Source organism: Leucoraja erinacea, unplaced genomic scaffold (assembly GCF_028641065.1).
Source record: "Leucoraja erinacea ecotype New England unplaced genomic scaffold, Leri_hhj_1 Leri_306S, whole genome shotgun sequence".
Lineage (NCBI taxonomy): Eukaryota > Metazoa > Chordata > Chondrichthyes > Rajiformes > Rajidae > Leucoraja > Leucoraja erinaceus.
In genome coordinates this window covers 62,556-134,481 of record NW_026576207.1, presented here as the reverse complement: position 1 = coordinate 134,481, position 71,926 = coordinate 62,556, and the positions used below count along the sequence as shown (strand labels likewise).

The 71,926-nt window shown below is 47.8% G+C and overlaps 2 protein-coding genes across 3 annotated transcripts; both read left to right on the top strand.

Moving 5' to 3' along the window:
• The first annotated feature begins 28,907 nt into the window (after positions 1–28,907).
• On the top strand, positions 28,908–40,751 carry LOC129693470 (chronophin-like). The gene is given in 5 exon segments (XM_055630283.1): positions 28,908–29,009; positions 29,012–29,287; positions 31,365–31,647; positions 35,272–35,343; positions 37,441–40,751. Coding segments are annotated over 5 exon segments (1,068 nt in total). The 3' UTR covers positions 37,776–40,751.
• A 114-nt stretch (positions 40,752–40,865) lies between these two features.
• rps18 (ribosomal protein S18) lies at positions 40,866–63,389 on the top strand. Of its 2 annotated transcripts, XM_055630280.1 has the most exons (6): positions 40,866–41,054; positions 46,212–46,310; positions 53,561–53,647; positions 58,661–58,762; positions 60,193–60,284; positions 63,266–63,389. In XM_055630280.1, exons 1-6 carry the CDS (start codon positions 40,881–40,883, stop codon positions 63,339–63,341), a joined length of 630 nt encoding a protein of 209 aa, XP_055486255.1. In that variant the 5' UTR covers positions 40,866–40,880; the 3' UTR covers positions 63,342–63,389. The 2 variants fall into 2 exon arrangements, with proteins under 2 accessions (XP_055486255.1, XP_055486256.1); XM_055630281.1 differs by lacking the exon at positions 58,661–58,762.
• Positions 63,390–71,926: the final 8,537 nt, after the last annotated feature.

The following is a 71,926-nucleotide window of genomic DNA, read 5'->3' as shown; positions in this document are numbered from 1 at the left end:
ATAACCTTCCATTCCCTTCTCATCCATATCCCTATCCAATTTATTGTTAAATGATACCAATGAACCTGCCTCCACCCCTTCCACTGGAAGCTCATTTCACACAGCTACCACTCTCTGCGTAAAGAAGTTTCCTCTCATATTACCCCTAAACTTCTGTCCCTTAATTCTGAAGTCATGTCCCCTTGTTTGAATCTTCCCTATTCTCAAAGGGAAAAGCTTGTCCACATCAACTCTGTCTATCCCTCTCATCATTTTAAAGACCTCTATCAAGTCCCCCCTTAACCTTCTGTGCTCCAGAGAATAAAGACCTAACTTATTCAACCTATCTCTGTAACTTAGTTGTTGAAACCCAGGCAACATTCTAGTAAATCTCCTCTGTACTCTCTCTATTTTGTTGACATCCTTCCTATAATTGGGCGACCAAAATTGTACACCATACTCCAGATTTGGTCTCACCAATGCCTTGTACAATTTAAACATTACATCCCAGTTTGACGGCACTGGGCCTGTACTGGCTGGGGTTTAGAAGGATGACGGGAACACCCCATTGAAACGAGTGCTGCTGGAGGGTCATCAACTCGGTGAAAGACGCTCTTTGGTCTGCCCGAGCGTTGTTCACCACCCAGCAGAGCGAGATGTCCGTCGGGGAATGTTGCTGACTGGCCCGCTGCAGACTGCAGGAGTACATGCTGAGGGACGCACTGAAGCTCGGTGCAGCCAACGCCAAGGCTCGGTGGGGGAGGACCACAGTCTAGGGCCCTTCCGCTGCTGGACATGGGTGGGTGGGAAGGGAGGTGGAGACGCCCCTCACAATAAGGGAAGGGATCCCATGCCAGTGGGCCACATGAGTGGCACGGATGGGGGATACATTTGTGAAATTTGAGCAATGTATATAGACTGTATTGAATAATGTGTATAGTCTCCAAAAATGTCGGATTAATTTTTTGCACAGTTCATGTATTGTATAGACTTATTACCTCAATAAAGTCTATTTTGAAATTTAAAAAAATTAATAAACAGTTAGACAGGTCATGCATAAAAACAATAGACAATAGGTGCAGGACATTAGAACACAAACAAATTTCAATGTTATTTTTAACGAGGTCTCTTTGCCAGGCAAAAAATGCCCCCACCATTTAGGCTGAAAACTTAACATTGCAAGTCCAACCTGAACTTTCAGATTCCCTTCAAACAAACATAGAAAAACAAGTGCAGGATGCCCTTCGAGCCAGTACCGCCATTCAATGCAATCATGGCTGATCATCCACAGTCAGTACCTCGTTCCTGCCTTCTCCCCATATCCCTTGACTCCGCTATCTTTAAGAGCTCTTAAGGGACAGGTTTGGAGGGATATGGGCCAAATGCAGGGAGGTGGGACTAGTGTAGATGGGACATGTTGGGCCGGTGTGGACAAGTTGGGCCAAAGGGCCTGTTTCCATGCTACAACTATGAGGGAGGGGTCTGTAAACGTGAGCGGAAGGGGTCTCTCGAATTTGGAGAGCGGAGGGGGGGGGGGGTACCATTAACTAGGGAGAGAGTGGGGTCAATAAACAACGGAGGTAGAGAGGGTAGCATGACGTAGGGGGAGAGATGGACCTGTAAACTCAGGAGAGAGGGGTTTCCGTAAATTAGAGATAGACGGGTCTGTAGACTAGGAAGAGAGGGGCGTAACATATATTAGGGAAAGAGGTCGATACACTTGGGTGAGATTGGTCAATGAACTAGGGATGTAGAGAGGGATCGGAAAACTAGTGGGAAGAGAGGAGCATCTGTAAACTTGGGGGCGGGGGGGGGGGGGGAGAGGGAGGGAGAGAGGGTATAAACTTGGGGGGAAAAAAGACATCTCAGATGTCATGGAAGGCGAATCCTAATCTGGAGGATGGGTGGGTGGATTGTGTGGAGAAAGGGTCTGCAATCAGTTCTTCACATTTTCAGAGAGAGGGGTTGGATCCCAGTGTACCGACAGTTCACAATAAACCTGGCTATTTTGTGGCGTCATCTTTAGGTTCAAAAACACAGCGTTTCACAGTTCAGTCGAGAACGAAGGTTGGCACAAATGACTGGATCTCTGGGGAGAAGGAATGGGTGACACCCTTCTTCAGACTTCTTCTCCCCAGAGATGCTGCTTGTCCCGCTGAGTTATTCCAGCCTTTTGTGTCGATCTTCTTCGGGCAGCTCTTTCCTACACATCCAGTTCATGTCCGATGTGTGTGACCCCCATGGTAACCTGCCCGGTGACGGTGGGCGATGTTCAGGGTGGGAACCTTTCTTTGCACTTCGGGCTCAGGAAAGGGGGTTGTTGGGTTCAAATCATCTCCAGGACCAGGGGGCCATCTCTCTCAGAGGAGGTTCTGGATGGTCGAGTTCACCCCTCTCCACTCTTCCAGTACCTTGAAGTGGTTGGAGTCGTCTTTGCCCTTTGCTTTGGCCTTGTTGTACTGAGCGGTCCTTCTCTTCACCACCTTGGCCGCCCACTCGGCCAGCTTGTCCCGGTCCGACTCCCGGAACCCCTTGTTGTAGACCAGCATCTTGACTCGCTGCAAGGTCTTCACGTAGCCGCCCGGCTCGTTCCACACCTTGCCCATGTTCTCGTTCTCGTTCGCCCTCTCCGCCCTCTTCGCCTCCTTCTTCCACCTCTTGAAGATCCCCCTGTGGCCGGGGACTTGGTCCAGAACCGCGAAGAAGTGCTGGAAGAAATGCCTCTCCTCGTTGTGTTGGGAGCTGTGCCCTATGGACCCCACCTCCGAGCGGTCCGCGGGCGGCTGCGGGTAGTAGGTTTGCGCTGGAGGTATCTGATCCCAGATGGAAGAGGACGTGTATCGCTGACCAACGTTGGCGAGGCTCGGAGAGGGCGCATTAGGGACCACATACCGGCTCGGAGGTACATTGACCCGGCTCTGAACCGCATTGACCCAGCTCGGACCCACATTGACCCGGCTCGGACCCACATTGACCCGGCTCGGCGTCGCCTTGGGCTGACGAGAACCGCTGGAGTTTCTCGAAGCGGAGCCGCTGCGCCTGGTAGCGGCGTTGTCCCACCTCGGAGGCGTCTCCACTCGAACCGACGTTAACCCGTCCTCCGAGTCGCTGTCCCTGCTCCCACAGCAACCCATCTCGTCCGATCTCCGGGTCTGATCAGCAGCGAGAGACACAGAGAGAGACAGACACACACAGAGAGACGCGACCAGAAGCTTGAAATCACAACAGGAAACTAGACGCAGTGTTATATATCTGCATCTTCTTGGTGACGCCCCCAAGTTGAACCATGTCCCACTTTCGGTTTCGATTGACGTTGCGAAACTCAGGAAACTTTAGCGTTAAGGAATTGCAGATTCACAGAGTCCCTTGCCGATGTAGAGTGATACAATGGCAGGCAGTGATACAATGGCAGGCAGTGACTAGTGGGGTACCCCAAGGCTCAGTACTGGGACCCCAGCTATTTACAATATATATTAATGATCTGGATGAGGGAATTGAAGGCAATATCTCCAAGTTTGCGGATGACACTAAGCTGGGGGGCAGTGTTAGCTGTGAGGAGGATGCTAGGAGACTGCAGGGTGACTTGGATAGGCTGGGTGAGTGGGCAAATGTTTGGCAGATGCAGTATAATGTGGATAAATGTGAGGTTATCCATTTTGGTGGCAAAAACAGGAAAGCAGACTATTATCTAAATGGTGGCCGATTGGGAAAGGGGGAGATGCAGCGAGACCTGGGTGTCATGGTACACCAGTCATTGAAGGTAGGCATGCAGGTGCAGCAGGCAGTAAAGAAAGCGAATGGTATGTTAGCTTTCATTGCAAAAGGATTTGAGTATAGGAGCAGAGAGGTTCTACTGCAGTTGTACAGGGTCTTGGTGAGACCACACCTGGAGTATTGCGTACAGTTTTGGTCTCCAAATCTGAGGAAGGACATTATTGCCATAGAGGGAGTGCAGAGACGGTTCACCAGACTGATTCCTGGGATGTCAGGACTGTCTTATGAAGAAAGACTGGATAGACTTGGTTCGAAGGGCCGAATGGCCTACTCCTTCACCTAATTTCTATGTTTCTATCCCCTACTCCCAATTCCTCCGTCTACACCGCATCTGTGCCCAGGATGAGGTGATCCATACTAGATCATCGAAGATGTCCTCATTCTTTAGGGAACGGGAGTTCCCCTCTTCCATCATAAATGAGGCTCTCACTGGGGTTTCCTCGATATCCCGCAGCTCCGCTCTTGTTCGCAACAAGGGCAGAGTCCCCCTTGTCCTCACCTTCCACCCCATCAGCCGTCGCATACAGCACATAATACTCCAACACTTTCACCACCTCCAATGGGATCCCACCACTGCCCACATCTTCCCATCTCCACCCCTTTCCACTTTCCGCAGAGACCGTTCCCTCCACAACTCCCTGGTCAACTCGTCCCCTCCGACCCAAACCACCCCCTCCCCAGGTACTTTCCTTTGCAACCGCAGGAGATGCAACACCTGTCCCTTTACCTCCCCCCTCGACTCCATCCAAGGACCCCAACAGCCTTTCCGGGTGAGGCAAAGGTTCACTTGCACCTCCTCCAACCTCATCTACTGTATCCGCTGTTCCAGGTGTGAACGTCTCTACATCGGCGAGACCAAGCGCAGGCTCGGCGATCGTTTCGCTGAACACCTCCGCTCAGTCCGCCTAAACCTACCTGATATCCCGGTGGCTCAGCACTTCAACTCCCCCTCCCATTCCCACACTGACCTTTCTGTCCTGGGCCTCCTCCACTGTCAGAGTGAGGCCCAGCGCTAATTGGAGGAACAGCACCTCATATTTCACTTGGGCAGCTTACACCCCAGCGGTATGAACATTGACTTCTCTAACTTCAAGTAGCCCTTGATTTCCCTCTCTCCCCATCCCCTCCCCCTTCCCAGTTTCCCCACCAGTCTCACTGTCTCTGACTACATTCTATCTTTGTCCTGCCCCCTCCCCAGTCATCAGTCTGAAGAAAGGTCTCGACCCGAAACGTCACCCATTCCTTCCCTCCAGACATGCTGCCTGTCCCGCTGAGTTACTCCAGCATTTTGTGTCTACTTTCCAGGTAACTGATCCGGTAGGCGGCGCGACTCACGTCAGCAGCGGCCTCTGCAGCCCGTCCGTGTTTTTATTATTTTTGTCTATGTTTTTATGTAGTTTTTGTTATTTTTTGTTGGCGTGTGTGTGTGTGTGTGTGTGTGGGGGTGGGGGTGGGAGGGAGGGGGTAACTTTTAAATCTCTCCCTGCACGGGAGACCCGACCTTTTCCTTGTCGGGTCTCCGTTGTCGTTGGGGCTGCAACGAGGAGCGGCCTCCAACAGGAGAAGACCGGGGGCTCTGGTGCCGACGACTCACCGTCACCGTCGCGGAGCTGGCCGAGTCCGGAGCGGGTGGAGCGGTGGTGGAGCGCTGCTGCTGCTGCTGCTGCTGCGGCCCGACCTCCGGAGATTCGGAGGCTGCAACTGCGGGTCTGGCGGACGGCGGCACCGGGAGCCCGCGGGTCCCTGGAGGGAGACCGCTTTTCAGGGCTCCTGCAACGGCGACTTCTCCCGCCCGAGTTGCGGGGTCGAAGAGCTCCTGGAGCGGGGCCTGACAGCACCGCCCCGCGCGGCTTGGAATGGCCGCGGGACTCTGCGAGCGCACGCCGGGGGCTCTAACACCAAGACCCGGTGTGCGACCTCGCACCACCCGGCGTGGCTTTAATGGCCGCGGGACAATCGCCATCGCCAGCCGGGGGCTTTGACTTTGACTCTGACATCGGGGGGGGGGGGGGGGGGGAGAGTGCAGTGGAGAGATACGTTTTTTTGGCCTTCCATCACAGCGATGTGATGGATGTTTATGTAAATTATGTTGTGTCTGGGGTCTATTTGTTTGTAATGTATGGCTGCAGAAACGGCATTTCGTTTGGACCTCAAGGGGTCCAAATGACAATTAAATTGAATTTAAATTAAATTAAATTAAATTGATTTAGTTTAGTTTAGTTTGGTTTAGTTTAGTTTAGTTAGTTTAGTTTAGATTGGTTTAGTTTAGATTATTTAGTTTAGTTAGTTTAGTGTTTTAGTTTAGTTTAGTTTAGTTTAGTTTAGTTTTGTTTAGTTTAGTTTAGTTTAGTTTAGTTTAGTTTAGTTTAGTTTAGTTTGGTTTAGTTTAGTTTAGTTTAGTTTAGTTTAGTTTAGTTTAGTTTGGAGTTACAGCACGGAAACAGGCCCTTCGGCCCACCTAGTCTACACCGACCAGCGATCCCCACACACTGATACTATCCTACACACACTGATACAATCCTACACGCGCTCTGATTGGTCCCAGCGAGACGGAGCGCACCGATTGGGCGTTGCGTTAGTCCCGCCACGGCCGGCATAGCCAATCAGCAGGGGAGGTGGGCGGGTGCCCGGCCGCGATTGGTGGAGAGCAAAGATCCTAGAGGAGCAAGATAGACCACTCACTCCTCGAACAACGCGTAGTATGACGTGTGTGGTCGTGGATGCCATTTGTTGAGGCATTTATTGGGGATTCCCCCACACTGTCATGACGTTCTTATCTAAATGTGATCGTCGACGCCATTTGTTGATGCATTTATTGGGGATTCCCCCACACTGTCATGACGTTCTTATCTAAATGTCATCTCACTGCTCTGCTATCAATTGTTCTAATCGTAAATCTAAACGACCCGACCTGTCATTCTCTAGGTTCCCCAATAAAAAAGAAAGGTGAGAAAATATTATTATTATTTTGTATTCTTTGTATTGTATTCAAATTTATTGTCATTGTCTCAATTTGAGACAACGAAATGAATTTCCCTTACAGGCAGTATCATAAAATCATAAAAAAAGAATAAATAAATAATAAATACATAATAAAACATATTAAAAATAAAATTGAAATTAAATTATTTAAAAAAATTTCAGTCGATATTAAGAATTTTGTAAGTTTCTATAAGATCCCCTCTTGGTTTAGGTAAAAATTGCAAATTGTCCCTTGTGGGTAGAAACATAGAAACATAGAAATTAGGTGCAGGAGTAGGCCATTCGGCCCTTCGAGCCTGCACCAGCACCGCCATTCAATATGATCATGGCTGATCATCCAACTCAGTATCCCATACCTGCCTTCTCTCCATACCCCCTGATCCCCTTAGCCACAAGGGCCACATCTAACTCCCTCTTAAATATAGCCAATGAACTGTGGCCTCGACTACCTTCTGTGGCAGAGAGTTCCAGAGATTCACCACTCTCTGTGTGAAAAATGTTCTTCTCATCTCGGTTTTAAAGGATTTCCCCCTTATCCTTAAGCTGCGACCCCTTGTCCTGGACTTCCCCAACATCGGGAACAATCTTCCTGCATCTAGCCTGTCCAACCCCTTAAGAATTTTGTAAGTTTCTATAAGATTCCCTCTCAATCTCCTAAATTCTAGAGCGTAGAAACCAAGTCTATCCACTCTTTCTTCATAAGACAGTCCTGACATCCCAGTAATCAGTCTGGTGAACCTTCTCTGCACTCCCTCTATGGCAATCATGTCCTTCCTCAGATTTGGAGACCAAAACTGCACGCAATACTCCAGGTGTGGTCTCACCAAGACCCTGTACAACTGCAGTAGAACCTCCCTGCTCCTATACTCAAATCCTCTTGCTATGAAAGCCAACATACCATTCACTTTCTTTACTGCCTGCTGCACCTGCATGCCTACCTTCAATGACTGGTGTACCATGACACCCAGGTCTCGCTGCATCTCCCCCTTTCCCAATCGGCCACCATTTAGATAATAATCTGCTTTCCCGTTTTTGCCACCAAAATGGATAACCTCACATTTATCCACATTTATCCATATTCTGTCGTGAAAATGTTATTTTCTGTTCTCCCATCAACGGCCATTGGGAAACTGGGTTTGTCGGTACATTAGAAAGTTATTAGACTTATTTTTAATAGTTCTTTACTTACCATAATAATAAAGACAATTTTAACACTTCTGTACGTTTTTGGTCTTGTTCTTGTAAGGGATTGGTCTCCACAATATGGCCCGCGGACACATTAGGTCCAGTGACCAAGAGATTTTTCTAGCTCAGATTCAAGTCCGAGAATGGGCGGCTGTTACCCGTTATATCCCTCGAATTGTCAAGACATCACAAGCAAAGATCACAAGCCCGCCGTGAAGAAGGGTGCAATCAAATATTATATAACTCTGCTCTATCATCTTTGGGTGCAATGGTGGGTCGGGGGGTTCGGTGGCGGCGGCCGCAATCAAAGATACTAGTGGAGCTCTGCTCTATAATCTTTGGTCGGAATGGGACGGCTGCGCGTTATAACATGCTATCGTTCCATCCTCCCTCTCCCCCCTACTCCCTCTCCCCCTTCTCCCTCTCCCCTTTCTCCCTCTCCCCCTTCTCCCTCTCCCCCCTTTTCCCCTTCCCTCTCCCCCCTTCTCCCTGTCCCCCTTCTCCCTCTCCCCCTTCTCCCTCTCCCCCCTTTTCCCCTTCTCCACCCCTTCTCCCTGTCCCCCTTCTCCCTCTCCCCCTTCTCCCTCTCCCCCTCCCCCTCTCCCTCTCCCCCCTTCTCCCTCTCTTCTCTCGATCTCTCTCTCCCCTCCTCTTGATCTCTCGCTCCCCTCTCTTCTCTCCACCTCTCTCTCCCTCTCTTCTCTCGATCTCTCTCTCTCTCTCTGCCCCTCTCTACTCTCCATCTCCCTCCCTTCCCTCTCTCCCTCCCATCTCTCCCTCCCTTACCTCTTCGTGAGAGTTGGCAGCTCTGCTATGCCTTGGGTCCAAAAGAGGATAGAAAGAAAATACTTAATGGTCTTTGTAAGAAGATTTTAATAAGCTCTTCTACATTTAAGGTAAATTGACATATTAGAGGCAAAACGCATTTTCAATATACAGGTCTCTCCACACAACTGAAAACAATTGCATTTAAGTGATATGTCATCCATTGTTCAGGCAAGTAGCACTAGGTTACAATAAACTTCCTACATATTCCTCTAGGATCTTTGGTGGGAAAGGCAGCATCTGTGGATATAGACACTAAATGCGGGAGTAATTAAGAAGGAACTGCAGATGTTGGAAAATCCAAGGTACACAATCGAAGAATCTCAGTGGGTGCAGCAGCATCCATGGATGCTGGAGTAACTCAGCATCTGTGGAGATAGACACCAAATGCTGGAGTAACTCAGCATCTGTGGAGATAGACACCAAATGCTGGAGTAACCCAGTGGGTCAGGCAGCATCTGTGGATATAGACACCAAATGCTGGAGTAACTCAGTGGGTCAGGCAGCATCTGTGGAGATGGATACCAAATGCTGCAGTAACTCAGTGGGTCAGGCAGCATCTGTGGAGATAGACACCAAATACTGGAGTAACCCAGTGGGTCAGGCAGCATCTGTAGAGACAATGGATAGTTCGATGTTCAACATAGAAACATAGAAATTAGGTGCAGGAGTAGGCCATTCGGCCCTTCGAGCCTGCACCGCCATTCAATATGATCATGGCTGATCATCCACCTCAGTATCCCGTACCTGCCTTCTCTCCCATACCCCCTGATCCCCTTAGCCACAAGGGCCACATCTAACTCCCTCTTAAATATAGCCAATGAACTGGCCTCAACTACCTTCTGTGGCAGAGAGTTCCAGAGATTCACCACTCTCTGTGTGAAAAAAAAGTTCTTCTCATCTCGTTTTTAAAGGATTTCCCCCTTATCCTTAAACTGTGACCCCTTGTCCTGGACTTCCCCAACATCGGGAACAATCTTCCTGCATCAAGCCTGTCCAACCCCTTAAGAATTTTGTAACTTTCTATAAGATCCCCCCTCAATCTTCTAAATTCTAGCGAGTACAAGCCGAGTCTATCCAGTCTTTCTTCATATGAAAGTCCTGACATCCCAGGAATCAGTCTGGTGAACCTTCTCTGTACTCCCTCTATGGCAAGAATGTCTTTACACAGATTAGGAGATCAAAACTGTACGCAATACTCCAGGTGTGGTCTCACCAAGACCCTGTACAACTGCAGTAGAACCTCCCTGCTCCTATATTCAAATCCTTTTACTATGAATGCTAACATACCATTCGCCTTCTTCACTGCCTGCTGCACCTGCATGCCTACTTTCATTGATTGGTGTACCATGACACCCAGGTCTCGTTGCATCTCCCCTTTTCCTAATCGGCCACCGTGTATTGTCACATGCCCCAATTGGTACAGTGAGATTTGAGTTACCATACAGCCATATTCCAGCTTTTTGTGTATTCTCTCCAGAGATGCTGCCTGACCCACTGAGTGACCCCACTGTTTTGTGTCCACCTTTGATGCAAACAAGCACCTGCAGTTCCTTCCTCCATGGTGTTTTATTGTCAGATGTCCCGAAACAGAATAATGAAATTCATACTTGAAGAGCGTGTAAACATGATAATCAACGAAAAAAAAAGAAATTCAGTGTGAGTGACTTCACGGTAGGACAAAAGGTCAAAGTGTGTGACCCCACGGAGTCTCATAAGCGTTCTGGAGGACAAGCAAGCCTCCGGCATACACTCATCACACACGCAACACTTACTTTCTTACCTGGAAAATACTGTCACAAACACAGAAGTAAAAGCACACTTTGTAATTTTAAGATGATAACAAACTCCCTGGTCAATTCGTCCCTTCAAACCCGAACCACCCCCTCTCCGGGCACTTTCCCTTGCAACCGCAGGAAATGCTACACTTGTCGCTTTACCTCCCCCCTTGACTCCATTCAAGGACCCAAGCAGTCGTTCCAGGTGAGGCAGAGGTTCACCTGCACCTCCTCCAACCTCATCTATTGCATCCGCTGCTCTAGGTGTCAACTGCTCTACATCGGTGAGACCAAGCGTAGGCTTAGCGATCGCTTCACCCAACACCTCCTCTCGGTTCACAATAACCAACCTGATCTCCCGGTGGCTCAGCACTTCAACTCCCCCTCCCATTCCACATCCGACCTCTCTGTCCTGGGCCTCCTCCATGGCCAGAGTGAAGACCCACCATAAATTGGAGGAGCAGCAAAGCACCTCATATTTCGCTTGTGTAGTTTACACCCCAGCGGTATGAACATTGGCTTCTCCAATTTCAGGAAGTCCCTGGTTTCTCCTTCTTTCCCCTCCCCTTCCCAGCTCCTCCCACAGCCCACTGTCTCCGCCTCTTCCTTTCTCCATCCCGCCCCTCCACCCTCACACATCAGTCTGAAGAAGGGTCTTGACCCGAAACGTCGCCCATTTCCTTCGCTCCATACATGCTGCCTCATCCGCTGAGTTTCTCCAGCATTTTTATCTACCGCTTGTGTTAAGTTTCATTTCTTAAAACAGACAACTCACATAGGTTATGTAAACCAGATGGGAGTGGCTGGAGATATTACAGTCTAGGGCTTCAAGGCCGTCCTAGAAACATAGAAACATAGAAATTAGGTGCAGGAGTAGGCCATTCGGCCCTTCGAGCCTGCACCGCCATTCAATATGATCATGGCTGATCATCCAACTCAGTATCCCGTACCTGCCTTCTCTCCATACCCCCTGATCCCCTTAGCCACAAGGGCCACATCTAACTCCCTCTTAAATATAGCCAATGAACTGTGGCCTCAACTACCCTCTGTGGCAGAGAGTTCCAGAGATTCACCACTCTCTGTGTGAAAAAAGTTCATCTCATCTCGGTTTTAAAGGATTTCCCCTTTATCCTTAAGCTGTGACCCCTTGTCCTGGACTTCCCCAACATCAGGAACAATCTTCCTGAATCTAGCCTGTCCAACCCCTTAAGAATTTTGTAAGTTTCTATAAGATCCCCTCTCAATCCTCTAAATTCTAGAGAGTATAAACCAAGTCTATCCAGTTTTCTCCAGCATTTTTATCTACCGCTTGTGTTAAGTTTCATTTCTTAAAACAGACAACTCACATAGGTTATGTAAACCAGATGGGAGTGGCTGGAGATATTACAGTCCAGAACATACCACTCTAATGACCAAAGACATAAAACATCTTTTTATAGTGTTTTGGAAATGTAGTCACGTGTTTGCAGCAATGACGTCTAACACGTCAATCACATTCAAAGTATGCTTGTCACTAATACCATACACTTGTAATCTTGTGGTTCTCAACCCGAAACGTCACCCCATTCCTTCTCTCCACAGATGCTGCCTATCCCACTGAGTTACTCCAGCATTTTGTGTCTATATTTGATTGCAATGTTCAATCGTGGTTCAGTGATAGCACCCTCACGAGGTAAAGTGCACTCCAAGGACCAGAACATCAAATGAACGCTGCGCAAGGCAGCACAGTGATGCAGCGGTAGAGTTGCTGCCTTACAGTGCTTGCAAGCGCCAGAGACCAGGGTTTGAAGCTGACTATGGGTGCTGTCTGTACGGAGTTTTGTATGTTCCCCCCCCCCGTGACCTGCTTGGGGTTTCTTCCGAGATCTTCAGTTTCCTTCCACATTCCAATACGTACAGGTTGTTGGTTAATTGGCTTGGTACAAATGTAAATTTTCCCCAGTGTTTGTAGGAAGTATTAGCGTGTGGGGATCGCTGGTCGGGTGCGGACTCGGTGGGCCGAAGGGCCTGTTTCCGCGGTGTATCTGCAAACTAAACTAAACTAAACTATCAGTTACCGGGAAAGTAGACACAAAATGCTGGAGTAACTCAGCGGGACCAGCAGTGTCTTTGGAGAGAAGGAATGGGTGACGTTTCGGTCGAGACACTTCTTCAGACTGATGTCAGGGGAGTGGGTGGGACAGAGATAGAATGTAGTCAGAGACAGTGAGACTGGTGGGGAAACTGGGAAGGGGAGGGGGTGGGGAGAGAGGGAAATCAAGGGCTACTTGAAAGATTAGAGAAGTCAATGTTTCATACCGCTGGGTGTAAGCTGCCCAAGCGAAATATGAGGTGCTGTTCCTCCAATTAGCGCTGGGCCTCACTCTGACAGTGGAGGCACCCAGACAGAAAGGTCAGTGTGGGAATGGGAGGGGGAGTTGAAGTGCTGAGCCACCGGGAGATCAGGTAGGTTTGGGCGTACTGAGCGGAGGTGTTCCGCGAAACGATCGCCGAGCCTGCGCTTGTCTCGCCGATGTAGAGACGTTGACACCTGGAACAGCGGATACAGTAGATGAGGTTGGAGGAGGTGCAAGTGAACCTTTGCCTCACCTGGAAAGGCTGTCGGGGTCTTTGGATGGAGTCGAGGGGGGAGGTAAAGGGACAGGTGTTGCATCTCCTGTGGTTGCAGGGGAAAGTACCCGGGGAGAGGGTGGTTTGGGTGGGAAGGGACGAGTTGACCAGGAAGTTGTGGAGGGAACCATCACACCAGAATGTGGAAAGGGGTGGGGCTGGGAAGATGCGGACTAGCGGTGGGATTGTGTTGGAGGTGGCGAAAATGTCGAAAGATTATATGTTGTATGTGACGGCTGATGGGGTGGAAGGTGAGGACAAGGGGGACTCTGCCCCTGTTACGACTGGGGGGGAGGGGGAGTAAGATCGGAGTTGCAGGATATCAAGGAGACCCTAATGAGGGCCTCATCTATGATGGGAGAGAGGAACCCCCGTTCCCTAAAGAATGAGGACATCTCCCATGTGCTGGTATCGATCACTTCATCTTGGGCACAGATGCGGCGTAGGCGAAGGATTGGGAGTAGGGAATAGAGTCTTTACAGTAAGCAGGGTGGGGAAGAAGTGTAGTCAGATGGGCTGTGGGAGTCAGTAGATTTGTACTAGATGTCGGTCATAGTCTGTCCTCCTGTGTGGCATGGAGATACGGTGAGATCCAAAATGGTTTGTGGGAAATGTGGGTTGATGGTCACGTGAATTTGAGTGCAGGATGGAAATTAGTGGGTGAGAGTTGATGAAGTCGAGTGAGTCGCACAGCACGTGCCGGTGGTGGATAGCACCAATGCAATCGGTACAATGAAAGAGAAGTAAGTTCCTGAATAGGGCCAATTTTAGGAGTTGTTGGGAAGGGACATTTTAAGGAAAAGTACCAAAAAAACATAACAATCCTCAGGATACTTACGCCGTGCCCATAGACTCGAGCAGTGGACAGAGTTAGGTGCATGGAGCGAGTGGATGAGAAGTTTGTGGGCTGCACCCGCCACTCAATGGCATCAGGGCAGGGCTTCCAACCTCATTATTCTGATACTGCATTGGGAAACTCATCCCTTTGATCCCCTTGGGGACAGGTGTGACAATGTCGAACTCCTTTAAATAAGCCAATGAACTGTTGGCCTTCAATACTTCTGTGGCAAGAGATTTGCTCTGTCCAAGATTCACTGGGGAAGAACCTTAACCTGTAAGGGTATGGAAAAAGGTTCTTCATCTACTCGGTTTTTAGCAAGGCATTTAAGGCAGGAGCCCTTGAACAAGAGGCTGTCGGACACCTTTACTGGACTGGAGAAAGCCTAACAAACTCGTGAACAATCCTTCCTGAATCTAATCCTGTCCAAACCCCCTAGTTATTTACTGTAAGGCAAATTTGGGTTGAAGTTTCTATAAGATCCCATCTCAGTCTCCTAAATTCTAGAGAGTATAAACCAAGTCTATCCAGTCTTTCTTCATAAGACAGTCCTGACATCCAGGAATCAGTCTGGTGAACCGTCCTGCACTCCCTCTATGGCAATAATGTCCTTTCACTCAGGTTTGGAGACCAAAACTGTACGCAATACTCCAGGTGTGGTCTCACCAGACACCTGTACACGCAGTACACAGAGCAGTAGAAACCTCCCGCTCCTAGGGCACTCAAATCCTTTGGCAATGAAAGGAACATACCATTCGTTTATTCATACTGCCTGCTGCAGACGGCATGCTACCTTCAATGACTGGTGTACCATGACTGGAACAGTCTGGCTGAGCACCCACTTTTTAATCTATGAAGCAGATATTTTGAGTAATATCCAGTTGGTAGCAAATTTTGTGGGATAGGGGATACCTCAACTTTATCCACATTCCACTGAGCGCGGCGGGGATTCCTGTATATAGCAGCTGAGCCTGGGTTTGGGAGTTGTAAAGTCATTGAAAAACAGTAGGGGATGTGCCAGGAAAAAAACGGAAGTTGAAATTGAAAGAGGTTACCGAAGGGGAGGAGGGGGACTATCGGTGCGCAATGGACATCCAGGCAGGGGAATGAACGTTAAGCATAACCAACCTCAAAAAGGGGGTGGGTAGCACTTCAGTCGAGTCCCGTTTGACATACTCCATTAGTTTCCAGTGGTACATGATCGGTGAGACGGTCACAAGCGGGTCTGAGGGGTTACAGTTGGTTATTTTTTGAATTTTGAGGAGAAGATCAAAATCTTGCCATTGAGGATAGTCTGAAGTTATAGGCAGGGATGCGATGGGAATGAATTGTTTATATGATGGGTCCTGGTCGAAGAAGACCCTAGTATACAGTTAAAGGAATGGTCTCAATTGAGGAAACTGAATGCTCTATCCGCCTTTTTGCGGATGACACTAAAGCTGGGAGGGCAGTGTTAGTTGTGGAAGAAGGTTTCGGCTAGGACCACTGCAAGGTGAGATTTGACAGCTGGTGGAGGGAATCTGGAGGAAGGATGTTTGGCAGATGATTTAGGTAGGAGGTGGATAATGTGAGTTGTATCCAGGTCTTGGTGCGCAAAACCCTTTTGTAAATGTATTATCTTACTATTGGTGACAAATTTGCGGGAAAACTATGCATGGGTTGGAGCTTTGAGTAAGGTGAAAGGGAATTCTAAAGGTCATCAACCCAGTACAGGTCGGTTTAGCAGATGAGAAAACAATGGCGAGGTATGCGTTTACAGTATTTGGGAGCCATCTGGCCGCCGTTTTGTCAGGGGAAAGACATTAAATCATAGACAAGAGCAATTAGTGAAATGGAACGTGTCTTGAGCAGGGATGTCCCGTCTACTGCAGGTCTTACATGGTCTTGGTGAGGTGTCACCACCTTGGGTATTTGTCGTGTGAGTTTTGGTACCCATAATCTGAGGAAAGGCATTTCTTGCCATTAGAGGGAGTACAGAGAAGGCTTTCACTCTCCGGAGACTAATTCCTGTGGATGTCTCCGGACGTCTCATCTGACAGAAGAAAGACCTGGATAGACTTGGTTTTATACTCTCTAGAAACTTCCCGGAGATTGAGCTGACATCTTATTAGAACTTACAAACTTAAGGGGGTGGACAGGCTAGATGCAGGAATAATTGTTCCCGATGATTGGTGCAGTCCACTGGCAATGTCACAGCTTAAGATATTACAAAAAGAGTTTGTAAAAGAATGAGAAGAGGATTACTTGTTCCAATTCACGCCAGAGGTGGTAAATTATTGGAACTCTCTTGCAGCATCGGAAAGGGTACATGATTGAATGTTGCATTGGACTAGATGGGCCGAATGGTGTAATTCTGCTCCTATGCATCATGACCTTGTAGTGGAGGGGGGAGAGGTGGATCAGGCATGATTGAATGTTGCATTGGACTAGATGGGCCGAATGGTGCAATTTCCTATGCATCATGACCTTGCGGTGGAGGGGGGGAGGGATGGATCAGGCATGATTGAATGTTGCATTGGACTAGATGGGCCGAATGGTGCAATTCTGCTCCTATGCATCATGACCTTGCAGTGAAGGGGGGACAGGTGGATCAGGCATGATTGAATGTTGCATTGGACTAGATGGGCCGAATGGTGCAATTCTACTCCTATGCATCATGACCTTGCGGTGGAGGGGGGCCACGCCGCCCAGGTAGAGAGCCGAGCAGCGGGCCGTGCTGTACACTTGCTCAGGCCCGGCCTGCAGGCCCAAAGCCACGAGCTTTCCCACCACCGCGTCCCGGGAGCGGCTGCAGTTGTTGCTGACGAAGTAGACGCGCTTGCCGAGGGCCCTCAGGCCGCCCAGCAGCTCGGCGGCGCCGGCGATCACCCGCGGCCCCGGCCCCGGCCCGTCATGACCATAGGACGCCGTCGCAGTCGAGCAGGAAGGTGTCGACGGCGGGCGGGCGGGCGGGCGGGCGGGCGGCCAGCAGCTCCCGGCCGCGGGACCCGACCCACCCGCTGCTCAAGCGGCGGCGGCGGCGGCGGCACCCTCCCCCCGCCATCCTCCCCTCCGCCCGACTGAGCCCGGCGGCGTCCGCACCACCGCCTATACCCGCCCTCTCCACCAATCGCGGCCCGGCGTCCGCCCACCTCCCCTTCCCATTGGCTACTCCGGCGGGGGCGGGACTAGAGCAACGCCCAATCGGTGCGCTCCGTCTCGCTGGGACCAATCAGAGCGCGGAGACCCCACGTGGGGCCGTGGCCGTCCAGCGATCCTATTGGTCAGAGCGCGGAGACCCCACGTGGGGCCGTGACCGTCCAGCGATCCTATTGGTCAGTCGCGGGACACCGGGAGGGGAAGGACCAATCAGAACGGCGACCCCATGTGGTCATGTGCAAAGATCCCGCCCTCTCCACCAATCGCGGCCCGGCACCCGCCCACCTCCCCTTCTCATTGGCTACGCCGGCGGGGGCGGGACTAGCGCAACGCCCAATCGGTGCGCTCCGTCTCGCTGGGACCAATCAGAGCGCGTGTAGGATAGTATCAGTGTGTGTAGGATAGTATCAGTGTGCGGGGATCGCTGGTCGGTGTAGACTCGGTGGGCCGAAGGGCCTGTGTCCACGCTGTAACTCTAAACTAAACTAAACTAAACCAAACTAAACCAAACTAAACCAAACTAAACTAAACTAAACTAAACTAAACTAAACTAAACTAAACCAAACTAAACTAAACTAAACTAAACTAAACTAAACCAAACTAAACTAAACTAAACCAAACTAAACCAAACTAAACCAAACTAAACCAAACTAAACCAAACTAAACCAAACTAAACCAAACTAAACCAAACCAAACTAAACTAAACTAAACTAAACTAAACTAAACTAAACTAAACTAAACTAAACTAAACCAAACTAAACCAAACTAAACTAAACTAAACTAAACTAAACTAAACTAAACTAAACTAAACTAAACTAAACAAAACCAAACCAAACCAAACCAAACCAAACCAAACCAAACTAAACTAAACTAAACTAAACTAAACTAAACCCAAACTAAACTAAACTAAACTATCAGCTTTTCCCACTGAGAGTAGGGAAGATTCAAACAAGGGGACATGACATGAGAATTAAGGGACTGAAGTTTAGGGGTAACATGAGGGGGAACTTCTTTACTCAGAGAGTGGTAGCTGTGTGGAATGAGCTTCCAGTGAAGGTGGTGGAGGCAGCTTCGTTTTTATCAATTAAAAATAAATTGGATAGTTATATGGATGGGAAGGGAATGGAGGGTTATGGTCTGAGCGCAGGTATATGGGACTAGGGGAGATTATGTGTTCGGCACGGACTAGAAGGGCCGAGATGGCCTGTTTCCGTGCTGTAATTGTTATATGGTTATATGGTTATATGGTTATATTCCATCTGCCACTTCTTTTCCCACTCTCCCAACCTGTCCAAGTTCTTCTCCTATTGGTCAGTCGCGGGACACCGGGAGGGGAGGGGGGTCCGCAACGGCCAATCAGAACGCCGACCCCATGTGGGGGTGACTGGTCATGTGGTCGGTCAGGAACTCCAAGTGCTGGAGTAACTCAGTGGGTCAGGCAGCATCTGTGGATATAGACACCAAATGCTGGAGTAACTCAGTGGGTCAGGCAGCATCTGTGGATATAGACACCAAATGCTGGAGTAACTCAGTGGGTCAGGCAGCATCTGTGGATATAGACACCAAATGCTGGAGTAACTCAGTGGGTCAGGCAGCATCTGTGGAGATAGACACCAAATGCTAGAGTAACTCAGTGGGTCAGGCAGCATCTGTGGATATAGACACCAAATGCTGGAGTAACTCAGTGGGTCAGGCAGCATCTGTGGATATAGACACCAAATGCTGGAGTAACTCAGTGGGTCAGGCAGCATCTGTGGATATAGACACCAAGTGCTGGAGTAACTCAGTGGGTCAGGCAGCATCTGTGGAGATAGACACCAAATGCTGGAGTAACTCAGCATCTGTGGAGATAGATTCCAAATGGTGGAGTAACCCAGTGGGACAGGCAGCATCTGTGGAGATAGACACCAAATGCTGGAGTAACTCAGTGGGACAGGCAGCATCTGTGGAGACAGACACCAAATGCTGGAGTAATTAAGAAGGAACTGCAGATGTTGCAAAATCGAAGGTACACAATCGAAGAATCTCAGTGGGTGCAGCAGCATCCATGGATGCTGGAGTAACTCAGCATCTGTGGAGATAGACACCAAATGCTGGAGTAACTCAGCATCTGCGGAGATAGATTCCAAATGCTGGAGTAACTCAGTGGGTCAGGCAGCATCTGTGGAGATAGACACCAAATGCTGCAGTAACTCAGCATCTGCGGAGATAGACACCAAATGCTGGAGTAACTCAGTGGGTCAGGCAGCATCTGTGGAGATAGACACCAAATGTTGGAGTAACTCAGCATCTGCGGAGATAGATTCCAAATGGTGGAGTGAATCAGCATCTGTGGAGATAGACACCAAATGCTGGAGTAACTCAGTGGGTCAGGCAGCATCTGTGGATATAGACACCAAATGCTGGAGTAACCCAGTGGGTCAGGCAGCATCTGTGGATATAGACACTAAATGCTGGAGTAACTCAGTGGGTCAGGTAGCATCTGTGGATATAGACACCAAATGCTGGAGTAACTCAGCGGGTCAGGCAGCATCTGTGGATATAGACACCAAATGCTGGAGTAACTCAGTGGGTCAGGCAGCATCTGTGGATATAGACACTAAATGCTGGAGTAACTCAGTGGGTCAGGCAGCATCTGTGGATATAGACACTAAATGCTGGAGTAACTCAGTGGGTCAGGCAGCATCTGTGGAGATAGACACTAAATGCTGGAGTAACTCAGTGGGTCAGGCAGCATCTGTGGATATAGACACTAAATGCTGGAGTAACTCAGTGGGTCAGGTAGCATCTGTGGATATAGACACCAAATGCTGGAGTAACTCAGTGGGTCAGGCAGCATCTGTGGATATAGACACCAAATGCTGGAGTAACTCAGTGGGTCAGGCAGCATCTGTGGATATAGACACTAAATGCTGGAGTAACTCAGTGGGTCAAGCAGCATCTGTGGATATAGACACCAAATGCTGGAATAATTAAGAAGGAACTGCAGATGTTGCAAAATCGAAGGTACACAATCGAAGAATCTCAGTGGGTGCAGCAGCATCCATGGATGCTGGAGTAACTCAGCATCTGTGGAGATAGACACCAAATGCTGGAGTAACTCAGCATCTGTGGAGATGGATTCCAAATGGTGGAGTAACTCAGTGGGTCAGGCAGCATCTGTGGAGATGGACACCAAATGCTGGAGTAACCCAGTGGGTCAGGCAGCATCTGTGGATATAGACACCAAATGCTGGAGTAACCCAGTGGGTCAGGCAGCATATGTGGATATAGACACCAAATACTGGAGTAACCCAGTGGGTCAGGCAGCATCTGTGGAGATAGACACCAAATGCTGCAGTAACCCAGTGGGTCAGGCAGCATCTGTGGAGATAGACACCAAATGCTGCAGTAACCCAGTGGGTCAGGCAGCATCTGTGGAGATGGACACTAAATGCTGGAATAATTAAGAAGGAACTGCAGATGTTGCAAAATCGAAGGTACACACAATCGAAGAATCTCAGTGGGTGCAGCAGCATCCATGGATGCTGGAGTAACTCAGCAACTGTGGAGATAGATTCCAAATGGTGGAGTAACTCAGTGGGTCAGGCAGCATCTGTGGAGATAGACACCAAATGCTGGAGTAACTCAGCATCTGTGGAGATGGATTCCAAATGGTGGAGTAACTCAGTGGGTCAGGCAGCATCTGTGGAGATGGACACCAAATGCTGGAGTAACCCAGTGGGTCAGGCAGCATCTGTGGATATAGACACCAAATGCTGGAGTAACCCAGTGGGTCAGGCAGCATATGTGGGATATAGACACCAAATACTGGAGTAACCCAGTGGGTCAGGCAGCATCTGTGGAGATAGACACCAAATGCTGCAGTAACCCAGTGGGTCAGGCAGCATCTGTGGAGATAGACACCAAATGCTGCAGTAACCCAGTGGGTCAGGCAGCATCTGTGGAGATGGACACTAAATGCTGGAATAATTAAGAAGGAACTGCAGATGTTGCAAAATCGAAGGTACACACAATCGAAGAATCTCAGTGGGTGCAGCAGCATCCATGGATGCTGGAGTAACTCAGCAACTGTGGAGATAGATTCCAAATGGTGGAGTAACTCAGTGGGTCAGGCAGCATCTGTGGAGATGGACACCAAATACTGGAGTAACTCAGCATCTGTGGAGATCGATTCCAAATGGTGGAGTAACTCAGCATCAGTGGAGATAGACACCAAATGCTGGAGGAACCCAGTGGGTCAGGCAGCATCTGTAGAGACAATGGATAGTTACAAGTTCAAGTTACATTTATTGTCACATGCACCAGTTGGTACAATAGGATTTGAGTTCCCATACAGCCATATTCCAGATTTTTGTGTATTCTCTCCAGAGATGCTGCCTGACCCGCTGAGTGACCCCACTGTTTTGTGTCACCGGTGGCTCAGCACTTCAACTCCCCCTCCCATTCCGAATCCGATCTCTCTGTCCTGGGCCTCCTCCATGGCCAGAGTGAGGCCCACCGTAAATTGGAGGAGCAGCAAAGCACCTCATATTTCGCTTGTGTAGTTTACACCCCAGCGGTATGAACATTGGCTTCTCCAATTTCAGGAAGTCCCTGGTTTCTCCTTCTTTCCCCTCCCCAGCTCTCCCACAGCCCACTGTCTCCGCCTCTTCCTTTCTCCATCCCGCCCCCCCACCCCCCACATCAGTCTGAAGAAGGGTCTTGACCCGAAACGTGGCCCATTTCCTTCGCTCCACAGATGCTGCTTCATCCGCTGAGTTTCTCCAGCATTTTTATCTACCGCTTGTGTTAAGGTTCATTTCTTAAAACAGACAACTAATTAATAGGTTATGTAAACCATAAAAACTTTACTTTTATGTCAGATGGGAGTGGCTGGAGATATTACAGTCCAGAAGATACCACTCTAATGACCAAAGACATAAAACATCTTTTTATAGTGTTTTGGAAACGTAGTCACGTGTTTATACAGAGTTGCAGCAATGACGTCTAACACGTCAATCACATTCAAAGTATGCTTGTCACTAACACAATACACTTGTAATCTTGTGGTTCTCGACCCGAAACGTCACCCATTCCTTCTCTCCAGAGATGCTGCCTGTCCCGCTGAGTTACTCCGAAATTTGAGCAATGTATATAGACTGTATTGAATGATATGTATAGTCTCCAAAAATGTCGGATGAATTTTTTGCACAGTTCATGTATTGTATAGACCTATTACCTCAATAAAGGCTATTTTTAGACCTATTAACTCAATAAAGGCTATTTTGAATAGCCTTTATTGTATAGACCTATTAACTCAATAAAGGCTATTTTGAAATTTAAAAAATTTAATTAACAGTTAAGACAGGTCATGGATAAAAACAATAGACAATAGGTGCAGGACATTAGAACACAAACAAATGTCAATGTTATTTTTAACGAGGTCTCTTTGCCAGGCAAAAAATGCCCCCACCATTTAGGCTGAAAACTTAACATTGCAAGTCCAATCTGAACTTTCAGATTCCCTTCAAACAAACATAGAAAAACAAGTGCAGGATGCCCTTCGAGCCAGCACCGCCATTCAATACAATCATGGTTGATCATCCACAGTCAGTACCCCGTTCCTGTGGAGGAATGTGTGGAGAAAGGGTCTGCAATCAGTTCTTCATATTTTCAGAGAGAGGGGTTGGATCCCAGTGTACCGACAGTTCACAATAAACCTGGCTATTTTGTGGCGTCATCTTTAGGTTCAAAAACAGTGTTTCACAGTTCAGTTGAGAACGAAGGTTGGCACAAATGACTGGATCTCTGGGGAGAAGGAATGGGTGACATCTTTCTTCAGACTTCTTCTCTCCAGAGATGCTGCTTGTCCCGCTGAGTTATTCCAGCCTTTTGTGTCGATCTTCTTCGGCAGCTCTTTCCTACACATCCAGTTCATGTCCAATGTGTGTGACCCCCATGGTAATCTGCCCGGTGACCAGGACGGTAGAATGGAGGGCACTCACGGCCGGAGATGCGGGAGGACCTTCTGATGTGGACCTCCCTTCCCGCTCCACGCTCTGAATCCCAGGGAGATCCTGGGGTATGGCCAACCCCATCTCGACAGCGACCAAAACCCTAGGTCTGTGGCCAGTAGGGCGTGCGGGACACGGGACAAGGAAGAAGTTGGTCCTACCAACACCTCCAACACAATGGAGGTCCACCAGGACTTTCTCGGCTCCGGGGAGACTTCGAGCGCAGTGACATGTTCGGGACGTCCCAGGTCGTCCCAAGTTGGGTTGAAACCCCTGAAAGTGCAGAGTCCCAATCAGACAACCAGTCATTACCACTCAAGAGAACTTCAGTTCAGTCTCACGGAGGCCCAAGGAACAGCAGATGCTGGGATCTCCAGGCGTGCTCCAAAAGTGCTGGAGGAACTCAGCTGGTCAGGCAGCATCTGAGGAGGGGGAGAAATGGATATGCGACCCTCTCGGGACCCTTCCCCAGAGAAGCATCTCTTGAGGCCAAGTCTAGATCCACCCTCTTCGGAGGCAATCTGTGTTTGAGGAATGGACAAGCGTAATCTGGAGGCTGGTTGGCTCAGAAATGTAGGAAGAAGTTGCAGATGCTGGATTCCATCGAAGATAGACGCACAAGTGCTAGAGTTCAGGAAAGGGGGTTGTTGGGTTCAAATCATCTCCAGGACAGGGGGGCCACCAGGGTGCCATCTCTCTCAGAGGAGGTCCTGGATGGCCGAGTTCACCCCTCTCCACTCTTCCAGTACCTTGAGGTGCTTGGAGTCGTCTTTGCCCTTTGCTTTGGCCTTGTTGTACTGAGCGGTCCTTCTCTTCACTACCTTGGCCGCCCACTCGGCCAGCTTATCCCGGTCCGACTCCCGGAACCGCTTGTTGTAGACCAGTATTTTGACTCGCTGCAAGGTCTTCACGTAGCCGCCCGGCTCGTTCCACACCTTGCCCATGTCCTCGTACTCGTTCGCGCTCTCCGCCCTCTGCGCCTCATTCGTCCACCTCTTGAAGATCCCCCTGTGGCCGGGGACTTGGTCCAGAACCGCGAAGAAGTGCTGGAAGAAGTGCCTCTCCTCGTTGTGTTGGGAGCTGTGCCCTATGGACTCCACCTCCGAGCGGTCCGCGGGCGGCTGCGGGTAGTAGGTTTGCGCTGGAGGTATCTGATCCCAGATGCAAGAGTTGTCCGAGTCCGTGTCGACCTCCAGCGGCTGGTAACGCGGACCCACATTGACCCGGCTCGGCTTGGGCTGACGAGAAGCGCTGGAGTTTCTCGAAGCGGAGCCGCTGTGCCTGGATGCGGCGTTGTCCCACCTCGGAGAGGTCTCCACTGACCTTGACCCGTCCTCCGTGTCGCTGTCCCCGCTCCAACAGCAACCCATCTCGTCCGATCTCCGGGTCTGATCAGCAGCGAGACACAGAGAGAGACGCGACCAGAAGCTTGAAATTACAACAGGAAACTGGACACTGTGTTATATACCTGCATCTTCTTGGTGACGCCCCCAAGTTGAACCATGTCCCACTTTCGGTTTCGATTGACGTCGCGAAACTCAAGAGTTTTGCATTTGCGGGAAGGAACTGCAGATTCACAGAGTCCATTGCCGAGGTAGAGGGATACAGCGTGTAAACAATCCTACCTGCCCAACTTTCCCCAACACCGGCAACATGTCCCATCTACACCAGTCCCACCTGCCCACCTCGTCCCCTCCGACCCAAACCACCCCCTCCCCAGGTACTTTCCTTTGCAACCGCAGGAGATGCAACACCTGTCCCTTTACCTCCCCCCTCGACTCCATCCAAAGACCCCGACAGTCTTTCCAGGTGAGGCAAAGGTTCACTTGCACCTCCTCCAACCTCATCTACTGTATCCGCTGTTCTAGGTGTGAACGTCTCTACATCGGCGAGACCAAGCGCAGGCTCGGCGATTGTTTCGCTGAACACCTCCCGCTCAGTCCGCCCAAACCTACCTGATATCCCGGTGGCTCAGCACTTCAACTCCCCCTCCCATTCCCACACTAACCTTTCTGTCCTGGGTGCCTCCTCCACTGTCAGAGTGAGGCCCAGCGCTAATTGGAGGAACAGCACCTCATATTTCACTTGGGCAGCTTACACCCCAGCGGTATGAACATTGACTTCTCTAACTTCAAGTAGCCCTTGCTTTCACTCTCTCCCCATCCCCTCCCCCTTCCCAGTTTCCCCACCAGTCTCACTGTCTCTGACTACATTCTATCTTTGTCCCACCCCCTCCCCTGTCATCAGTCTGAAGAAGGGTCTCGACCCGAAACGTCACCCATTCCTTCCCTCCAGAGATGCTGCCTGTCCCGCTGAGTTACTCCAGCATTTTGTGTCTACTTTCCAGGTAACTGATAATTTAGTTTAGTTTGGAGATACAGCGCGGAAACAGGCCCTTCGGCCCACCGAGTCCGCGCCGACCAGCGATCCCCACACACTAATACTATCCTACACACACTGGGGACAATTTACATTCGTACCAAGCCAATTAACCAACAAACCTGTACGTCTCTGGAATGTGGAAGGAAACTGAAGATCTCGGAGAAACCCCACGCAGGTCACGGGGGGGGGAACGTACAAACTCCGTACAGACAGCACCCATAGTCAGCTTCAAACCCTGATCTCTGGCGCTGCAAGCGCTGTAAGGCAGCAACTCTACCGCTGCGCCCAGATAGGACACCAAGAAGAGTCAGGACAAGAGTGTTTTATTTCATTTTAATGTGTGTGTATACTCATTTTTTTCTCATTTATCATATTGTCAGGAACTGCAGATGTTGGTTTACACTGAAGATAGACACAAAATGTTGGAGTAACTCAGCGGGACAGGCAGCATCTTTGGAGAGAAGGAATGGGTGACGTTTCGGGTCGAGAACCACAAGATTACAAGTGTATTGTATAGTGACGAGCACACTTTGAATGTGATTGACGTGTTAGACGTCATTGCTGCAACTCTGTATAAACACGTGACTACATTTCCAAAACACTATAAAAAGATGTTTTATGTCTTTGGTCATTAGAGTGGTATGTTCTGGACTGTAATATCTCCAGCCACTGCCATCTGACATAAAAGTAAAGTTTTTATGGTTTACATAACCTATTATTATTTGTCTGTTTTAAGAAATGAACCTTAACACAAGCGGTAGATAAAAATGCTGGAGAAACTCAGCGGATGAGGCAGCATGTATGGAGCGAAGGAAATGTTCTTCAAGTATGAATTTCATTATTCCGTTTCGGGACATCTGACAATAAAACACCATGGAGGAAGGAACTGCAGGTGGGTTACTCCAGCATTTGGTTACTCCAGCATTTGGTGTCTATTTCCACAGATGCTGAGTTACTCCAGCATCCATGGATGCTGCTGCACCCACTGAGATTCTTCGATTGTGTACCTTCGATTTTGCAACATCTGCAGTTCCTTGTTAATTATTCCAGCATTTGGTGTCTATATCCACAGATGCTGCCTGACCCACTGAGTTACTCCACCATTTGGTGTCTATCTCCACAGATGCTGAGTTACTCCAGTATTTGGTGTCTATCTCCACAGATGCTGTTACTCCAGTATTTGGTGTCCATCTCCACAGATGCTGCCTGACCCACTGAGTTACTCCACCATTTGGTGTCTATCTCCACAGATGCTGAGTTACTCCAGCATTTGGTGTCCATCTCCACAGATGCTGCCTGACCCACTGAGTTACTCCACCATTTGGTGTCTATCTCCACAGATGCTGAGTTACTCCAGCATCCATGGATGCTGCTGCACCCATTGAGATTCTTCGATTGTGTACCTTCGATTTTGCAACATCTGCAGTTCCTTCTTAATTATTCCAGCATTTGGTGTCTATATCCACAGATGCTGCCTGACCCACTGAGTTACTCCAGTATTTGGTGTCTATATCCACAGATGCTGCCTGACCCACTGAGTTACTCCAGTATTTGGTGTCCATCTCCACAGATGCTGCCTGACCCACTGGGTTACTCCAGCATTTGGTGTCTATATCCACAGATGCTGCCTGACCCACTGAGTTACTCCAGCATTTGGTGTCTATCTCCACAGATGCTGCCTGACTCACTGAGTTACTCCACCATTTGGTGTCTATCTCCACAGATGCTGCCTGACCCACTGGGTTACTCCAGCATTTGGTGTCTATCTCCACAGATGCTGCCTGACCCACTGAGTTACTCCAGCACTTGGAGTCCCTGACCGACCACATGACCAGTCACCCCCACATGGGGTCGGCGTTCTGATTGGCCGTTGCGGACCCCCCCCTCCCCTCCCGGTGTCCCGCGACTGACCAATAGGAGAAGAACTTGGACAGGTTGGGAGAGTGGGAAAAGAAGTGGCAGATGGAATATAACCATATAACCATATAACCATATAACCATATAACCATATAACCATATAACCATATAACCATATAACAATTACAGCACGGAAACAGGCCATCTCGACCCTTCTAGTCCGTCCCGAACACATAATCTCCCCTAGTCCCATATACCTGCACTCAGACCATAACCCTCCATTCCCTTCCCATCCATATAACTATCCAATTTATTTTTAATTGATAAAAACGAACCTGCCTCCACCACCTTCACTGGAAGCTCATTCCACACAGCTACCACTCTCTGAGTAAAGAAGTTCCCCCTCATGTTACCCCTAAACTTCAGTCCCTTAATTCTCATGTCATGTCCCCTTGTTTGAATCTTCCCTACTCTCAGTGGGAAAAGCTGATAGTTTAGTTTAGTTTAGTTTGGTTTGGTTTAGTTTAGTTTAGTTTAGTTTAGTTTAGTTTAGTTTAGTTTGGTTTAGTTTGGTTTAGTTTAGTTTGGTTTAGTTTGGTTTAGTTTGGTTTAGTTTAGTTTAGTTTAGTTTAGTTTAGTTTAGTTTAGTTTGGTTTAGTTTGGTTTAGTTTAGTTTAGTTTAGTTTGGTTTGGTTTAGTTTAGTTTAGTTTAGTTTAGTTTAGTTTAGTTTAGTTTGGTTTAGTTTAGTTTAGTTTAGTTTAGTTTAGTTTGGTTTAGTTTAGTTTAGTTTAGTTTAGTTTAGTTTAGTTTAGTTTGGTTTAGTTTGGTTTAGTTTAGTTTAGTTTGGTTTAGTTTGGTTTAGTTTGGTTTAGTTTGGTTTAGTTTAGTTTAGTTTAGTTTAGTTTGGTTTAGTTTAGTTTAGTTTGGTTTAGTTTGGTTTAGTTTGGTTTAGTTTGGTTTAGTTTGGTTTAGTTTGGTTTAGTTTAGTTTGGAGTTACAGCACGGAAACAGGCCCTTCGGCCCACCGAGTCCACACCGACCAGCGACCCCCACACACTGATACTATCCTACACACACTGATACTATCCTACACGCGCTCTGATTGGTCCCAGCGAGACGGAGCGCACCGATTGGGCGTTGCGCTAGTCCCGCCCCCGCCGGAGTAGCCAATGAGAAGGGGAGGTGGGCGGGGGCCGGGCCGCGATTGGTGGAGAGGGCGGGATCTTTGCACATGACCACATGGGGTCGGCGTTCTGATTGGTCCTTCCCCTCCCGGTGTCCCGCGACTGACCAATAGGATCGCTGGACGGCCACGGCCCCACGTGGGGTCTCCGCGCTCTGACCAATAGGATCGCTGGACGGCCACGGCCCCACGTGGGGTCTCCGCGCTCTGATTGGTCCCAGCGAGACGGAGCGCACCGATTGGGCGTTGCTCTAGTCCCGCCCCCGCCGGAGTAGCCAATGAGAAGGGGAGGTGGGCGGACGCCGGGCCGCGATTGGTGGAGAGGGCGGGTATAGGCGGTGGTGCGGACGCCGCCGGGCTCAGTCGGGCGGAGGGGAGGATGGCGGGGGGAGGGTGCCGCCGCCGCCGCCGCCGCCGCTTGAGCAGCGGGTGGGTCGGGTCCCGCGGCCGGGAGCTGCTGGCCGCCCGCCCGCCCGCCCGCCCGCCGTCGACACCTTCCTGCTCGACTGCGACGGCGTCCTGTGGTCATGACGGGCCGGGCCGGGGCCGCGGGTGATCGCCGGCGCCGCCGAGCTGCTGGGCGGCCTGAGGGCCCTCGGCAAGCGCGTCTACTTCGTCAGCAACAACTGCAGCCGCTCCCGGGACGCGCTGGTGGGAAAGCTCGTGGCTTTGGGCCTGCAGGCCGGGCCTGAGCAAGTGTACAGCACGGCCCGCTGCTCGGCTCTCTACCTGGGCGGCGTGGCCCCCCTCCACCGCAAGGTCATGATGCATAGGGGCAGAATTACACCATTCGGCCCATCTAGTCCATTGCAACATTCAATCATGGCTGATCCATCTCTCCCCCCTCCACCGCAAGGTCATGATGCATAGGAGCAGAATTACACCATTCGGCCATCTAGTCCAATGCAACATTCAATCATGGCTGATCCATCTCCTCCCCCCCTCCCCCTCCCTAACCCCATAACCCCTGACACCTGCACTAATCAAACTCTATCTACCTATGCCTTAGAAATAGAAACATAGAAATTGGGTGCAGGAGTAGGCCATTCGGCCCTTCGAGCCTGCACCGCCATTCAATATGATCATGGCTGATCATCCAACTCACTATCCCGTACCTGCCTTCTCTCCATACCCCCTGATCCCTTTAGCCACAAGGGCCACATCTAACTCCCTCTTAAATATAGCCAATGAACTGTGTCCTTCCGCAAATTTGGAGACCAAAACTGTACGCAATACTCCAGGTGTGGTCTCACCAAGACCCTGTACAACTGCAGTAGAACCTCCCTGCTCCTATACTCAAATCCTTTTGCAATGATTGCCTTTTGCAATCCATCTCTCCCCCCCTCCACCGCAAGGTCATGATGCATAGGAGCAGAATTACACCATTCGGCCCATCTAGTCCATTGCAACATTCAATCATGCCTGATCCATCTCTCCCCAACCCCATAACCCCTGACACCAGCACTAATCAAGAATCTATCTCTGCCTTGAAAATATCCACTGACTTGGCCACGGCCGTCTGTGGCAAAGAATTCCACAGATTCACCACCCTCTGGCCGAAGAAATTCCTCCTCGTCTCCTTCCTGAAAGAATGTCCTTTAATTCGGAAGTTGTGACTGTGGGCGGCGCAGCGGTAGAGTAGCTGCCTCACAGCGCCGGAGACCCGGGTTCGATCCTGACCACGGGAGTTTGTACGTTCTCCCCGTGACCTGCGTGGGTTCACTCCGAGATCTTTGGTTTCCTCCCACACTCCAAAGGCGTCCAGGCTTGCAAGTTAATTGGCTTGGTATAAATGTAACAATTGTCCCTTGTGTGTGTGTAGGATAGTGTTAGTGTGCGGGGATCACTGGTCGGAGTGGACTCGGTGGGCCGAAGGGTCTGTTTCCATGCTGTATATCTAAACTTTAAAACATTCTGGTCCAAGACTCTCCCACGAGTGGAAACACCCCCCCCCCCCCCCCTTCCTCATCCACTCTATCCGGCCTTTCACTATTCGGTAAGTTTCAGTGAGGTGTCCCCTCATCCTTCTAACTATCATCTGCTTTGAAGATGATACCCAACACAGCTGACTATTTACGTGCTAGACACAGAAGTAGATCTCCAAACTGGCATTACTATTGCTCCACACTCCTAAATCCCTATTTCTACAGCAACATTTCCTCTGTACACTGAAAATGGAAAATGCACACCTAATTCAGGAATAGTTTATCCCAGCTGTTATCAGGCAACTGAACCATCCTACGACAACCAGGGAGCAGTCCTGAAAAAAATGCACGCAGAATATACAGAATACAGAATAGCTCGATTTTAATCACTTTCCACCAACTCGTTAGGTCATAAGTGATAGGAGTAGAATTAGGCCATTCGGCCCATCAAGTCGACTCACCATTCAATCATGGCTGATCTATCTCTCCCACCTAACCCCATTTTCCTGCCTTCTCTCCATAACCCCTAACACCCGTACTAATCAAGAATCTATCTATGCCTTAAAAATATCCATTGACTTGGCCTCCCCAGCCTTCCGCGGCAAAGAATTCCTCATCTCCTTCCTCAAAGAACGTCCTTTAATTCTGAGGCTGTGACCTCTAGTCCTAGACTGTCCCACCAGTGGAAACATCCTCTCTATCCAAGTCTTTCACTATTCTGTATGTTTTAATGAGGTCCCACCTCGCTCTTCTAAACTCCAGCGAGTACAGGCCCAGTGCCGACAATCGCTCATCGTAGGTTTCCACTGTATCTTAGTACACGTGGCAGTAAACTAAACGGAGCTGATCTCCAGCGAGTGCAGGCCCAGTGTCGTCGATCGCTCATCCTATGTTAACCCACTCGTCCCCAGGTGTACGTGCTGGGCAGCCAGGCCCTGTGTGGGGAGCTGCGCGCTGCTGGCCTGCGGGTGTCAGGCGGACTGCCCGGATCGGGGGAGGAGGAGGAAGAGGGGCTGCCCGTGTCCCGCTGCACCCTCGACCCAGAGGTGGGCGCCGTGCTGGTCGGTTACGACGAACGTTTCAGCTTTGTGCGGCTGGCCAAGGCCTGCAGCTACCTGCGGGACCCCAGGTGTATGTTTGTGGCCACCAACCCTGATCCCTGGCATCCCATAGGTGGAGGTGCCGTGGTCCCAGGTGAGCAGGTCTCTGTATTTGGGAGAAAACATGTTATTGTGTGTGTATGTGTATATCCCCATCTATATCATCTATATATCTCTCAAGTGTATATATATACATATATGTGTGTGTGTGTATGTGTATATCCCCATCTATATCATCTATATATCTCTCAAGTATATATATATATATATGTGTGTGTGTATGTATGTGTATATCCCCATTATATCATCTATATATCTCTCAAGTATATATATATATATATGTGTGTGTGTGTGTATGTATATCCCCATTATATCATCTATATATCTCTCAAGTATATATATATATGTGTGTGTGTGTATATCCCCATTATATCATCTATATATCTACATTGCATATATATCTATATATCACATGCATATCTATACATCTAACACACACACACACACACACACACACACACACACACACACACACACACACACACACACACACACACACACACACACACACACGAAGAAGGGTTGCAATCCCAAACGTCACCCATTCTTTATATGATCCAAACCATCACCTATCCACATTCAACTGCCTGACCCGCTGAGACACTCCAGTACTCTATGTTTAAGAAGGAACTGCAGATGCTAGAAAATCGAAGGTAGACAAAAATGCTGGAGAAACTCAGCGGGTGAGGCAGCATCTATGGAGCGAAGGAAATAGGCAATGTTTCGGGTCGAGCCCCTTCTTCAGACTGATGTGAGGGGGGTGGTGGCGGGGCGGGAAGAAGAAAGGAAGAGGTGGAGACAGTCGGCTGAAGGAGAGCATAGAAGGGGAGGAGAAAGCAGGGACTACCTGAAATTAGAGAAGTCAATGTTCATACCGCTGGGGTGTAAACTGCCCAAGGGAAATATGAGGTGCTGTTCCTCCAATTTACGGTGGGACTCACTCTGGCCATGGAGGAGGCCCAGGACAGAAAGGTCGGATTGGGAATGGGAGGGGGAGTTGAAGTGCTGAGCCACCGGGAGATCAGGTTGGTTATTGCGGACCGAGCGGAGGTGTTGGGCGAAACGATCGCCAAGCCTACGCTTGATCTCACCGATGTAGAGCAGTTGACACCTGGAGCAGCGGATGCAATAGATGAGGTTGGAGGAGGTGCAGGTGAACCTCTGCCTCACCTGGAACGACTGCTTGGGTCCTTGGATGGAGTCGAAGGGGGAGGTAAAGCGACAAGTGTAGCATTTTCTTCGGTTGCAAGGGAAAGTGCCTGGAGAGGGGGTGGTTTGGGTGGGAAGGGACAAATTGACCAAGGAGTTACGGAGGGAGCGGTCTCTGCAGAAAGCCGACAGGGGAGGAGGTGGGAAGATGTGGCAAGTGGTGGGAACACGTTGGAGGTGGCGAAAATGTCGGAGGATTATCTGTTGTATGTGACGGCTGGTGGGGTGGAAGGTGAGGACAAGGGGGACTCTGTCCTTGTTACGAGTGGGGGGATGGGGAGTGAGAGCAGAGCTACGGGATATGGAAGAGACCCTGGTGAGAGCCCCATCTATAGTAGAAGAGGGGAACCCCCGTTCCTTGAAGAATGAGGACATCTCCGATGCCCTGGTGTTGAACACCTCAGCCTGGGAGCAGATGCGGCGTAGACGGAGGAATTGGGAGTAGGGGATGGAGTTCTTACAGGAAGCAGGCTGGGAAGAAGTGTAGTCCAGATAGCCATGGGTACTCCATGTTCTACGCAAGAAGTGTTGTCCCGATAGCCATAACTCTTTGTTCTACGCAAGATTCCAGCGTCTTCAGTTCCTTGTCTGCATTTAAAAATGGAAGCCGTTGGTGAGACCGTATTTAGAGTATAGTGTTCAGTTCAGGGCACCATGTTATAGGAAAGATGTTTGAGTATAGGAGCAGGGAGGTTCTACTGCAGTTGTACAGGGTCTTGGTGAGACCACACCTGGAGTATTGCGTACAGTTTTGGTCTCCAAATCTGAGGAAGGACATTATTGCCATAGAGGGAGTGCAGAGACGGTTCACCAGACTGATTCCTGGGATGTCAGGACTGTCTTATGAAGAAAGACTGGATAGACTTGGTTTATACTCTCTAGAATTTAGGAGATTGAGAGGGGATCTTATAGAAACTTACAAAATTCTTAAGGGGTTGGACAGGCTAGATGCAGGAAGATTGTTCCCGATGTTAGGGAAGTCCAGGACAAGGGGTCACAGCTTAAGGATAAAGGGGAAATCCTTTAAAACCGAGCTGAGAAGAACTTTTTTCACAAAGAGAGTGGTGAATCTCTGGACCTCTCTGCCACAGAGGGTAGTTGAGGCCAGTTCATTGGCTATATTTAAGAGGGAGTTAGATGTGGCCCTTGTGGCTAAAGGGATCAGAGGGTATGGAGAGAAGGCAGGTACGGGATACTGAGTTGGATGATCAGCCATGATCACATTGAATGGCGGTGCAGGCTCGAAGGGCCGAATTGCCTACTCCTGCACCTAATTTCTATGTTTCTATGTTGTCAAGCCTGAAAGGGTTCAGAGAAGATTCACGAGGATGTTGCCTGGGTTAGAGGGTGTGAGCTATAGGGAGAGGTTGAGTAGGCTGGGTCTCTATTCCATGGAGCGCAGGAGGATGAGGGGTGATCTTATAGTGGTGTATAAAATCATCAGAGGAATAGATCGGGTAGATGCACAGTAGAGTCTCTTGCCCAGAGTAGGGGAATCGAGGACCAGAGGACATAGGTTCAAGGTGAAGGGGAAAAGATTTAATAGGAATCTGAGGGGTGACTTTTTCACACAAAGGGTGGTGGGTGTATGGAACGAGCTGCCAGAGGAGGTAGTTGAGGCTGGGACTATCCCAACGTTTAAGAAACAGTTAGACAGGTGCATGGATAGGGCAGGTTTGGAGGGATATGGGCCAAGCGCAGGTGGGACTAGTGTAGCTGGGCATGTTAGAAACATAGAAACATAGAAATTAGGTGCAGGAGTAGGCCATTCGGCCCTTCGAGCCTGCACCGCCATTCAATATGATCATGGCTGATCATCCAACTCAGTATCCTGTTCCTGCCTTCTGTCCATACCCCCTGATCCCTTTAGCCACAAGGGCCACATCTAACTCCCTCTTAAATATAGCCGATGAACTGGCCTCAACTACCTTCTGCGGCAGAGAATTCCAGAGATTCACCACTCTCTGTGTATAAAATGTTTTCCTCATCTCGGTCCTAAAAGATTTCCCCCCTTATCCTTAAACTGTGACCCCTTGTTCTGGACTTCCCCAGCATCAGGAACAATCTTCCTGCATCTAGCCTGTCCAACCCCTTAAGAATTTTGTACGTTTCTATAAGATCCCCCCCTCAATCTTCTATAATTCTAGCGAGTACAAACCGAGTCTATCCAGTCCTTCTTCATATGAAAGTCCTGACATCCCAGGAATCAGTCTGGTGAACCTTCTCTGTACTCCCTCTATGGAGGGTCAGTATGGGCAACTTTGGTAGAAGGGCCTGTTTCCACACTGTATCACTCTGTGAGACTATGAGAAGCAAGGAACTGCGGATACACGGGTAACTCAGCAGGTCAGACAGCATTAGTGTTGGACCCTCTATGTTGCTCCTGCACTTTGTGTCAACATTTTAAAGTAACCTACTTTTTTTTTTGTTTGTATCTCTCTCCTGCCAGATCTGAAGCCACTGACTCCCAGCGCTGTCGACGGAGAGACCGAAGGTCAGGTCACCTGCACAGTGCGGCCAGGTATGAATGTAATATGAAGTGGGCTGTCAGCATATGAGCCTACTCCCAGCAGCGAGTTCTTGAACTGCGGCCCTTCCCTATTCAGGATCTATTGTCATTCCAAGAGCCTGTTGGAAAAAGGCAAGATACAAATGGTCTTTTGTTTTTGTCTGGCTTGCATGCTGTGAATTCTTGAAACGGATTTGCTACCAATGGATTTGCTGCCCCCTTTGACTGTCTTGGCAGCGGTAGAGTTGCTGCCTCACAGCACCAGACACTCGGGTTCGATTCTGTCTGTACGGAGTTTGCACGTTCTCCCCGTGACCCTGTGTTTTCCTCATCCTTCCTATAATTAGGCGACCAAAATTGTACACCACACTCCAGAATTGGCCTCACCAATGCCTTGTACAAGGCCCTGATGAGACCGCACCTGGTGTATTGTGTGCAGTTTTGGTCTCCTGGTCTCCGCATGTCTTTGGAGTGTGAGAGGGTCACGGGAAGAACGTACAAACTCCATACAGACAGTAACCATAATCAGGATCAAACCTGTGTCCCAGGCAACAATTGTACTGTTGTGCCACTTGATGTCCTGGAGTAAGCTGAGATACAGGCTGGATTATTACAGAGAAGAAGCAATTGGGAAGAGGGGAGTGGGGATACAAGGACTGGAACTAGAATTGGAATAAGAGCACACCTCCAGATTCAGGGACAGTTTCTTCCCAGCTGTTATCAGGCAACTGAGCCATCCTACCGCAACCAGAGAGCAGTCCTGAACTACTATCTACCTCATTGGAGACCCTCGGACTATCCTTGATCGGACTTTGCTGGCTCGACCTTGCACTAAACGTTATTCCTCATCATATACTGAGAGAACGGAGCAGCTGGGCTTGTGCACTCTGGAGTTTAGAAGGATCTCATTGGACCATATAAGATTGTTAAGGGTTTGGACACGCTAGAGGCAGGAAACATGTTCCCGATGTTGGGGGAGTCCAGAACCAGGGGCCACACAGTTCAAGAATAAGGAGTAAGATATTTAGAACGGAGACGAAGAAACACTTTTTCTCACAGAGAGTTGTGACTCTGTGGAATACTCTGCCTCCGAGGGCGGTGGAGGCCGGTTCTCTGGATGCTTTCAAGAGAGAGCTAGATAGGGCTCTTTAAGATAGCGGAGTCAGGGGATATGGCGAGAAGGCAGGAACGGGGTACTGATTGGGGATGATCAGCCATGATCACATTGAATGACATCACATCACAATTTATTTTCACTTTTTAGTCAACAAAATAGAGAGAGTACAGAGGAGATTTACTCGAATGTTGCCTGGGTTTCAGCAACTAAGTTACAGAGAAAGGTTGAACAAGTTAGGGCTTTATTCTTTGGAGCGCAGAAGATTAAGGGGGGACTTGATAGAGGTTTTTAAAATGATGAGAGGGATAGACAGAGTTGACGTGGAAAAGCTTTTCCCACTGTGAGTAGGGAAGATTCAAACAAGGGGACATGACATGAGAATTAAGGGACTGAAGTTTAGGGTTAACACGAGGGGGAACTTCTTTACTCAGAGAGTGGTGGCTGTGTGGAATGAGCTTCCAGTGGAAGTGGTGGAGGCAGGTTCGTTTTCAGATTTAGATTCAGATTCAATTTTAATTGTCATTGTCAGTGTACAGTACAGAGACAACGAAATGCATTTAGCATCTCCCTTGAAGAGCGAACAGTCATCGTTGTTTTATCATTTAAAAATAAATTGGATAGTTATATGGATGGGAAGGGAATGGAGGGTTATGGTCTGAGCGCAGGTATATGGGACTAGGGGAGATTATGTGTTCGGCACGGACTAGAAGGGTCGAGATGGCCTGTTTCCGTGCTGTAATTGTTATATGGTTTATATGGAATGGCTGTGCTGGCTTGAAGGGCCGAATGGCCTACTCCTGCACCTAATTTCTATGTTTCTATATGGTTATTGTCTATTGTCTATGTATCTGTACAATGTAAATGGCTCGATTGTCATCATGTATTGTCGGCTTTCCGCTGACTGGATAGCACGTAACATAGAGTTTTACACTAGCTTGGTGCAAATGAACTGAACGTCCCGTCCTCTCCCTCCCTCCCTGCCTCCCCCCCAGGCACAGGCAGCCTGACAGCAGCCATAGAGGTGGGTTCGGGACGCAGGGCGATGCTGATCGGCAAGCCCAGCAGGTTCATGTTCGACTGCATCAGCGGGACGCTGGGCGCCGCTCCCCTGGACCCCGCCCGCACCCTGATGGTGGGCGACCGGCTCGACACCGACATCCTGTTCGGGGCCAACTGCGGGGTGCGGACGGTGCTGACCCTGTCCGGGGTGTCCACCCTGCAGGAGGCCCGGGACAACATGGCCAGCGCAATGCCCGACCAACGGAGAATGGTCCCCGACTTCTATGTGGACATCGTGAAGGATTTCCTCCCCCTGCTGGACGGATGACCACACGCGAGAGAACCCTTGGAGGAGTTGACCCTGCGGACTGGGATGTCCATGTAAGATCTCCTCTCATCCCAGTGAATACAAGCCCAGTCAACCCAGTCTGTCATCATCTGTCAGCCCTGCCATCTCGGGAATTAACCTTGTAAACCTACGCTGCACTCCCTCAATAGCAAGAACATAGAAACATAGAAATTAGGTGCAGGAGTAGGCCATTCGGCCCTTCAAGCCTGCACCGCACCTCACCTTCTCCATCATGGTCTGGTTTGGCTCAGCCACCAAGCACGACACCTGGAGGTTGCAGCGAATCGTCCGATCAGCAGAGAAAGTTATTGTCTGCAACCTTCCCTCCATTGATGAACTGTACACTGCAAGGGCCAGGAAGCGAGCGGGCAAGATCATCTCTGACCCCTCTCACTCCGGCCACAAACTCTTTGAATCACTTCCCTCTGGAAGGCGACTCCGGACTGCCCTTCGAGCCTGCACCGCCATTCAATATGATCATGGCTGATCATCCAACTCAGTATCCCGTACCTGCCTTCTCTCCATACCCCCTGATCCCCTTAGCCACAAGGGCCACATCTAACTCCCTCTTAAATATAGCCAATGAACTGTGTGGCCTCAACTACCCTCTGTGGCAGAGAGTTCCAGAGATTCACCACTCTCTGTGTGAAAAAAAGTTCTTCTCATCTCGGTTTTAAAGGATTTCCCCCTTATCCTTAAGCTGTGACCCCTTGTCCTGGACTTCCCTAACATCGGGAACAATCTTCCTGCATCTAGCCTGTCCAACCCCTTAAGAATTTTGTAAGTTTCTATAAGATCCCCTCTCAATCTTCTAAATTCTAGAGAGTATAAACCAAGTCTATCCAGTCTTTCTTCATAAGACAGTCCTGACATCCCAGGAATCAGTCTGGTGAACCGTCTTTGCACTCCCTCTATGGCAATAATGTCCTTCCTCAGATTTGGAGACCAAAACTGTACGCAATACTCCAGGTGTGGTCTCACCAAGACCCTGTACAACTGCAGTAGAACCTCCCTGCTCCTATACTCAAATCCATGTAAGATCTCCTCTCATCCCAGTGAATACAAGCCCAGTCGACCCAGTCTTTCATCATCTGTCAGCTCCGCCATCCCGGGAATTAACCTTGTGAACCTACGCTGCACTCCCTCAATAGCAAGAATGTCCTTCCTCGTATCAGGAGACCAAAGCTGCACACAATACTCCAGGTGCGGTCTCATCGGGGCCTTGTATAACTGCAGGAGGATCGCCCTTGCTCCTAAACTCAAATCCTCTCGCTATGAAGGCTTGGCTTTCTTCACTGCCTGCTGTACCTACATGCTGACTTTCACTGTTTTTAAGAGGGAACTGCAGATGCTGGAGAATCGAAGGTTACACAAAAAAGCTGGAGAAACTCAGCGGGTGCAGCAGCATCTATGGAGCGAAGGAAATAGGCAACGTTTCGGGCCGTCTGAAGAAGGGTTTCGGCCCGAAACGTTGCCTATTTCCTTCGCTCCATAGATGCTGCTGCACCCGCTGAGTTTCTCCTGCTGACTTTCACTGACTGATGTACAAGGACACACCCAGGTCTCGTTGCATCTCCCCTTTTCCTAATCTGACAGGGAGACTGGGGGGAAAGGGACCCCGGTGCCAAACAGTAGCGTTTGGGGTGACCCCTGCCATCTGACCCGGGTTCTGGTGCCAGCGAATGTGAGCGCAGCAAACCGCACACTAACAGCGGCCATGCCTCTGCCCTGGAGCACCGCACAAAGCAGACCTTGGATTGGCTGAAAGTTGAGCAAGAGTGGAACCGATCCTTTTCTAATCCTGACTAAATAATAAAATATCAAATGCTGCGAAACCACTTGTTTTGTCATTTAAAATTAAGATTTATGCCAGTTGGAAGAGTGGGCTGAATGATGGCAGATGGAGTTTAATGCTGATAAGTGTGAGGTGCTACATCTTGGCAGGACAAATCAAAATAGGACGTACATGGTAAATGGTAGGGAATTGAAGAATGTAGGTGAACAGAGGGATCTGGGAATAACTATGCACAGTTCCCTGAAAGTGGAATCTCATGTAGATAGGGTGGTAAAGAAAGCTTTTGGTGTGCTGGCCTTTATAAATCAGAGCATTGAGTATAGAAGTTGGGATGTAATGTTAAAATTGTACAAGGCATTGGTGAGGCCAATTCTGGAGTATGGTGTACAATTTTGGTCGCCTAATTATAGGAAGGATGTCAACAAAATAGAGAGAGTACAGAGGAGATTTACTAGAATGTTGCCTGGGTTTCAGCAACTAAGTTACAGAGAAAGGTTGAAACAAGTTAGGGCTTTATTCTCTGGAGCGCAGAAGGTTAAGGGGGGACTTGATAGAGGTTTTTAAAATGATGAGAGGGATAGACAGAGTTGACGTGGAAAAGCTTTTCCCACTGAGAGTAGGGAAGATTCAAACAAGGGGACATGAAATGAGAATTAAGGGACTGAAGTTTAGGGGTAATATGAGGGGGAACTTCTTTACTCAGAGAGTGGTGGCGGTGTGGAATGAGCTTCCAGTGGAAGTGGTGGAGGCAGGATCGTTTTTATCATTTAAAAATAAATTGGATAGTTATATGGATGGGAAGGGAATGGAGGGTTATGGTCTGAGCGCAGGTATATGGGACTAGGGGAGATTATGTGTTCGGCACGGACTAGAAGGGTCGAGATGGCCTGTTTCCGTGCTGTAATTGTTATATGGTTATATGGTTAAAATGGAGGGATTGGGAGCAAATGTGTCATAGAGTGATCCAGTGTGGAAACTGGCCCTTCAACTCAACGTGCCCACACCCAACCAACATGTCCCAGCCACACTAGTCCCACCTTCCTGTGCTTGGTCCATATCCCTCCAAACCTGTCCTATCCATGTGTTTCAGAGGGAACTGCAGATGCTGGAGAATCGAAGGTACACAAAAAAGCTGGAGAGACTCAGCGGGTGCAGCAGCATCTATGGATTGAAGGAAATAGGCAACGTTTCTATAATTTTAATCCAGATTAAAATCTTCAGTATAAACCAAAGATACTAGAGGAATATCTTCAGTGTAAACCAGCATCTGCAGTTCCTTGCTAAACACAATGGGTGCACGGCAGGCGGAACCTTCCTCCGCGGGTCGGCGGGGAGTGTTGGAGGAAGTTGGAGGCGAGGGACCCACCGGAAGTGGTGCTCTCCCCCGTGCCATAAAGGGTGGGGGACGGGGGACCGACTTCCTTTCTCTCCCAGCCCGAGCCGGAGCCGGAGCGGCCATCATGGTGAGTGAGTGAGCGAGGCCGCGGCGCCGCCGACAATCCGTCTCCATCCGCCCCCGGGGCCGGGCTGCGGGCGGCCGGGACCAGCCGGGCGGGAGGTCCAGGCCCGGGGGGTGCGGGAGGGCCGGGTATGGGGGGGCGATGGCGCGGCCGCGGGGAGAGGGAGGGGGCGAGGCCGAGGCCCCAGGCTTCAGCGGCCTCGAGTAGTGGGGAGGCCGGGGGGAGAGAGGGTGGAGGGGGGAGGGGTGGGGGGGAGGCCCCAGGCTTCAGCGGCCTCTAGTAGTGGGGAGGCCGGGGGGAGAGAGGGTGGAGGGGGGAGGGGGCGAGGCCGAGGCCCCAGGCTTCAGCGGCCTCTAGTAGTGGGGAGAGAGGGGGGGAGGGAGGGGGGGGGGGGGGGAGGGAAGTCGGTTCGTGGTTATAGTTACAGATCTGCTGGGGTTAGAGTTCTACCGTAGTTGTATTTCTGTGTGGCTATAGATCTGTAGTTGTAGTTCTGCCACAGTTATAGATCTGCTGTAGTTATAGTTCCACCATGGTTATAGTTAGTTATATCATGGCTGTAGTTCTGCCACCGTTATAGATAGATAGACAGATAGATAGATAGCCTTTTATAGTTAGTTCTTCAATGGATATAGTTAGTTCTTCCATAGTTATAGTTAGTTATATTATGGCTGTAGTTCTACCACAGTTATAGTTAGTTCTTCCATGGATATAGTTAATTCTTCCACAGTTATAGTTAGTTCTTCCACAGTTATAGATAGTTATATCATGGCTGTAGTTCTACCACGGTTATAGTTAGTTCTTCCACAGTTATAGTTAGTTCTTCCATAGTTATAGATAGTTATATCATGGCTGTAGTTCTACCACGGCTATAGTTAGTTCTTCCACAGTTATAGTTAGTTCTTCCATGGATATAGTTAGTTCTTCCACAGTTATAGTTAGTTCTTCCACAATTATAGATAGTTATATCATGGCTGTAGTTCTACCACGGTTATAGTTAGTTCTTCCACAGTTATAGATAGTTCTTCCACAGTTATAGATAGTTCTTCCACAGTTATAGATAGTTCTTCCACAGTTATAGATAGTTCTTCCACAGTTATAGATAGTTCTTCCACAGTTATAGATAGTTCTTCCACAGTTATAGATAGTTATATCATGGCTGTAGTTCTACCACGGTTATAGTTAGTTCTTCCACAATTATAGTTAGTTCTTCCATAGTTATAGATAGTTATATCATGGCTGTAGTTCTTCCACAGTTATAGTTAGTTCTTCCACAGTTATAGTTAGTTCTTCCACAGTTATAGTTAGTTCTTCCATAGTTATAGTTAGTTATATCATGGCTGTAGTTCTACCACGGTTATAGTTAGTTCTTCCATGGATATAGTTAGTTCTTCCACAGTTATAGATAGTTCTTCCACAGTTATAGATAGTTCTTCCACAGTTATAGATAGTTCTTCCACAGTTATAGATAGTTATATCATGGCTGTAGTTCTACCACGGTTATAGTTAGTTCTTCCACAATTATAGTTAGTTCTTCCATAGTTATAGATAGTTATATCATGGCTGTAGTTCTACCACGGCTATAGTTAGTTCTTCCACAGTTATAGTTAGTTCTTCCACAGTTATAGTTAGTTCTTCCACAGTTATAGTTAGTTCTTCCACAGTTATAGTTAGTTCTTCCACAGTTATAGTTAGTTCTTCCATAGTTATAGTTAGTTATATTATGGCTGTAGTTCTACCACGGTTATAGTTAGTTCTTCCATGGATATAGTTAGTTCTTCCACAGTTATAGATAGTTCTTCCACAGTTATAGATAGTTCTTCCACAGTTATAGATAGTTCTTCCACAGTTATAGATAGTTCTTCCACAGTTATAGATAGTTCTTCCACAGTTATAGTTAGTTCTTCCACAGTTATAGTTAGTTCTTCCACAGTTATAGATAGTTATATCATGGCTGTAGTTCTACCACGGTTATAGTTAGTTAGTTAGTAATAATCTTTCAAAACTCTTTAGATTCTGGAGTAGTTCCAGAGGATTGGCGGGTAGCAAACGTAACCCCACTTTTTAAGAAGGGAGGGAGAGAGAAAATGGGGAATTACAGACCAGTTAGCCTAACATCGGTAGTGGGGAAACTGCTAGAGTCAGTTATTAAAGATGGGATAGCAGCACATTTGGAAAGTGGTGAAAATCATTGGACAAAGTCAGCATGGATTTACGAAAGGTAAATCATGTCTGACGAATCTTATAGAATTTTTCGAGGATGTAACTAGTAGCGTGGATAGGGGAGAACCAGTGGATGTGGTGTATCTGGACTTCCAGAAGGCTTTCGACAAGGTCCCACATAAGAGATTAGTATACAAACTTATAGCACATGGCATTGGGGGTTCAGTATTGATGTGGATAGAGAACTGGCTGGCAAACAGGAAGCAAAGAGCAGGAGTAAACGGGTCCTTTTCACAATGGCAGGCAGTGACTAGTGGGGTACCGCAAGGCTCAGTGCTGGGACCCCAGCTATTTACAATATATATTAATGATCTGGATGAGGGAATTGAAGGCAATATCTCCAAGTTTGCGGATGACACTAAGCTGGGGGGCAGTGTTAGCTGTGAGGAGGATGCTAGGAGACTGCAAGGTGACTTGGATAGGCTGGGTGAGTGGGCAAATGTTTGGCAGATGCAGTATAATGTGGATAAATGTGAGGTTATCCATTTTGGTGGCAAAAACGGGAAAGCAGACTATTATCTAAATGGTGGCCGATTGGGAAAGGGGGAGATGCAGCGAGACCTGGGTGTCATGGTACACCATTCATTGAAGGTAGGCATGCAGGTGCAGCAGGCAGTAAAGAAAGCGAATGGTATGTTAGCTTTCATTGCAAAAGGATTTGAGTATAGGAGCAGGGAGGTTCTACTGCAGTTGTACAGGGTCTTGGTGAGACCACACCTGGAGTATTGCGTACAGTTTTGGTCTCCAAATCTGAGGAAGGACATTATTGCCATAGAGGGAGTGCAGAGACGGTTCACCAGACTGATTCCTGGGATGTCAGGACTGTCTTATGAAGAAAGACTGGATAGACTTGGTTTATACTCTCTAGAATTTAGGAGATTGAGAGGGGATCTTATAGAAACTTACAAAATTCTTAAGGGGTTGGACAGGCTAGATGCAGGAAGATTGTTCCCGATGTTGGGGAAGTCCAGGACAAGGGGTCACAGCTTAAGGATAAGGGGGAAATCCTTTAAAACCGAGATGAGAATAACTTTTTTCACACAGAGAGTGGTGAATCTCTGGAACTCTCTGCCACAGAGGGTAGTTGAGGCCAGTTCATTGGGTATATTTAAGAGGGAGTTAGATGTGGCCCTTGTGGCTAAGGGGATCAGGGGGTATGGAGAGAAGGCAGGTACGGGATACTGAGTTGGATGATCAGCCATGATCATATTGAATGGCGGTGCAGGCTCGAAGGGCCGAATGGCCTACTCCTGCACCTAATTACTATGTTTCTATAACAATTACAGCACGGAAACAGGCCATCTCGACCCTTCTAGTCCGTGCCGAACACTTATTCTCCCCTAGTCCCATCTACCTGCACTCAGACCATAACCCTCCATATCTTTCTCGTCCATATAACTATCCAATTTATTTTTAAATAATAAAAACAAACCTGCCTCCACCACCTTCACTGGAAGCTCATTCCACACAACCACCACTCTCTGAGTAAAGAAGTTCCCCCTCATGTTACCCTGAAACTTCAGTCCCTTAATTCTCAAGTCATGTCCCCTTGTTTGAATCTTCCCTACTCTCAATGGAAAAAGCTTATCCACGTCAACTCTGTCTATCCCTCTCATCATTTTAAAGTCCTCTATCAAGTCCCCCCTTAACCTTCTGCGCTCCAAAGAATAAAACCCTAACTTGGTCAACCTTTCTCTGTAACTTAGTTGCTGAAACCCAGGCAACATTCTAGTAAATCTAGTATAGTCACAGTTATAGTTAGTTCTTCCACAGTTATAGTTAGTTATACCACGGTTATAGTTAGTTCTTCCATGGGTATAGTTAGTTCTTCCAGTTATAGTTAGTTCTACCACAGTTATAGATAGTTATATCATGGCTGTAGTTCTACCATGGTTATAGTTATATGGTGGTAGAACTACAGCCATGATATAACTAACTATAACTGTGGAAGAACTAACTATATCTGTGGAAGAACTAACTATATCTGTGGAAGAACTAACTATAACTGTGACTATACTAGACTTCCATGGATATAGTTAGTTCTTCCACAGTTATAGTTAGTTCTTCCACAGTTATAGTTAGTTCTTCCACAGTTATAGTTAGTTCTTCCACAGTTATAGTTAGTTCTTCCACAGTTATAGTTAGTTCTTCCACAGTTATAGTTAGTTCTTCCACAGTTATAGATAGTTATATCATGGCTGTAGTTCTACCACCATATAACCATATAACAATTGCAGCACGGAAACAGGCCATCTCGACCCTTCTAGTCCGTGCCGAACACATAATCTCCCCTAGTCCCATATACCTGCACTCAGACCATAACCCTCCATACCTTTCCCGTCCATATAACTATCCAATTTATTTTTAAATGATAAAAACGAACCTGCCTCCACCACCTTCACTGGAAGTTCATTCCACACAACCACCACTCTCTGAGTAAAGAAGTTCCCCCTCATGTTACCCCTGAACTTCTGTCCCTTAATTCTCAAGTCATGTCCCCTTGTTTGAATCTTCCCTACTCTCAATGGAAAAACCTTATTCACGTCAACTCTGTCTATCCCTCTCATCATTTTAAAAACCTCTATCAAGTCCCCCCTTAACCTTTTGCGCTCCATTTGCAATGTGGAGTATTGATGTTAAGATATGATGGTGGTATTGGGCATTTGTAGAATGCCCTTGCCTTCAGGCTCACTTTCAAGGCTTTACTCTCCTGTGTCGTAAGGTCATAAGTGACAGGAGTAGAATTTGGCCATTCGGCCCATCAAGTCTACTCTGCCATTCAATAACGCCTGATCTATCTCTCCCTCCCAACCCCATTCTCCTGCCTTCTCCCCATAACCCCTGACACCCGTACTAATCAAGAATCTATCTATCGCTGCCTTAAACGTTTTAACTCTTCTCTTCATGTTTTTTTCTCCCCCCCCCCCCCCCCTTTAGTCGTTGGTTATCCCTGAGAAGTTCCAACACATTCTCCGAGTGCTCAACACCAACATTGATGGGCGAAGGAAGATAGCATTTGCCATCACCGCCATCAAGGTGAGAATTCCTGGTTTTGACGTTTAAATGTTGCCGAAACTAGAAGTCTGATGGAAAACGGGAAGGAAATGGCTGGCATCTCCCAAGGGGTCAGGCAGTAGATGCCTGTGTGGGTCCGAAAGAACTGCAGGTGCTGGTTTAAACTGAAGATAGACACAAAATGCTGGAGTATTGCGTCCGCTGCTCTAGATGTCAGCAGATCTATATCGGTGAGACCAAGCGGAGGTTGGGCGATCGTTTCGCCGAACACCTCCGCTCGGTCCGCAATAACCAAGCTGACCTCCCGGTGGCTCAGCACTTCAACTCCCCCTCCCACTCCGTCTCCGACCTCTCTGTCCTGGGTCTCCTCCATGGCCACAGCGAGCAGCACCGGAAATTGGAGGAACAGCACCTCATAATCCGTTTGGGGAGTCTGCACCCGGGGGCATGAACATCGAATTCTCCCAATTTTGTTAGTCCTTGCTGTCTCCTCCCCTTCCTCAGCCCCCCTGCTGTCTCCTCCCATCCCCTAGCCTTCGGGCTCCTCCTCCTTTTCCCTTTCTTGTCCCCACCCACCCCTGCCCCCGATCAGTCTGAAGAAGGGTTTCGGCCCGAAACGTTGCCTATTTCCTTCGCTCCATAGATGCTGCTGCACCCGCTGAGTTTCTCCAGCTTTTTTGTGTAACCTTCGATTCTCCAGCATCTGCAGTTCCCTCTTAAACAAATGCTGGAGTAACTTAGCGGGACTGGCAGCGTCTCTGGAGAGAAGGAATGGGTGACGTTTCGGGCCGCGACCCTTCTTCAGATGCCGATTCTGTGTGACCGGAGATAAGAGGCTCATCATGAATTCCCCCTCCCATTCCCACACTGACCTTTCCGTCCTGGGCCTCCTCCACTGTCAGAGTGAGGCCCAGCGCTAATTGGAAGAACAGCACCTCATATTTCGCTTGGGCAGCTTACACCCCAGCGGTATGAACATTGACTTCTCTAACTTCAAGTAGCCCTTGCTTTCCCTCTCTCTCCATCCCTCCCCGTTCACAGTTCTCCCACCAGTCCTACTGCCCCCGTTTACATTTTAACCATATAACAATTACAGGACGGAAACAGGCCATCTCGACCCTGCTGGTCCGTGCCGAACACATAATCTCCCCTAGTCCCATATACCTGCGCTCAGACCATAACCCTCCATTCCCTTCCCATCCATATAACTATCCAATTTATTTTTAAATGATAAAAACGAACCTGCCTCCACCACCTTCACTGGAAGCTCATTCCACACAGCTACCACTCTCTGAGTAAAGAAGTTCCCCCTCATGTTACCCCTAAACTTCAGTCCCTTAATTCTCAAGTCATGTCCCCTTGTTTGAATCTTCCCTACTCTCAGTGGGAAAAGCTTTTCCACGTCAACTCTGTCTATCCCTCTCATCATTTTAAAAACCTCTATCGTCCCCCCTTAACCTTCTGCGCTCCAAAGAATAAAGCCCTAACTTGTTCAACCTTTCTCTGTAACTTAGTTGCTGAAACCCAGGCAACATTCTAGTAAATCTCCTCTGTACTCTCTCTATTTTGTTGACATCCTTCCTATAATTAGGCGACCAAAATTGTACACCATACTCCAGAATTGGTCTCACCAATGCCTTGTACAGTTTTAACATTACATCCCAACTTCTATACTCATTTTATCTCTGCTTGCTTTGTTGTCAGCTTCTCCCAGCTAACAATGATCTATTCTACATTTTCCTCGACCCGCGTCTCTTTTGATGTCTTATTTTCACACCTTATTCTTCCTTATCTCTCTCTCTCCCCTGACTTTCAGTCTGAAGAATACTCTCGACCTGAAACGTCACCCATTCCTTCTCCCCAGAAATGCCACCTGACCCACTGAGTTACTCCAGCATTTTGTGTCTTGTCTTTACTGTGATTGAAGCATAGAATAGAATAGTATAGAAGTTGGGATGTAATGTTAAAATTGTACAAGGCATTGGTGAGGCCAATTCTGGAGTATGGTGTACAATTTTGGTCGCCTAATTATAGGAAGGATGTCAACAAAATAGAGAGAGTACAGAGGAGATTTACTAGAATGTTGCCTGGGTTTCAGCAACTAAGTTACAGAGATAGGTTGAACAAGTTAGGTCTTTATTCTTTGGAGCGCAGAAGGTTAAGGGGGGACTTGATAGAGGTTTTTAAAATGATGAGAGGGATAGACAGAGTTGACGTGGAAAAGCTTTTCCCACTGAGAGTAGGGAAGATTCAAACAAGAGGACATGACTTGAGAATTAAGGGACTGAAGTTTAGGGGTAACATGAGGGGGAACTTCTTTACTCAGAGAGTGGTAGCTGTGTGGAATGAGCTTCCAGTGAAGGTGGTGGAGGCAGGTTTGTTTTTTATCATTTAAAAATAAATTGGATAGTTATATGGATGGGAAGGGAATGGAGGGTTATGGTCTGAGCGCAGGTATATGGGACTAGGGGAGATTATGTGTTCGGCACGGACTAGAAGGGTCGAGATGGCCTGTTTCCGTGCTGTAATTGTTATATGGTTATATGATTGCTGTAGGCACTGTTATAATCAGTTTTGAGTGTAAAGCCACTCATTTGTGTCTTTGTCTGAAGTAGGAGTTGGGAAGGCATGGTGGGCATTTCAGCTGGAGATCTTGCATCAGGACTGTGTGTGTCTCTGAATTGGATTTGTTTAGATACAGCATGGAAACAGGCCCACGCCGACAATCAATCACCCCGCACAATAATTAGATGTTATCCCACTTTCTCATCCACTCCCCACGCACTAGGGGACAATTTACAGAGGGGCCGATCAACCCACAAACCCGCACGTCTTTGGGATGTGGGAGGAAACCGATGCCCCCGGAAAAAATCCACGCGGGTCACAAGGAGAGCGTACAAACTAGTTACAGGCAGCACCCGAGGCCGGGATCGAACTGGGCTCTCTGGTGCTGTGAGGCAGTAGCACCGTCCCTGTGTTGATGTACCTGCAGCTCCTGCAGATTAGTTGATGCTGTTACAACCTGCTACAATCTAGCATCATACTGTGTAAACAAGTTTACACTCCTACAAGGACTGTTGTTGCTCTGCATAGCAAGTTGGCTTTCATAGCAAGAGGATTTGAGTATAGTAGCAGGGAGGTTCTACTGCAGTTGTACAGGGTCTTGGTGAGACCACACCTGGAGTATTGCGTGCAGTTTTGGTCTCCAAATCTGAGGAAGGACATTATTGCCATAGAGGGAGTGCAGAGACGGTTCACCAGACTGATTCCTGGGATGTCAGGACTGTCTTATGAAGAAAGACTGGATAGACTTGGTTTATACTCTCTAGAATTTAGGAGATTGAGAGGGGATCTTATAGAAACTTACAAAATTCTTAAGGGGTTGGACAGGCTAGATGCAGGAAGATTGTTTCCCGATGTTGGGGAAGTCCAGGACAAGGGGTCACAGCTTAAGGATAAGGGGGAAATCCTTTAAAACTGAGATGAGGAGAACTTTTTTCACACAGAGAGTGGTGAATCTCTGGAACTCTCTGCCACAGAGGGTAGTTGAGGCCAGTTCATTGGCTATATTTAAGAGGGAGTTAGATGTGGCCCTTGTGGCCAAGGGGATCAGGGGGTATGGAGAGAAGGCAGGTACGGGATACTGAGTTGGATGATCAGCCATGATCATATTAAATGGCGGTGCAGGCTCGAAGGGCCGAATGGCCTACTCCTGCACCTAATTTCTATGTTTCTATTTCCTCTGGGTCTTTGTGACCAAATCCATGGCTGGAGTAAATTGCAATTTTCATTTCCTAGTTAGTTTAAGGAGCCATTATCTTTATTGCACTAATCACAAATGGCCCAATGTTTGAGTTTTTGGATGGTACAACTTAGTATATTCCAGCCATTCTTTCTTCAAGCATACACCTTTCTAAAGGAAGTTGTTAACAGTTATTGTTGGGGTGGAGCAGCGGGTAAAGCCGCAGCCTCACAGCGTGACAGAGACCCGGGGTTGTTCCTAAATTTGGATGCTGTCTGCGTGGAGTTTGCACCTTCTCCCTGTGACCAGGTGGGTTTCTTCCGGGTTCCTGAAGATGGGGTTTTGTAGGTTAATTGCCCTATCTGTAATAAAAAAAATAGTCCCCAGTGTGTAGGGAGTGGGTGAGAAAGTAAGATAACCTAGAATTGGTGTGAGCGGGTGATCGATGGTCAGTGTGAGCCAAAGGAACTGTTTATTTGTTTTGTTAAGGGCTTGGACACGCTAGAGGCAGGAAATGTTCCCGATGTTGGGGGAGTCCAGAACCAGGGGCCACAGTTGAAGAATAAGGAATAAGCCATTTAGAAAGGAGACGAGGAAACACTTTTTCTTGCAGAGAGTGGTGAGTCTGTGGAATTCTCTGCCTCAGAGGGCGGTGGAGGCAGGTTCTCTGGATGCTTTCAAGAGAGAGCTAGATAGGGCTCTTAAAGATGGCGGAATTAGGGGATATGGGGAGAAGGCAGGAACGGGGTACTGATTGGGGATGATCAGCCATGATTACATTGAATGGCGGTGCTGGCTCGTAGGGCCAAATGGCCTCCTCCTGCACTTATTGTCTATTGTTTCCGTGCTGTATAGACTAAACTAAAACATTATGCTTAGAGGTCACTTATTTGTGGAGAAAAAGGCAGGAGCAGTGATCTTTGTGTTTAATTTTCATGTATTTTAGTTGTTGTTCATTCTTCATTAACTCTACATCTTACTGGAGAGGAACTGTGGAAAGTAGATGAATTGTTGGCAGTGACTTGAGATTAGTTTATTGTCACGTGTACCGAGGTACAGTGAAAAGCTTTTGTTGCGTGCCAACCAGCCAGCGGAATGACAATACATGATGACAATCAAGCCCTTCACGGTGTATAGATACAGGGGAGAAAGTACAAACTCCATACAGACAGCGCCCGTGGTCAGGATCAAACCCGGGTCTCTTGTGCTGTGAGGCAGTAGCTCTACCGTTGCGCCACTTATGCCCAAAGTCAATGGCACCTGGTCTCCCATCCAAGTGCTAATTAGGCCTGAGCCTGCTTAGCTTCTGAAATCGGGTGTTTTGAGGCTGGTGTGGACATGGGTGAATTTGAGGATAGGGTGGAAATTGGTGGGAAGTAACTACACAATAAACAGAGTTGTCGTGGATAAGCTTTTCCCACTGAGAGTAGGAAGGATGTCAACAAAATAGAGAGAGTACAGAGGAGATTTACTAGAATGTTGCCTGGGTTTCAGCAACTAAGTTACAGAGAAAGGTTGAACAAGTTAGGGCTTTATTCTTTGGAGCGCAGAAGGTTAAGGGGGGACTTGATAGAGGTTTTTAAAATGATGAGAGGGATAGACAGAGTTGACGTGGACAAGCTTTTCCCACTGAGAGTAGGGAAGATTCAAACAAGGGGACATGACATGAGAATTAAGGGACTGAAGTTTAGGGGTAACATGAGGGGGAACTTCTTTACTCAGAGAGTGGTAGCGGTGTGGAATGAGCTTCCAGTGAAGGTGGTGGAGGCAGGTTCGTTTTTATCATTTAAAAATAAATTGGATAGTTATATGGATGGGAAGGGAAATGGAGGGTTATGGTCTGAGCGCAGGTATATGGGACTAGGGGAGATTATGTGTTCGGCACGGACTAGAAGGGTTGAGATGGCCTGTTTCCGTGCTGTAATTGTTATATGGTTATACGGTTAACTCAGCGGTACAGGCAGCATCTCTTGAGAGAAGGAATGAGTGACGTTTCTGGTCAAAACCCTTGAGTCTGAAGAAGGGTATCGACCCGATACGCCACCCATTCCTTCTACAGAGATGCTGCCTGTCCCGCTGACTTACTCCAGTATTTTTAGTTTAGAGGTACAGTGTGGAAACCAGCCACCGAGTCTGCCCCGACCCGACCAGCGATCCCCGCAGATTAAAGCTATCCTACATGCACTAGGGTCAATTTACATGTACGCAAAGCTAATTAACATACAAACTCGTACGTCTTTGGAGCGTGGGAGGAAACCGAAAATCTCGGAGAAACCCCACGCAGGTCACGGGGAGAACGTACAGACAGCACCCGTAGACAGGGTCGATCCAGGGTCTCTGGTGCTGTAAGGCAGCAACTCTACCGCTGCGCCACCGTACATTTCTGCCTATGTTCGATGTATAACCAACATGTGCGGTTCCTCCCCACACTGATGTTCTGACTATACTGAGTAGGTATGTTACAAAACCTACCTGAATCGTCATTGAGAATCTGCCCCAGCCCGTGTGCGCGATTTTGGCGCTGTTTAGAGGGGGCGGTTTTAAAACGCGATTTTTACTAGGCTGTTGCAATCGAAAATGTTCAGCCTAGTAAATCATTAACGGAAAATCGCTGAAAGACCCCGTCGCAAAAGGTATTATTAGTTTTTATGGCCTTGTATAATAGTTATAGTAGTTTAAAAATCACTCTCTCAACCCGCGACCTCTCGCAGCCCCAGGGTTTTATAAAGCAAACAATTAAAGGTATGTACCTTATTTTTACATTAAAAGGGGCTTCTTAAGAAACCCTGTATATAAAGTTTTCTATAGCGAATAGTTCATTTTGGGCTCTTTATATCCCGCAGTATTTTTCTGGGCATTTGAGGGCACAAATCCAGCGCAATGTGAACGTTCTAAACCAGCGCGTTCACAGGATCCCACTAGAAAGCCGATTTAAATTGACTTTAATTTGCAGCAATTGAACACTAAATTCCTTCCATTTGGCCTATAAATTGATGTAAATGAGATTTAAAAATCATGTTTTATTGTGAATTATTTGTGAATATTATTTGGACACTTAGGCTATTTAAAAATGTTAATCATTTATTAAGAAATGGATAGACGTTTAGATCTAGTAATTGAAGTTTGAAATTAGCTACAATTGGGTAACTAACTAATTATATGCTTTAATTTCAGGTCATCCAAGTAAGATTATTTTATATTTGTTTCAGAATGGTTTAATCTATGATAACTGAAAATTTCATTCAGTTCTCTTAATTTTTAAGAAGGTTCTGGGCTTTTGACTGTCCATGATCACAGCTTTTTTGTTATGTCCATAGAAAATCAATAGGGAACAAGATGCTAATTTCCGAGTATGAAAATGACCACAACTTTTCTATTACTTGAGATATGAAAGTGAATTAGGTGTCAAATTAAACTTATTGTTATGCTTTATCTGATGGGATAAATTGCAGACTTGATTTTTTAAATCTCAAAATTTTGTAACATTGCTATACTGAGCCACTAATTGCCTGCTATGCTTTGTTGCCAGGGGGTTGGTCGTCGCTATGCCCATGTGGTGCTGAGGAAAGCTGACATCGACCTGAGCAAGAGAGCCGGGGAGCTTTCCGAGGAGGAGGTGAGGCGTCTGCGTCTGTGTCTGCATCCGGCCATCGTGCACAGACTGCGTTATCGTGCCCATTAACCTTGTAGCTGCTCAGTTTAGTGTGGAGATACTGCGTGGAAACGGGCCACCAGCACAATCACGAAGGGTCTCGACCCGAAACGTCACCCATTCCTTCTCTCCAGCGATGCTGCCTGTCCCGCTGAGTTATTCCAACACTTTGTGTCGTTATCAAAATAATCAAGGACCAGTCACTCTCTCTTCTCCCTTCTCTCGTCAGGAAAGAGAGACAGAACTTTTGAATGCAGTTCAGTTCAGTTCTCCTGTGCCATTAAAATAGCAAAGCTGGGAAAAAGACAAGCGACCCGTATCCATCTCAGGAACCGTTTCTTCTCGGCTGTTATCAGGAAACTGAATATAGTCCTCTCATCAGTCTTTAAACTTTGGAGATACAGCGTGGAAACAGGCCCTTCGGCCCACCGAGTCCACGCCGACCACAGATCCCCGCACACTAATGCTATCCTACACACACCAGGGGCAATTTACATTTATACCAGGCCAATTAACCGACAAAACCGCACGTCTTTGGAGTCTGGGAGGAAAACGAAGATCTCAGAGACAATCCACACATGTCACGGGGAGAACGTACAAACTATGTATAGACAGCACCCGTAGTCGGGATGGAACCCGGGTCTCTAGCGCTGTGAGGCAGCAACTCTACCGCTGCGCCACCCTGCTGCCCAATAGAGTGCGTTCCCTGATCTCCCATCTACCTCTTTGGAAAAGTTTGAACTATCTTTAATCAGACTTTAACGGACGTCGGTGTTAAATCTGTGCTCTAAATGTTGCTCTCTGGCGCTGTAGCGAACAACTGTACTGCTTTGCTGCCATTGTGTTCCCTACATCTAAGAATGGCCGCTTTCACATCGCCGATCCACCCTGTTTCTATAAAATCTTACCTGTTCCTTGAGCCCCATCTAACATTAGAATATCTTCTGGGAATATCCCCACATCATAAATCCAACGTCCGTCATCGCGCTTTGCTCGTCGGCCCCAATATCCCGTGGCGATGCATGTCGTCACGTTTCACAGCTGATCTTGGGAGGTGTTGTGGGGAGTGGAGCCACTTGCCTTGAGGCTCTGTGGCCTTTATGTTGGCTGCATTGGCCCATCAACCTTCTACATTCAAGAGCAAACTGTCCCTGGCTGACAACCATAGTAACCAGAGTAACGGTTCAGTTTTAGTGCTGGAGATACAGCACAGAAACGGGCCCATCGGCCCACCGCATCTGCACCGACCAGCAATCCCCCCCACGATAGATAGGGTGGTAAAGAAAGCTTTTGGTATGCTAGCCTTTATAAATCAGAGCATTGAGTATAGAAGCTGGGATGTAATGTTAAAATTGTACAAGGCATTGGTGAGACCCAAATCTGGAGTATGGTGTACAATTTTGGTCGCCCAATTATAGGAAGGATGTCAACAAAATAGAGAGAGTACAGAGGAGATTTACTAGAATGTTGCCTGGGTTTCAACAACTAAGTTACAGAGATAGGTTGAATAAGTTAGGTCTTTATTCTCTGGAGCGCAGAAGGTTAAGGGGGAACCTGATAGAGGTCTTTAAAATGATGAGAGGGATGGACAGAGTTGATGTGGACAAGCTTTTCCCTTTGAGAATAGGGAAGATTCAAACAAGAGGACATGACTTCAGAATTAAGGGACAGAAGTTTAGGGGTAATATGAGGGGGAACTTCTTTACTCAGAGTGGTAGCGGTGTGGAATGAGCTTCCAGTGGAAGTGGTGGAGGCAGGTTCGTTGGTATCATTTAAAAATAAATTGGATAGGCATATGGATGAGAAGGGAATGGAGGGTTATGGTATGAGTGCAGGCAGGTGGGACTAAGGGAAACAAAGTTGTTCGGCACGGGCTTGTAGGGCCGAGATGGCCTGTTTCCGTGCTGTAATTGTTATATGGTTATTAACACTATCCTCCACCCACTAGAGACAATTTACGTATAAACCAATCCAATGAACCTACAAACCTACGCGTCTTTGGAGTGTGGGAGGAAACCAAAGATCTCGAAGAAAATCCACACAGGTTAATTTGGGGGGGGGGTTGGGAAACGTACGAACTCCGTACAGACAGCACCCGTAGTTGGGACCAAACCTGGGTCTCCGGTGCTGTGAGGCAGCAACTTACTGCAGCCCATTCTTGCCGAACACACAGATGCTCCATGAAAACCACACCAACGCCTCCACTTCCTTAGAAAGCTGAGGTTCGGTGTGTCCTCCAACAACTCTCACCAACTTTCTACAGATGTGCCATGGAAAGCATTTTATCTTGATGGATTGCAGCAGGGTTAAAGCCCTGTCCCACGGTACTGATTTGAACGCGGAGATTTACGGTGATGGCCACTCGTCGGTACTCGGGGCTCTCGTGGTCATTTTTCAACATGTTGAAAAATATTCACGAGTCTTCCCGCGCTGACCTGTCATTAGCGAGTCTTCCCGAGTACCTGCCGTTAGCGTTACGAGCCGCTAAGAGACGTCCCCGAGCTCCGGCGTACCCGCTACGTTCATTCTCCGTGCTTACCACAAGTTTGATTTTTTTTTTAACTCGGGAGAGCTCTTGGAATTAACTTGTACTGTGGGAACATAGAAACATAGAAATTAGGTGCAGGAGTAGGCCATTCGGCCCTTCGAGCCTGCACCGCCATTCAATGTGATCATGGCTGATCATCCAACTCAGTATCCCGTACCTGCCTTCTCTCCATACCCCCTGATCCCCTTAGCCACAAGGGCCACATCTAACTCCCTCCTAAATATAGCCAATGAACTGTGGCCTCAACTACCCTCTGTGGCAGAGAGTTCCAGAGATTCACCACTCTCTGTGTGAAAAAAGTTCTTCTCCTCTCGGTTTTAAAGGATTTCCCCCTTATCCTTAAGCTGTGACCCCTTGTCCTGGACTTCCCTAACATCAGGAACAATCTTCCTGCATCTAGCCTGTCCAACCCCTTAAGAATTTTGTAAGTTTCTATAAGATCCCCTCTCAATCTTGTAAATTCTAGAGAGTATAAACCAAGTCTATCCAGTCTTTCTTCATAAGACAGTCCTGACATCCCAGGAATCAGTCTGGTGAGTCGTCTCTGCACTCCCTCTATGGCAATAATGTCCTTCCTCAGATTTGGAGACCAAATATATCTTCCTTCACCCTAGAAGCGCAAACCATTTTGTTTAAAATTTTACGTAAAATGTATTATTGCAGACCCTTTGTAATCGTGTAACCTGTCCAACCCCTGAAGAATTTTGTAAGTTTCTAACGGCTCCATCCAAGACCGCAAGTAATCGAATAGAATTGGGGATGCTGCCCAGACCATCTCACAGGCCGACATCCCTTGCGTTGACTCCATTTACACTTCAAGGACCAATTTCGCCCCCCCACTGGTCACACTCTCTTCTCCCCTCTACCATCAGGCAAGAGGTACAGAAGTTTGAAAACGCGTACCTCCAAATGCAAGGACAGTTCCGTCCCAGGCTTATCGGGCAACCGAACAGTCCTCATCTAACTTTAGACATAAAATGCTGGAGTAACTCAGTGGGTGTGGCGGCATCTCTGGAGAGAAGGATGGGCGACGTTTAGGGTCGAGGCCCTTCTTGATACTTTAGAGATGCAGCTCAGAAACAGGCCCATCGGCTCACCAAGTCCGCAGCGATCGTGTTGTACACGAGCACTGTCACACACACACACGTCAGGGACAATTTCAGGCAAGTGAGCCGTCCTCTCACCAGCTAGAGGCGGATCTGAGCAATCTACCTCATTGGAAGACTGACCTATCTTTAATCAGCGAACTTCAATGTTAATTCTCGTTAAGACAGTTAATTAATTCTCTGGAACTCTCTGCCACAGAGGGTAGTTGAGGCCAGTTCATTGGCTATATTTAAGAGGGAGTTAGATGTGGCCCTTGTGGCTAAGGGGATCAGGGGGTATGGAGAGAAGGCAGGTACGGGATACTGAGTTGGATGATCAGCCATGATCATATTGAATGGCGGTGCAGGCTCGAAGGGCCGAATGGCCTACTCCTGCACCTAATTTCTATGTTTTTATGTTTCTACCTCATTGGAAGCCTCTGACCTATCTTTAATCAGCGAACTTCAATGTTAATTCTCGTTAAGACAGTTAATTAATTCTCTGGAACTCTCTGCCACAGAGGGTAGTTGGGGCCAGTTCATTGGCTATATTTAAGAGGGAGTTAGATGTGGCCCTTGTGGCTAAGGGGATCAGGGGGTATGGAGAGAAGGCAGGTACGGGATACTGAGTTGGATGATCAGCCATGATCATATTGAATGGCGGTGCAGGCTCGAAGGGCCGAATGGTCTACTCCTGCACCTAATTTCTATGTTAAATCTTTGCATTAATAGACGATAGGTGCAGGAGGAGGCCATTCGGCCCTTCGAGCCAGCACCGCCATTCAATGTGATCATCCCCAATCAGTGCCCCGTTCCTGCCTTCTCCCTATACCCCCCTGACTCCGCTATCTTTAAGAACTCTAACTAGCTCTCATGAAAGTATCCAGAGAACCGGCCTCCACCGCCCTCTGAGGCAGAGAATTCCACAGACTCAAAACTCTCTGGGTAAACTTTGTGCCCTTTATCATTTAGCTTTGCGTTGTAGGCAGATAGTTTGTATCTGGTGTTTAAGAAGGAACTGCAGATGCTGGAGAGTCGAAGGTTACACAAAAAAAAGCTGGAGAAACTCAGCGGGTGCAGCAGCATCTATGGAGCGAAGGAAATAGGCAACGTTTCGGGACGAAACGTTGCCTATTTCCTTCGCTCCATAGATGCTGCTGCACCCGCTGAGTTTCTCCAGCTTTTTTGTGTAACCTTAGTTTGTATCTGGGTTGTATTTAGTCTTTTCTTTAAACTAGATAGCAGGCAAGCAAATGCTTTTGACTGTATCTCAACGTGTAACAATAATCTAAGCTGTCTTTCAACCCCTGGGCAACTAAAGACTGGCTTGTCTGCCCCCTGCAGGTGGAACGCATTATCACCATCATGCAGAATCCACGGCAGTACAAGATCCCCGACTGGTTCCTGAACAGGCAGAAGGATGTCAAAGATGGGAAATACAGCCAGGTATGGAAGAGTCGGGGACTGGGGCCGACTGCGGTAGCTTGATGGTGTGTGATTAGGCAATGTGGTGTCCCTCCCCAAATCACCCGGCCTGTTGCCACGTATTATCTAAACGGTGGCCGATTGGGAAAGGGGGAGATGCAGCGAGACCTGGGTGTCATGGTACACCAGTCATTGAAGGTAGGCATGCAGGTGCAGCAGGCAGTGAAGAAAGCGAATGGTATGTTGGCTTTCATAGCAAGAGGATTTGAGTATAGGAGCAGGGAGGTTCATAGCAAGAGGAGTTTCATAGCAAGAGGATTTGAGTATAGGGCAAGAGGATTTTCAAAGCAAGAGGATTTGAGTATAGGAGCAGGGAGGTTCATAGCAAGAGGAGTTTCATAGCAAGAGGATTTGAGTATAGGAGCAGGGAGGTTCTACTGCAGTTGTACAGGGTCTTGGTGAGACCACACCTGGAGTATTGCGTGCAGTTTTGGTCTCCAAATCTGAGGAAGGACATTATTGCCATAGAGGGAGTGCAGAGACGGTTCACCAGACTGATTCCTGGGATGTCAGGACTGTCTTATGAAGAAAGACTGGATAGACTTGGTTTATACTCTCTAGAATTTAGGAGATTGAGAGGGGATCTTATAGAAACTTACAAAATTCTTAAGGGGTTGGACAGGCTAGATGCAGGAAGATTGTTCCCGATGTTGGGGAAGTCCAGGACAAGGGGTCACAGCTTAAGGATAAGGGAGAAATCCTTTAAAACCGAGATGAGAAGAACTTTTTTCACACATAGAGTGGTGAATCTCTGGAACTCTCTGCCACAGAGGGTAGTTGAGGCCAGTTCATTGGCTATATTTAAGAGGGAGTTAGATGTGACCATAAGATCTTATTCTATAAGATCCCCTCTCAATCTTCTAAATTCTAGAGAGTATAAACCAAGTCTATCCAGTCTTTCTTCATAAGACAGTCCTGACATCCCAGGAATCAGTCTGGTGAACCGTCTCTGCACTCCCTCTATGGCAATAATGTCCTTCCTCAGATTTGGAGACCAAAACTGTACGCAATACTCCAGGTGTGGTCTCACCAAGACCCTGTACTACTGCAGTAGAACCTCCCTGCTCCTATACTCAAATCCTTTTGCAATGATCCCCGCACACTCATGCATACAAGGGACAATCTACTATCTATAGAAGCTATTTAACCTGTACGTCTTGGGAGTGCAGAATCGTCCAGAGAAAACCCACGCAGGTCACGGGGAGAACGTGCAAACTCCGCGCAGTAGTTGGGATCGAACCTGAGTCTCTGGTGCTGTGAGGCGTCGACTTAACCCACAGCGCCACGCAATGCCCTTGCCTATTTGTTTCCTGTGCATCATCCGCGCGCGGCGTGCTAAGTTTAAATTATCCGAGTCATGTACTCATCGTTTTCTCTCTGTGATCTGCTAGGTCCTGGCCAACGGTCTGGACAACAAACTACGCGAGGATCTGGAGCGTTTGAAGAAGATCCGTGCGCACAGGGGCCTGCGGCACTTCTGGGGGTAAGACATAGGAACATAGAAATTAGGGGCAGGGGTAGGCCATTCGGCCCCTCGAGCCAGCACCGCCATTCAATATGATAACCATACAACAATTACAGCACGGAAACAGGCCATCTCGACCTCGAAACATGGCCCACCCCTTTTTCTTAAACTGTGGCCCCTGGTTCTGGACTCCCCTACATCGGGTACATGTTTCCTGCCTCTAGCATGTTCAATCCCTTAAACCATATAACAATTACAGCACGGAAACAGGCCATCTCGACCCTTCTAGTCCGTGCCGAACACATAATCTCCCCTAGTCCCATATACCTGCGCTCAGACCATAACCCTCCATTCCCTTCCCATCCATATAACTATCCAATTTATTTTTAAATGATAAAAACGAACCTGCCTCCACCACCTTCACTGGAAGCTCATTCCACACAGCTACCACTCTCTGAGTAAAGAAGTTCCCCCTCATGTTACCCCTAAACTTCAGTCCCTTAATTCTCATGTCATGTCCCCTTGTTTGAATCTTCCCTACTCTCAGTGGGAAAAGCTTTTCCACGTCAACTCTGTCTATCCCTCTCATCATTTTAAAAACCTTTACCAAGTCCCCCCTTAACCTTCTGCGCTCCAAAGAATAAAGCCCTAACTTGTTCAGAATTAACAGAATTAGAAGGGAGTTGTAGAGTTAAGAATTAAAGGGAGCTCTTTTTAATTGGAGATGCGGAAGAACTTCTTTAGTCGGAGGGTAGTTAATCTGTGGAACTCATTGCCACAGAGGGCTCTGGAGGCCAACTCACGGCTGATCAACTAAAATCAGCAGCCCGTTCCTGCTTTCTCCCCATATCCCTTGATTCTGTTAGCCCTAATAGCTTTATCCAACTCTCTCTTGAAAACGGCCAGTGAATTGGCCTCCGCTGCCTTCTGTGGCAGAGAATTCCACTAATTCACAACTCTCTGGGTGAAAAACCTATCGAGTCGCCCTACAACCTCGTAGCATCTTCCTTGCAGCTCACACTGCCACCAGTTTTGTGTTATCGGCAAACTTGGAGATGTTACATTTAATTCCTTTGTCTAAATCGTTAATATATATTGTAAATAAAATCCGCTGCTGCTATAGAAACATAGAAATTAGGTGCAGGAGTAGGCCATTCACATTGGAGATAGGCCTACTGTCTGGCTAAAGTACCGAATCTGGAGTAACTCAGCGGGACAGGCAGCATCTCTGGAGAGAAGGAATGGGTGACGTCTTGGGTTGAGACCCTTTGGTCCAGGAACCTGATGGTTGTAGGCAAGTAGCTGTTCCCGAATCTGTCGGTGTGGGACTTCAGGCTTCTGTAACTCCTGCCTGACAGCAGCAGTGAGAAGATGGTGGTGATCCTTGATGATAGATGCCACCATCTAGAGGCAGCGCCTGGTGGCGATTAGATATGGGGGGGGGGGTTGTGCCCATGATGTCCATCTGCACTAACTGCTGCCCCAGAGCTGCCTCATCCATTACTTTAGCCAGACGGTGGTGAATCTGTGGAATCCATTGCCACTAACAGCTGTGGAGGCCAAGTCAGTGGATATTTTCTACGGCAGAGGTAAACAGATTAGTAAGATTAAACGGGAGCCTACCATATTGAAGTTTGATCTTTATTTTATGAGGAGTTACGATGAGGGATTATGTGAAGACCCCGTCAGCACGAATGCGCGTCTTTATGTCTAGCGCACGGCTGCCCAGCCAGTCGCTGCGCCATGCGTTAGACGTAAAGACGCACATGCGTGCTGGCGGGTTCTTCACGTAGTCACTCACGTGACTGCGAAGTAAAATCTTGATTAGTGCAGGTGTTATGGGGTAAAGAGGGTGAGATAGATCAGCCATGATCTATGGCTGTTGGGGTGTTGTGGATAATGAAGAGGATTTCCAAAGTCTACAGAGTGATTTAGGCCATTTGGAAAAATGGGATGAAAGATGGCAGATGAAGTTTAATGCTGATAAATGTGAGGTGCTACACCTTGGCAGGACAAATCAAACTAGGACGTACATGGTAAATGGTAGGGAATTGAAGAATACAGTTGAACAGAGGGATCTGGGTATAACGTGCATAGTTCCTTGAAGGTGGAATCTCATATAGATAGGGTGGTAAAGAAAGCTTTTGGTATGCTAGCCTTTATAAATCAGAGCATTGAGTATAGAAGCTGGGATGTAATGTTAAAATTGTACAAGGCATTGGTGAGACCAAATCTGGAGTATGGCGTACAATTTTGGTCGCCCAATTATAGGAAGGATGTCAACAAAATAGAGAGAGTATAGAGGAGATTTACTAGAATGTTGCCTGGGTTTCAACAACTAAGTTACAGAGATAGGTTGAATAAGTTAGGTCTTTATTCTCTGGAGCGCAGAAGGTTAAGGGGGGACCTGATCTTTAAAAATGATGAGAGGGATAGACAGAGTTGATGTGGACAAGCTTTTCCCTTTGAGAATAGGGAAGATTCAAACAAGAGGACATGACTTTAGAATTAAGGGACAGAAGTTTAGGAGTAACATGAGGGGGAACTTCTTTACTCAGAGAGTGGTAGCGGTGTGGAATGAGCTTCCAGTGGAAGTGGTGGAGGCAGGTTCTTTGGTATCATTTAAAAATAAATTGGATAGGCATATGGATGAGAAGGGAATGGAGGGTTATGGTATGAGTGCAGGCAGGTGGGACTAAGGGGAAAAAAAGTTGTTTGGCACGGACTTGTAGGGCCGAGATGGCCTGTTTCCGTGCTGTAATTGTTGTATGGTTATATGATTGAATGGCGGAGTAGACTTGATGGGCCGAATGGCCTAATTTTGCTCCTAGGACCTATGAACTCATGGACTGGGGTAAATGCTAGTTAATTTAGCACTGGCGACAAGCCCCAGATACATTTGGTTGGGTAATAGCTCGCTGGATGCTCCATAACACCAGCCTGCTGCTGCTGCTGCTGCTTCAAGCTCCCTCTGATGCATGTTCTCCATCTCTCTGCAGCCTGCGCGTGCGTGGACAACACACCAAGACCACAGGACGAAGAGGGCGCACAGTCGGTGTGTCCAAGAAGAAGTAAATATTTTGCCTGGCGCCAAATCGGAAAATAAATGTCCAATTGAACTGATTCCGTGTGTGTGTGTCGCTTGGTTTGTCCACTGGCTCGATTCTGATCGCTGCCGAGGCGACAAACTGCACAGTGGCCTAGCGGTAGAGTTGCTGCCTCACAGCGCCAGAGACCCGCCCGCGTTCCATCCCAACTACGGATTCAGATTCAGATCAGATTCAATTTTAATTGTCATTGTCGGTGTACAGTACAGAGACAACGAAATGCATTTAGCATCTCCCTGGAAGAGCGACATAGCAAACGATTTGAATAAATAATAATAAGTGTCCGGGGGGGGGGGGGGGGGGGGGGGGGGGGGGGGTTGGGGTGGGTGGGGGGGGATTGGCAGTCACCGAGGTACGTTGTTGAGTAGAGTGACAGCCGCCGGGAAGAAGCTGTTCCTCGACCTGCTGGTTCGGCAACGGAGAGACCTGTAGCGCCTCCCGGATGGTAGGAGGGTAAACAGTCCATGGTTGGGGTGAGAGCAGTCCTTGGCGATGCTGAGCGCCCTCCGCAGACAGCGCTTGCTTTGGGCAGACTCAATGGAGGGGAGCGTGGAACCGGTGATGCGTTGGGCAATTTTCACCACCCTCTGCAATGCCTTCCGGTCGGAGACAGAGCAGTTGCCATACCATATTGTGATGCAGTTGGTAAGGATGCTCTCGATGGTGCAGCGGTAGAAGTTCACCAGGATCTGAGGAGACAGATGGACCTTCTTCAGTCTCCTCAGGAAGAAGAGACGCTGATGAGCCTTCTTGATCAGAGTAGAGGTATTGTGGGTCCAAGAGAGGTCATCGGAGATGTTGACTCCCAGGAACCTGAAGCTAGAAACACGTTCCACCTCCGTCCCGTAGGCTCGTGTTCACTGATGTTTAGAAGGATGAGGGGGAGGTTATTATAGAAACATATCAAATTATAAACGGACGGGATATGGGGAGAAGGCAGGAACGGGTTATTGATTGGGGACGATCAGCCATGATCATATTGAATGACGGTGCTGGCACGAAGGGGCAAATGGCCTCCTCCTGCACCTATTTTATATGTTTCTATGTTTTATTGCCTTCCATCACAGTGAGGAATGTTGTTCCACTGTGGGAGAAGTTTATGTTAAACTTTATGTGATGTGTGCATTTTTGCTTTTTACTTAGTATGGCTATATGGTAACTCAAATATAGAAACATAGAAAATAGGTGCAGGAGTAGGCCATTCGGCCCTTCGAGCCTGCACCGCCATACAATATGATCATGGCTGATCATCCAACTCAGTATCCCGTACCTGCCTTCTCTCCATACCCCCTGATCCCCTTAACCACAAGGGCCACATCTAACTCCCTCTTAAATATAGCCAATGAACTGTGGCCTCAACTACCCTCTGCGGCAGAGAGTTCCAGAGATTCACCACTCTCTGTGTGAAAAAAGTTCTTCTCATCGCGGTTTTAAAGGATTTCCCCCTTATCCTTAAGCTGTGACCTGGACTTCCCCAACATCGGGAACAATCTTCCTGCATCTAGCCTGTCCAACCCCTTAAGAATTTTGTAAGTTTCTATAAGATCCCCTCTCAATCTCCTAAATTCTAGAGAGTATAAACCAAGTCTATCCAGTCTTTCTTCATAAGACAGTCCTGACATCCCAGGAATCAGTCTGGTGAACTGTCTCTGCACTCCCTCTATGGCAATAATGTCCTTCCTCAGATTTGGAGACCAAAACTGTACGTAATACTCCAGGTGTGGTCTCACCAAGACCCTGTACAACTGCAGTAGAACCTCCCTGCTCCTATACTCAAATCCTTTTGCAATGAAAGCTAACATACCATTCGCTTTCTTTACTGCCTGCTGCAACTGCATGCCTACCTTCAATGACTGGTGTACCATGACACCCAGGTCTCGCTGCATCTCCCCCTTTCCCAATCGGCCACCATTTAGATAATAGTCTGCTTTCCCGTTTTTGCCACCAAAATGGATAACCTCACATTTATCCACATTATACTGCATCTGCCAAACATTTGCCCACTCACCCAGCCTATCCAAGTCACCTTGCAGTCTCCGAGCATCCTCCTCACAGCTAACACTGCCCCCCAGCTATGTGCAGATGGACTATCTTGCTCCGTTATAGGATCTTTGGTCTGAAGGGTCTCGACGCGAAACGTCACCCATTCATTCTCTCCACAGATGCTGCCTGGCCCGCTGAGTTACTCCAGCATACTGTGTCCTTTTTGTTGTAAACTAGCATTGTGCCTAGCGAACCAGCGTTTTGTGGCTAACCTCAATGTCAGAGGCTCAGAAATTGGGAAAGATTTTGTAGCCACCTTTAGGAAAGTTCCCCATGAAATAAACTTGAGGAGACGTCACTCATGTAAAGACATTATTAATTAACTAACAACACTTATGGACCACTTTCCGTTCCTGTTTGAAGAAGGGTCTCGACCCTACTATTCCTTTCCTCCAGAGATGCTGCTTGACCCATTGAGTTACTCCAGCTTTTTCTGTCTATCTTCAATTTCCTTTAGGAAACTTTTTTCACACAGAGAGTGGTGAATCTTTGGAACTCTCTGCCACAGAGGGTAGTTGAGGCCAGTACCATATAACCATATAACAATTACAGCACGGAAACAGGCCATCTCGGCCCTACAAGTCCATGCCGAACAAATTTTTTTTTCCCCTTAGTCCCACCTGCCTGCACTCATACCATAACCCTCCATTCCCTTCTCATCCATATGCCTATCCAATTTATTTTTAAATGACACCAATGAACCTGCCTCCACCACTTCCACTGGAAGCTCATTCCACACCGCCACCACTCTCTGCGTAAAGAAGTTCCCCCTCATATCACCCCTAAACTTCTGTCCCTTAATTCTGAAGTCATGTCCTCTTGTTTGAATCTTCCCTATTCTCAAAGGGAAAAGCTTGTCCACATCAACTCTGTCTATCCCTCTCATCATTTTAAAGACCTCTATCAGGTCCCCCCTAAACCTTCTGCGCTCCAAAGAATAAAGCCCTAACTTGTTGAACCTTTCTCTGTAACTTAGTTGTTGAAACCCAGGCAACATTCTAGTAAATCTCCTCTGTACTCTCTCTATTTTGTTGCCATCCTTCCTATAATTGGGCGACCAAAATTGTACACCATACTCCAGATTTGGTCTCACCAATGCCTAGATGTTCACTGCAGGAATTTAGTTTGGAGATACAGCGTGTAAACAGGCCCTTCAGCCCACCGAGTCCGCGCCGCCCATACAATAGCACTATCCTACACACTAGGGACAATTGACATTTTTTATTGAAGCCAATTAGCCTACAAACACGCACGTCTTTGGAGTGTGGGAGGAAACCGGAGCACCCGGAGAAAACCCACGCAGGTCACGGGGAAGACGTGCGGGCAGCAGTCATGGTCAGGATTGAACCCGGGTCTCTGGCGCTGTGAGGCAGCATCTCCTCCGCTGTGCCACCGTTTTCTCTCTTCTGCCTTTGGAGATACAGCACAGAAGCAGGGCTCTTCCACACCTGGAGTATTGCGTACAGTTTTGGTCTCCAAATCTGAGGAAGGACATTATTGCCATAGAGGGAGTGCAGAGACGGTTCACCAGACTGATTCCTGGGATGTCAGGACTGTCTTATGAAGAAAGACTGGATAGACTTGGTTTATACTCTCTAGAATTTAGGAGATTGAGAGGGGATCTTATAGAAACGTACAAAATTCTTAAGGGGTTGGACAGGCTAGATGCAGGAAGATTGTTCCCGATGTTGGGGAAGTCCAGGACAAGGGGTCACAGCTTAAGGATAAGGGGGAAATCTTTTAAAACCGAGATGAGAACTTTTTTCACACAGAGAGTGGTGAATCTCAGGAACTCTCTGCCCCAGAGGGTAGTTGAGGCCAGTTCATTGGCTATATTTAAGAGGGAGTTAGATGTGGCCCTTGTGGCTAAGGGGATCAGGGCGTATGGAGAGAAGGCAGGTACGGGATACTGAGTTGGATGATCAGCCATGATCATATTGAATGGCGGTGCAGGCTCGAAGGGCCGAATGGCCTACTCCTGCACCTAATTTCTATGTTTAGATGTTCACTGCAGGAATTTAGTTTAGTGATACAGCGTGTAAACAGGCCCTTCGGCCCATCGAGTCCTTGCCGACCACCCAATAGGGTGATTTCACCAAATGTCAAATGAGCGTAAGATCCCCCCTCACGTGACCGAAAATTTTAACTGGAGGACATATGTCACTTCGGTACATGTTAGTGAATGGGGAAACACGCACTTTCCCACCCGTTAAAAACATGGAAAAAGGCCGATTTTGGAGCTGAAATTTTCTGTGCTAGTCGGGGTGACCGTGAGGCACAGCGACCTAAATTTTCAGGCAAAAAAAAAGATGGAAAGTAAGGTAATTACAAGAGGGAACTGAAGGTAGAAAACAGCGGAAGTGAACAGCAAACATTTGCCGTGGAGATTTAAAGATCCAAAATATCGGGAATTATCGCGTTTGCTCGCTGAATTTCATCAAAAGTAAGGAATTATTAACTTACTTTTGATGAAATTCAGCGAGAACATTTTTCCTGCATTTAGCTTGTCCCGTCCGTTTTCCATGTTTTTAGCGGGTGGGAAAGTGCGTGTTTCCCCATTCACTAACATGTACCGAACTGACATATGTCCTCCAGTTAAAATTTTTGGTCACGTGAAGGGGGATCTACGCTCATTTGACCTTTGGTGCTTCTACGCAGCGGCAGTGGAAAGCATCTTGTCCGGGAACATTACCATCTGGTTCGGGAATTGCTCTGCCAAGGACAAGAAGGCTCTGCTGAGAGTAGTGCGTTCGGCCGAACGCACTATGGGAACTTCACTCACCCCCCTGCAGGAACTATACAACAGGAGGTGCAACTCCAGAGCAAACAAAATCATGGGAGACCCCTTCCACCCCTGCAACAGACTGTTCCAGCCACTACGGTCAGGCAAACGCCTCCGTTGCCATGCGGTGAGAACGGAGAGGTTGAGAAGGAGTTTCTTCCCAGAGGCAATTCGGACTGTAAACGCCTTTCTCACCAGGGACTAACTCTACAGAACGTTTTTCCTTCCATTATTTATTATGTAAAAGAATATGTGTGTTATGATTGTGTTTATAATTTGTTTGGTTGTTTTGTTGTTTGTCTTTTGCACAAAAGTCCGCGAGCATTGCCACTTTCATTTCACTGCACATCTCGTATGTGTATGTGACAAATAAACTTGACTTGACTTGACTTGACTTGGTGAAATCACCCTATACCGAGTGTAAAACTCGTGGCAACGCTGCAAAGTGTTTAATCGCTGAAGATACTGCAGATTCCCGAGGCTGTGAAGTTAGCACAAACATCCAGATATCTCCCTCATACCCGAGCAAATCTTTCCTTTTCAACAAAGTTCTAAAAAAACCACCCATCGCCCTTGGACATAAAGTTCTCGACGGCCTTGGGAAAAGTTCCAATAAAGTTGTGGCGTTCTTTTTTTTTTTTCTTTTTCCTTTCTTTGCCAAAACGTTATTGACGACTGTTGTAATGCACGGCATTCTCCGGGAGCATTCTTGAACCCGATCCCACATTTTAAAAAAAACTGGGAATGTGCAGGAAGGAACTGCAGATGCTGGTTTACACCGAAGATAGACACAAAATGCTGGAGTAACTCAGCGGGATCGGCAGCATCTCTGGAGAGAAGGAATGGGTGGGTGGCGTTTCGGGTTGAGAGTGATATCAGGGGAGAGGTAGACACAGAGTTAAGGATACGTAAGGTTTAGGGGCAACATGAGGGGGGACTTGCTCAACCTCTCCCTGTAGCTCACACCCTCTAGTCCTGGCAACATCCTCGTAAATCTTCTCGGCACCATTTCCAGCTTGACAGGAAAGATTGAAAAGACTAGGCTTGTATTCTAAGCTTTTCCCTTTGAGAATAGGGAAGATTCAAACGAGAGGACATGACTTCAGAATTAAGGGACAGAAGTTTAGGGGCAACATGAGGGGGAACTTCTTTACTCAGAGTGTGGTAGCGGTGTGGAATGAGCTTCCAGTGGAAGTGGTGGAGGCAGGTTCGTTTTTATCATTTAAAAATAAATTCTTGAGGAAATGCGATTCCTCCTAATGGATAAATCAGACCAATTCATAACGAGTTGGACTCCATTCGTCGTGTTTTTGGAATCATATGGTGCAACACAATTGTAAAAAATAACTGTTTCAGGACTGGACGAGGGTTGGTCAAGACTATAAATAATGATCTCCTTTTCTTTTCACTATTTTCTCTCTCAACTTTCTTCATTTACTCGTTCTCTTTCTTCACACACTATATATTTCACATTTTTCTATCCTTTACTATCTAACTTCTTTTTCTTATTCTCATCTTTTTTCAATGTAACAAAAAAAAAAGAAGTTGTACATAAAATGTATTATGAAAATATATATTAGGCACTTTGGTGCCATATGACTGTGCTTACTTCTAATAAAATAAAATATTAAAAATAAATAAATAAATAAATATAAATTGGATAGGTATATGGACGGGAAACATAGAAATTAGGTGCAGGAGTAGGTCATTCAGCCCTTCGAGCCTGCACCATTCGCCATTCAATATGATCATGGCTGATCATCCAACTCAGTATCCCGTACCTGCCTTCTCTCCATACCCTCTGATCCCCTTAGCCACAAGGGCCACATCTAACTCCCTCTTAAATATAGCCAATGAACTGTGGCCTCAACTACCCTCTGCGGCAGAGAGTTCCAGAGATTCACCACTCTCTGTGTGAAAAAAAGTTCTTCTTATCTCGGTTTTAAAGGATTTCCCCCTTATCCTTAAGCTGTGACCCCTTGTCCTGGACTTCCCCAACATCGGGAACAATCTTCCTGCATCTAGCCTGTCCAACCCCTTAAGAATTTTGTAAGTTTCTATAAGATCCCCTCTCAATCTCCTAAATTCTAGAGAGTACAAACCAAGTCTATCCAGTCTTTCTTCATAAGACAGTCCTGACATCCCAAGAATTAGTCTGGTGAACCGTCTCTGCACTCCCTCTATGGCAATAATGTCCTTCCTCAGATTTGGAGACCAAAACTGTACGCAATACTCCAGGTGTGGTCTCACCAAGACCCTGTACAACTGCAGTAGAACTTCCCTGCTCCTATACTCAAATCCTTTTGCAATGAAAGCTAACATACCATTCGCTTTCTTTACTGCCTGCTGCACCTGCATGCCTACCTTCAATGACTGGTGTACCATGACACCCAGGTCTCGCTGCATCTCCCCCTTTCCCAATCGGCCACCATTTAGATAATAGTCTGCTTTCCCGTTTTTGCCACCAAAATGGATTACCTCACATTTATCCACATTATACTGCATCTGCCAAACATTTGCCCACTCACCCAGCCTATCCAAGTCACCTTGCAGCCTCCTAGCATCCTCCTCACAGCTAACACTGCCCCCCAGCTTAGTGTCATCCGCAAACTTGGAGATATTGCCTTCAATTCCCTCATCCAGATCATTAATATATATTGTAAAAAGGAATGGAGGGTTATGGTCTGAGTGCAGGTAGATGGGACTAGGGGAGAATAAGTGTTCGGCACGGACTAGAAGGGCCGAGTGGCCTGTTTCCGTGCTGTAATTGTTATATGGTTATAAGGTGTGATAATGAGACTTCAAAGGGGATGTAGTTCAGGCGGTAGGTGGTAGAGTTGCTGCCTCACAGCACCGGAGACCCGGGTTCGATCCCGACCACGGGTGCTGTCTGTACGGAGTTTGCACGTTCTCCCCGTGACCTGCGTGGGTTTTCTCCGGGTGCTCCGGTTTCCTCCCACACTCCAAAGACGTGCGGGTTTGTAGGTGAATTGGCTTGGTGTAAATGTAAATTGTCCCTAGTGTGTGTAGGATAGTGTTAGTGTGCGGGGGAATGGATGTTCAGTGTGGACTCTGGGTCGAAGACGCTGTTTCCACCTCTGTATCTCTAAAGTCTGAAATTCCCATAGCCCTTTATCTCAGGCTTCCAGCGTCTGCACTTTGTTTGTTCCTCAAGAAAAAACATAAGAGAATGATAAGAAGAATGAAATTGAATTAATTATACAACAATCAAGCTCTAAGTTTCACAAAAGGGAATGTCAAAGTATCAATTATCACTAAAAAAAAGTGAATGCAGTTCTATGAGGGGACTCTATCTTGATGCCCTGCTACAGCAACACTTAGAAACGTAGAAAATAGGTGCAGGAAAAGTCCATTCAGCCCTTCGAGCCAGCACCGCCATTCATTGATTCATTGATCCATTTTCACTAGAATGTTGCCTGGGTTTCAGCAACTAAGTTACAGAGATAGGTTGAACAAGTTAGGGCTTTATTCTTTGGAGCGCAGAAGGTTAAGGGGGGACTTGATAGAGGTTTTAAAAATGATGAGAGGGATAGACAGAGTTGACGTGGAAAAGCTTTTCCCACTGAGAGTAGGGAAGATTCAAACAAGGGGACATGACATGAGAATTAAGGGACTGAAGTTTAGGGGGAACTTCTTTACTCAGAGAGTGGTAGCTGTGTGGAATGAGCTTCCAGTGAAGGTGGTGGAGGCAGGTTTGTTTTTATCAT

Excerpts from the sequence above, each read along its gene's own strand:
- rps18 (XM_055630280.1), top strand. The coding sequence starts at position 40,881 with ATGGGTGCACGGCAGGCGGAACCTTCCTCCGCGGGTCGGCGGGGAGTG. Across the intron at positions 41,055-46,211 it reads GAGCCGGAGCGGCCATCATG|TCGTTGGTTATCCCTGAGAA; the intron begins GTGAGTGAGTGA and ends CCCCCCCTTTAG. Across the intron at positions 46,311-53,560 it reads TTGCCATCACCGCCATCAAG|GGGGTTGGTCGTCGCTATGC; the intron begins GTGAGAATTCCT and ends CTTTGTTGCCAG.